Source organism: Zonotrichia leucophrys, chromosome Z, assembly GCF_028769735.1.
Source record: "Zonotrichia leucophrys gambelii isolate GWCS_2022_RI chromosome Z, RI_Zleu_2.0, whole genome shotgun sequence".
NCBI lineage: Eukaryota > Metazoa > Chordata > Aves > Passeriformes > Passerellidae > Zonotrichia > Zonotrichia leucophrys.
Genome location: NC_088200.1, coordinates 27,297,223 through 27,369,311, shown reverse-complemented (window position 1 = coordinate 27,369,311; position 72,089 = coordinate 27,297,223). Strand labels below are relative to the sequence as shown.

General features: G+C 36.1%; 2 long non-coding RNA genes across 2 annotated transcripts; one reads left to right on the top strand and one right to left on the bottom strand.

The window, feature by feature from the left end:
• Positions 1 to 26,876: 26,876 nt before the first annotated feature.
• LOC135459304 (uncharacterized) lies at positions 26,877 to 32,514 on the top strand. The gene is made up of 3 exons (XR_010443009.1): positions 26,877 to 27,038; positions 31,383 to 31,525; positions 32,410 to 32,514. It is a non-coding gene; the product is annotated as an uncharacterized LOC135459304 (long non-coding RNA).
• A 16,733-nt stretch (positions 32,515 to 49,247) lies between these two features.
• On the bottom strand, positions 49,248 to 71,685 carry LOC135460041 (uncharacterized). The gene is made up of 3 exons (XR_010443146.1): positions 71,667 to 71,685; positions 51,526 to 51,623; positions 49,248 to 49,350 (listed from the first exon to the last, which is right to left on the bottom strand). It is a non-coding gene; the product is annotated as an uncharacterized LOC135460041 (long non-coding RNA).
• Positions 71,686 to 72,089: the final 404 nt, after the last annotated feature.

Genomic DNA, 72,089 nt, shown 5'->3' with positions numbered 1-72,089 from the left:
GTCAGTCACATTCTACAGTGTAGCAAAATTGCAAATTATATTGAGAAGGGGCGGCAAAGCATGTTGCCCATCTATTCTGTAATCAAATATGTCCCTAGGTCTAATCAGTAAGAGGACAAGTCGGCTGACAATGCTTGTGCACATCTTTACATGATATTCTCAGTGTCAGCTGAACCAAGCAAAAGACTATGTGAAGATTCGCTCCTCTGAGGCCTGCTGCAGTATTGATTCTTTATTAAGGTAGTCAGTAGCAAAAAGAAATTCAGCGTGATTATTCAAACATGTTCCTGAAAACACTATGAAATATCGTTTGCTTGACAATACCTTCTCAGGCAAATTTTAACGCACACTTCAGAAAATAGTTCAGAAATTATTTTGAGGCAGACAATTGACTTAAGAGTCAAAAAAGTCATATCCTTGTTGAACAGCACTACAAATCATTGAAAATTTCTTATTCAGCTTCTCCTTGGATATTGATTATTTTCTGTCTAACAGGAAAGAAAGAAAATGCAATTACAGCAGCACTGTTCATGCTGCTACTACACGTACAGGTCTATCAGGTTTTCCAGTATTAACCCTTATTGTCACAGGCTTCTAAAATAAACAGTAGTCTGGCACCCATGGGCTCAACCCTACTTCAGTGTCTGAATCTTTACAAGGATTATATATTTAAAACACTTGGGGCCATATTCTGTTCACAACTATCCTCCTGTAAATCTGAACTCATGTCATAGTACCCAAGTACAATGTCTTCATTCCACTTTTTGCCATCTTGCAGAAACTATTATGTTAAAAAATATTTCAGGAAATTGTCATGTCTAGTCTCCTAATACACATTTAGTAATCTGAAGATTTCAGAGGGGAAGAAAGTGTTACAATGCCCCCCCCTTATTATAATAATAATGATTGATTATATTTATACCAAATAGGGTAAACATAATGCACTTCAAAAATTTCTTGCTAATTATCATGTCTGTACATCAGAGGAGTTTTTAGGATTCAAAAAAATTGATAGGCCCTTTCATACTGCATCATTGTATAGAAAAGAGCTGAGTTCTCTAGATCACCATTTTTTTATCTGCCAGATAATTTGCTCAAATGACCGAGAAGGGCTAGCTCTTGTGCAGAGGCACTGATGATATATGAAACGGATGGAACTTTAGCAACATATGGTATGGCTTCAGAGTAGGTGTATTTAGTTTCATTTTTCTAATTAGGAAATTATATTTCAAGGTCTAGAAACCTCCATTTTAGAAAATATTACAGTTCTAGGTAAACCAGCCTAGAGAAACCCTTTTCAATATTATGTGTGACAAACCTGAACGGACTGTTGAATTCCTTATTCAGTTATATGACATTTTTTCTGACTAGTGTGAAAAGAAAAATTTTAAATTAGCTTAGTGATGCTTATAAATTAGAGGATCAAGATACATCTTTTTGTTTCGCATCACTTTGAATCAGGATCTAAACCTGGAGGAAAACACTTCAGAAGTTATTTAGTATTGTTTTAGCTGTGATTTAAGTCCACAGAAAATTGACTTTCATAAAAGTTTAACAGGCTCTTCACTTAGTAGTTTTTAGGAGTTAGGAAAGAAAATCAGCGGGAAAAAAAAGCCTGTTCTGTTATACCATATTATCAGACAACATCAGGTTTTCCTATCCCGCCTCAGTTAAATATCAGAAATAATGAGAAAATAATCATAACAACAGGTTGACTATTTTGAGGCTTTAAAAATGGGCTTATTTATTATTTTTAGATTAGATTCCAGAAAATTATCTTGGAAATTTTCTGAGGATCAGCCATGATTACAGAATAAAATAGAGGCAGGACTGAAATGAAGAACAGATGTAAGAGTCATTAGCTTGGAAAGAACCTCAGTGCACACTTCAGAAATGGCACCTCTGCTGAAAACAGCCCTACAATACATCATTGCACCACAAACTGAAAATGAAAAGCAACTCACAGACAACTTCTGAGAGCTAATGCAGCCAAATGTTTCCATCTAATTTTGTTGAATTAAGGAAAGAAAAAGCAGACATTTTCACAGCCATTTATAAAATCTATTGCCATAGAAATGAGTCACAAGTGAGATTTGAAATATCACCTATTTGCAAATTACGTATGTATTATTCAAAGCATTTAAAGCATATTAGGTGACCTCAAAGGACCTATTCTTTTCCTTCCTGTCCTCTCAGGTACAGGTCTGAAATTATCATCAGAGGGCTCATTTTAAAGCAATACACATGATAATGCTCCTTTCACTGATATTAATGCCACTATGAAAAGGATTCAGTTAAGAGTGGGTTAACCACAGTTAGTGGGTTAAAGTGTACAGAGAATGGGCTAAAGTGTACTGAACCAAGTTTATTGAGAGAGACATGACAGTGCTGTGTCTTGTGGAGTACTGTGTTGTGGAGGGATGTTGCTGTCTCTCTAGGTGATAGAGGAGTCGGTGACAAAATGAGGTAGTGACCCACTCAGAGATGTCTAACATATGCTGGCACAGATGCTACCAGACGTCTCCCACAGGGAAGGAGACAGGGAGTGATTATTGAATATTAGGGAAATTTGTACCAGAGAGGATTAAAGCTTTTTTCTTTTTCTTTTCCTGTTTTGGGGGAGGGGATGAGAGTGGAGAGGGATCATTTCACTGCCCTGCTCTAGTGAAGAACAAAAGATAAGCAGCTGAAGTTCAACTTCATGAGCTGCCCCCCTCTTGATATATGTAAAGCCACATGTTCAAGCAACAGTAGATTAATGTGGAGATCTTTCATCTCGGGAGATAAGAGTTTAAATCTAGGTCAGATCCCATTCTGAGATGAAATATAAAAATGCCCATGCTATTTTTTTGCTTCTAGAAGAGAATATCATTGTTCTCTGGTATATTTTTAATTTTATTTTGAAATTAGTTGATTTCAGCAGTTTTAAAGTTCGTGTGGAGGTTAAATGAATATATTAGTAATGAATTTGTTGGACATTTGTTTTTCTCTGTTGTCCTATTAATGGGGTGTAAAAAGTTCAGCATACAGATACACACAGACCTTTGAAAGGACAAAGGAACAAAGGGCTAAATTTTGACTGAGTGAAATTGCCCATGGGGGAAACACTGATACTTCAGAGCAGAACCAAATATATGTATAAATAATTAATAAAACAATACATGCACTAATTTTGTGACACGTTGTGGAGTACATAGCCAGGATTCACAGAATACTTGAATGCACCTACTAAAGTGGGGCAGAATATAATCCAACTTTCTTCATCAAAGCTTCTCATTGGTTCAAATTACTGAAATGGATAAAAATGTCTGAATAATAAAAATTATGGTCTAGTGAGCTATGAATTTTACCAAAGTAGAAGCAAACTTGTCAATCTTTCTTTTTACTGATTTATCTTTCTGATTATGATATTTCCTAGTAATGTCTGTGCCCACAAATGAAGTTTCTCCAAATACAGTAATTGAGTATTTCATTGAGTCTTCCTTTTTCCCCTGTAGTTTGTGGTCTTTAAGAGATAGGGACATAGTAAGAGGAAAGAGGATGCAAGGCTAAAGCTCTCTATCTGCCTGGTGAATCCAGAAGATAGACACCTGCTCAGTGGGAAGGAAGACTGCAGCCAGCCATACATTCCTCATTCAGTTTTTGAAAACTTCTTTCCCAAGAGAGTAAGGAGTGGACAGATAACTACAGTGAGATTTCATTTTCAGAGCTGTAATTTCAAAACTGATGCTGAAGAAAGAGTTTGCCTACAGAAATTCTATCTAAAAGTTGTAGACCAGGGTTTGGATTTATAATCTGTATTCATGTGTCTAATTCCTATGTTATAACAAATCTTTCTGAGGTGACCAACAGTCTTATGACTGATAACTACTTGGCATGCAGACATTTTTTTCCAAGAAAATAATTTTTAAGAAAGAAATTTTTGTAAGAGGACTGGACTGAAGTATGCTAACCAGCTCTCTAGCTCACCTATTTCCATGCTTAATCTTTCAGACCATTATTTCTCTTATGCATTCCTCTCAAGTGTTAATTTCCATGAAGATATATTTTCCTGAAAAGAAACTTCAGCACTGGGACCAACAGAGCTGTTTATAACACCCAATCTAGACCATGTCATGCTCTGTCTGTGTACGTTCTATGGCATTATCTGTATGTCCTATTGTTATAGACCCTAAAAATGGATTTTTCAAGTGTTCCTTAAAGAGGAAAATGTGTAATTTTATTCCTTAAAACCTTTGTCTTGATGAGCAAGAAACTCTGGCATCAGAACAAAAGAACAATGTAATTTTGTCCAAATTATTTTTGTGTCTACACACAGGATTACTGTACTTATGCTCATGCATGTGTTACAAGAATGACACCAATGAAAAAAAATCTTTGGACACACTAACATATTTTCTGCCTTTTTTTTTCTACTTTAGAAGTGCCCCCTTCTATCTGTAGTGAACTTCAAGTGCCCCAGCTATAGTCTGCACCATGTGACTGCTCTTCCTCTGATTCTCTGGCCGAGCTCTTTGATGTTTTCAGACAGCAAATAGATCCCCACAAAAAGACATTTCCAAACAAAAATTTTTCTGAACACAATTCAGACAAACTGTTAGTATTTACATCCTTGCTGAAATATTTTGAGGGAAAATAATGTGATATTTTTTGAGGTTCTGTGAAAAAATTGAGTGGATTTTAGTAAAAATTGCAATGCCTTCTGTGAAGATTATTGCCAATAATGATTAATATGCTTCTGGAGGTATTTATGGCACTTCAAACATAATTTTGCTCCTAGAAGGTTAACAAATGAGGTTTAGATTTTGTGCATCTTAGTACAGAAATCTGGAGGAATAAATCATTTTTGCATTACTAAAGCAAGCAATATTGGCTGCTTAATTGTACATCAGAGTCAAAAATACCTGAAAAAAAGGATTGGGCATCTCTCTGAAGACAGTGGCCTAAGCTAAGAAGTACATATATTCATTTTCTTAAAATGAGCTTTTAAAAATGAGCTTCTTTATTGCCCTAGTTTTATTTATATCATTCCAGGTTTTAGAGCATTTTTTGTACTAGAAGGGAATGTAATAATACAAGACTAATTCAAAGAGATAAGTTGATGGGGTTGTGAGATGGTTTGGCACACAGCATAAAAATAGATGCAAGAAAATATCATGCAGCTAAATCAGCGCCAGAAAATTATGCCATCTAAGGAGTGAAAGCCCCATAGTCAGCTACACAAGAGTATGACTTTGATATAACCCTACAGGCAGCTCTACACCCGCGAGCAGTCAGCACTGAGCACAGCCACACTGCTGGCAGTGAATCCACACAAAGGACTAGCCACAGGCCATGATGCCATTGCAGGAAGAATATATATTTCAACATTTGACATCTTGCTCTAACAGCTGCCAAGTTTGGCTGTAGCTGTTGACCTGATTGCTCAAGGACAGAGAGGAAGAAGAAAAGAAGCAATATAGGCAAGTGATAGGCAGAGATTTAAAGATCAGAAGCATACGTGTAGATAAATGAGCAGACACACTGCCCAGAGGCATGAAAGATCATCTTCTGGGAAATAAAAGCTGTATGATTATACAAACAAATACAAAGACATTTAAAGATATTTAACATAGTGGAGATGAATAAAAGAAAATTAAGAATTTGGAAAGTACTTGGCCATTTGTTGTATTTTAAAAATTTTCCATGTTACATGCTTAAGAATATAATCAAAAGAGATTCTGTTTAAGAAAAAATTTTCAAAGAGGAAAATCATGTTTACATAAATGATGAGAAGTTTGCACCATTTCACAGCCAAAATTTTTCAGTTCATTTTAAAAGGTAAAGAATTAAAAGCTGCAGTTTTCCAGTGGGCTTTCCACATCCTTCAATCAGAATCTCTGATTTATCATAACCTTCACTGATACTGCTGTCCCTGTTCACAACTTTCTTTTTCCATTTCTTCTGCTGTTGTTCTCAGCAGTGAAATCTCCATGGCAAGGATAGTCATTTACTCCAGGGCAGATTTATCAGGGAAGCTAATGGGGTTGTCATGTCCCCTTAAATACCCATTAACACTTCCCCCTGTGATGCCTATTACGTGTCACAACAAAAGCGTAGCTGAACAGGTCCACTTTGCCATTGACAGTCCACTGAGGCAAAATGTTATTTGTTTGAGTTTTGGATCAAGTAATTAATGAAACTATTCATTTTTCGTAGAGAGTAAACACAAGTATTTTATTTGCTATTTATTTGTAAAAACAAGTATGGCAATGGGTTACCACCGCTATCCTAAAGTTGTGCTTAAGGGCACAGAGGAGAAGAAAAGATTGGTATGTTTGTTATTTCCTCTTGCAAACAAGGCTGTGTATCTCCCCTGTGATAGATGCTCTAGTGCTTTATGGTCTATGGCTGAACTGTAGAGCTAAGAAGGTGTTATAAAGGGAAACTGTGAATGCTTTAGATGAAAGATTAGGAATAAAGCTATTAAATCTCTGTCCAAATTATTGTCATATTTGTCTTCCCACAGAAACAAGCAGATATTTTTATAATACAGTTTAGTTTTAAACTGTATTATAAAAGAGAGAGAAAGGTTTAGGAAATTATTTTACTATTATACACTTCAAAATATTCTTAAAAGTGTAGAGTTTTTTTTCTTCAATATTTCCTTAAAAGCCCTTTTAAAAATACATATATATATATATATGTGTTGTGAAAAATGTATTTTTCCTTTTGCACATATGGGGTGAATTTATGCATTTGATTCTATGTTTTAAAGGGGTTTTTACTATTATTTGAACTGTGAAAAATGGTAGGTAGAAATCTGTGTTCATGTATCCCAATACCTTGGGCAATTCTTATGAGTTCTGTGTGCTCTGGCATATTACTTTATGAAAAGTAATTACTGACTTTCCAGATGAGTCACACTTTGACAGCTACTTTAAAAGTGCATTCTCTCCAATTTGGGTAAAGCAAACGGGCAAACAATGAATAACATGGGAATTGTACAAATAGCTATAGCAATTCAGCATCACAAGTCACTTGTGAAATCTGTAATATGTGAGGAGATTAGTAAGCGAATATAAGAACAATTCAGTACAAAAGGCAGCCTGAAGTTTCAAAGGTGACCTGCAAGAAACCTTGATTTGTTTATTTTTTTCCTGAAACCTGTCTCAAGGTTATTTATTTATTTATTTATTTATTTATTTTCTCATCTGTTTTTGAGGCATGGAAACAAATCTTTGATCTCTCTCTCTCTCTAATTACTCTTTAAGATATAATGAACATGAAGCCTGTTGCATATTTGCTTTCACTTTGTTGAAGGGAGAGTACGGTGCAGACAGTTTGATAGAAATTGAGAAGACTTTGTGAAGGGAGAATGGCATTTATTTAATTTCATCTTTTAAAAAAATATTTAATTTGACCAGACAGGTTTATACCTGAAATCTTCGTCCTTTCTTTACATTTATCTTCAGTTTTAGAGTTTTCTTTCCAACCTTTGTTCACAGATAGATTTTTATTGATGCTCCCTTCAAATGCTGTAACCTGTGGCCATTCAGTGGTGAGAGGAGTCTGATGGGATGTTTGGCACAGGGACAATATAAATCAGTGCAAATTCAACCAGCCAAATGATATGGGTTTTATTAAATGTAGGGGAAAAATTACATGCTGACTCCAGACGTTTCTTGGTGGAACTCAACTATTTCTCTAGAGTGGTAGAGATTTTCTCATCTTATTATAGGGTAGAGCATTAATGTCAGAAGCCTCTTGCAACCAATATCCAGAATGCTCTGATACAAGTAGGTAATGGCAAGGATGCAGCTGAAGAATAATTGATGAAAAAACATCCAAGAGTCCTTGAGTAAGCTAAAGAAATCCTCACTGTTTCCTTTCCTTTCCTTGCTATACATCGTGCTATTCCATCCTTTCATTTTCCCTAAATCTCACACACAGTGATTGGCAGAAGGGACTAAACACTATCTTTTTAAAGATTCTTTGACCGTACATCTTCCTGCTTTCATCTGTCCAGCCTAAGGCTTTCATCTGCATGCTCTAGTGAAGCACACTGGGTCTACTGTCAATTAGAAAATTGAATTTTGCCATCCTCATAGACAGACACATAATGCAGCAGAGTTTAGTGCTTCCGCCATGTGGATTCATGCCAGCTGAGGAGCTGATTCTAGAGGTACAGCAAGACACCAGTTCTTGAGTGTTTGTTTTTTAAATATTGGATTATGTTTACATGTTCCTATTAATAGAGGCTGACATTTAGTTGGCTACACACTGTGTCAGTTGCTTGAGATTCTTGGATTAGAATAAAACAAACATCATGATTCATTTACTGAAGCTGTAGGAAAAACTCTTGCAGGAAGGGAAAGATTTAAGCTGGAGAGATTTCTCTTCCTCCTTTGCAGGCATGGTGCTGAAGGTGAACTGCAATGTGCTTAGAAGAGGCAGATAGAAGCGCAATATAAACACGCAGATGGGCAATTGTAGTAATGTATAATATGTGAGGCAAACAGTAAGTACAAAGAACTGACACCAATTTGAAAATACATATGTGGGTGAGTGGCACGCCATATTGTCGTTATCCCGTATCTGAAATTAAAGATTTCACTTTTATCCATCTATCTGTCTGCATTGAATCCATCTACCTTTACTTTGATGAAGCACTCTGTGAGGTCAATGTATTCTGAGAGAAGAAAAACCCCAAAATAATGTCTGTGTTTGCCTGGCAGAAGTTAAAAATTGATGTCCACATGGTAGGTTTAGTCAATGCATAGTGGGCTGATTCTGATTTCAAGCGAACACAAATTAAAACTGACTGTCCTGAAATGAGTGGAGCTGCTGAGAAGTGAAATTCCTGTTAAATCACAGTAAAACCTACAGATGCATTTTTAACCAGCCAGATTTTCTGGTTTTTATTCTGAAGCATGGAAGAATAGACCCTGAGAGCCACCTGGGAAGTGTTATGTGAAGTGGAAAAGATGAGGGTCAGTTGAGTTTTAGGAGCAGAAGTTGATATCTATGCCATTAAACAGTGCCTAAGAGTACTCACAGGCACAGGAATCCAGCAGTACCTGTGTTAGTAATATGTTTCAAGGGTCCCTCTTATGGCTTATGACAAGAAGCCAAACAATTCCCTGATACAGAAACAGTGGCCACACAACTTTCCCAAAAACAGACTGGCTGCTACCTTTTTATTCCTGTGAACAGGAGGATGGAACCTTTGATTTCCTATTCCACATCAGCTGGTATTAGTTTCAGAAAAAGATTCTGGATGTTTTTAATCTAATACTGTTGCTGTACCCTTCTTTGTTGAACACATCTAGCTACTATATTTTATGCTTTTACGAAGAATTTCAGACACTTAAAAAAAGGAAGGAATGCATTGATCAATTTGCAAACAGAAACTCTTAACACAATCTTTAAAACAATGAGATTTAGTCTTTGTACAGACAATGCCTCTTCCTCCAGAACCTGATGTTGAGTCTTTGCATTATTGCATCATTTCTCTCCTAAAAGGTTGTTGGAAAATCCAAGACTGGTGCTCCTTTTGCACCCAGCTGACTTGATTTGCTAGGAAGACCTCACACCTCTGCATCTTGTCTTAGTCTTCTGGATGACTGGGTATTTAGTCCCACCTCACAGGCAGAAGACATCACACTGTCCTGTCTGAAGGAGGAAGAAGAGGTTGGAATGATATAATTCACCAAAGACAGACCTAAAGGGTATTTTTTACTGAGATAAATTCATAGCTTAAAAAAGTGTTCAGGGTTTAGTGTTCTGGAGCAGGGTGAGCTCAGGAGGATGCACAAACATAGGACAAATGTCAGGCAATGTCCTGGTAGCCATATAGTTATAGGATACTAGGAGTACAGGTTAACACCAGTTACAGTGAGAAAGAATGATATCTAATGGAATAATTTGGAACAAAACATCTAGATATCAGGATAGAACTAATTCCCCTGAGAGCATACCCCACTGAAGGCAGATTTTAAGGAAGATGGTTAACCAGAGAGCAAAGGAGAGGTGGTAGCCAGTCCCTTATCAGCTTTATGCAGTGAAAAGTGCACTAGAGTGTGTGACTAGAAAGAAGTGATGCCAGGGAAAACCCTCCTCCTTTTGCTAAGTTTGATTAAATATCAAACTGTCTATTCTTCCTTCTCTCCTTCCAGACCCTTGCAGCCTCCAGTACTGAACCTGTCATGTTGTAAGTCTCAGAGTGAGGTGCAGTCACATCTGCAAACCAAGATTACTAAAACCAATTATTAAGTTGTACCAATAGAGGTTTTATTTAAGACACATGCCAGCCATGCTGCATTTTATATACCAAACTGGAGGATTATTATATTTGTTTTAGTTTACTGTCAAATGGGGGAAGAAAAGAAACAATTATATAAAAGGGAATGCTATTGGCAAGATACGTCCATTCCTGCTTTGGATATGAAGCTTTGCTGCAGCCAGTTAGCCTAAACACTTTTAAAATAATTGCCATACACTGTAGGCTTTTTTTCCCAGAAGGAAGAATATTAATACATGTCAGAGAAGGGCTGTACATTGTAGCAGTGTTCTGTCTTAATTCCTTGGAGTAGTAATGCAACCTATTGCTCTGCAAACATGAGCTTCATAAAGATCATATGCATATGCATACCATGATAAGATTAAGGGAGTTTTTGCTTCATACAAACTTGTATTGTATTTATCTTGGGACAGTGTTCTCTGTCTTAGTGAAATGTGAGGTTCTTCCCAATGTCCTTTCAGTGTGAATCACAGCTGGTGTAAAAGGTAAAAGTTTTTTGTGGGCCACGGGTATCTCACCCAGTGTGTCACCCTGTGCTTTGTGGGCTTTGCAGAAGGGGGTTGAGTCTCGTAATCTTAGGCTAGATAAAACTGCTAGAGGAATTGGAACAGCTAGTGTAATTTTGCCTCTGTTATCAAGCTGAGTTGTCTGAAGTGGCCTGAATTTCTTACACAATATGCTTTATCCCTTGTGTTTATACTGTAGTTCTATTTGAGAGAACAAGGTTTATGTGTTGAGAAATGCTGGAGTGCGGCAGAGGTCAAATGTACATACTGTACAGCAAATACCACAAGTAATTTGTGCACCTGTATTTTTGGAAAATGCTTCTTTGTGAGTTACAGCAAAGTGCTTTCTGAAGCTGGGAATGTCTCATTTTTTATTGACTTAAGTTTGCTTTCAGCTTGAAAACTTAAAATTCGAAGATTAGGTTTGGAAAGTGAGTTTGAGTAGGTGTTTTCAAGTTTGTTACTATGAGAAAGAAAATATGGATTATCTGAGTACTTATGTTTCATTAAAGAGGAGACATAGTACGTTCAGAACAATAAAAAAGCATGCAAATTACAAGAATTAGGCTTTATTATGACATAGTTATATCTTTAAAACTATAAGGGAAAGTTATAGTGTTTACATGTAGCTGGATATAGTAACACATAAGTACCAATTATGAGATAAATAGTTGTCATCCTCATTCATGTATGCTTCCTAAAGACTGAAATGTAAATCTGTTACACAGATTTTGCCAGAATAAAAGAAATTATATTGGTAAAAGTGTAAACTGAAAAGGTGCAAATTTAAAATTACAGTGACTCTGAAAATGAATAATTCTGAAATGAATAATTCTTGCAGAAATAGACAAATACACGCAGAAATATTGTTTACAAATGCAATTCAATTAAGTCTGTAGTTTCTCTATGTATACATAATAATCTTGAACAAGCGAAATACCTGCAGATTAACTTCCAGGTATAGATTAAGCTGCTCCTAATAAATTTTTTATAACAATGTCACATACAAAAAATGTATTATTCTTTGTATTTTATGATAAATATCAGCATAAATTCACTTCAATTTCACAGCATAAGCCCTTAGAAATCAAGTAAATGTGACCACAGTCTTGTAAAATACTTGATTCTGCTGCAGGATTCTTCATACCAAGAAATAGGACTAAGACATACTTTTTTAAAATGCTGAACAGATTAATCTTTTTTTTAAAAGAAGGAATAAACAGATGTAACACAGCATTCATGGCTAGAACAGTGTTTAATTCTGTACTCTGACATTGGACTCATGTAGGGATTTCGGTAGTTTGAAGGACAAATTCAAGCAAGAAAATCTGTATTCCTCTGATCCAGCTGTATTGTAATTTTACATCGGTATTCTTGCATTTCTGCATGTTTAGATTTTTCTTCTCCTGTCCAAGGATGACTTTTCTAACATTATGTTTTTAAATCTGACAAGGTCATACAAGCTAAAAAAAAGAGAAGAAGAAGAAGGGTCATCAAAAGGGGAAAAATAACAGAACTACGGTGAAATGGCTCTCTGTTGGCCTTTGTATCGATTCAGAGTGTGTCAAAAGGGTCTTTTGTCGTGCCCCTACCACGGCATACTAATTTGCTAGATCAAGTCTGTCAGAATATCGACTGGAAGTAAAGAACTACAGTGGCAGCTTTTGTGTTTCATACAGCAGGGAGCCTGTGTGTGAAACAGGATTATCAGAGGGTCATGAAGAGAGTCAAGGGATGTCCATCACTTCCCTTCTGGTAATGTAATGGGGCGGGTGCCTGGATGTGATTAAGATGTAGGACACAGGAGGCATAGCGGTGAACAAATCAGACACACACACACACATGCAAATCAGGTTGGCTGCTGTTAACCACGTATTTTTAATGAAAAATCCAGAGACAGACCAAGAAAATATCTAAATAGCTGTATTCTGATTAAATATCAAACTGTCTATTCAATGTCTGGTGCCTGCTTCCCTGCACATATGTGTAGAAAATGTACCACCCATAGAAGTGTTCAATTTTTAAATTTTTTTTTTAATTTTTAATTTTGTTTTTAATGTGACATTCCAATCTACAAGTGGGGGGTTTTTACCTTTTTTTTTTAATGTTGTATGTAGCATTGCTGGATGATTACAGCAAACATGCAGGGGCCAAACAAAGATAAAATGGTGCTTTGTGCTATGGCTATGCTTGTACACCACATTCAGACAGGATGCTCATCACTCTGCTGTGGGTTTAGCCTTGACTTAGATGTCATTGTCATTCTAATATAGCATGAGCAAAATATATTTCTAGAAATCAAGGAAAAAATAGAAGTATTTGTAGTGCCTGAACAATACATAGGCTTGGTAAGTGCCTCTTTTTAAAATTGTGGCAGGGAATGTTTGCTTCCTGGAGATTCAGGCTGCATCTCTGTAGCTTATGTGAGAGCTGTAAGGAGCTTTCTGGCACACACTGACATGATTTGCAATCCCTGTCGTCTGTACAATCCATTTTTCCTGAGCTTTGTTCCTAATCTTTAATCCTTAATTTCTGAAAATTCGGCACTAAGTAGGAAAACAATGTAAGATGCCAAAAAAACAATGGCTTTTGCATATGTAGCCTTTGAAGGCCTGATCCAAACCCCATGGACCAGGGGAAAAATCTGGAGAAGGATTTTGCAGCAGTCTATATATTCCTTAGACCAGCAATAGCTGTCTCAGTCAGCTTATCAATGAAACACCAAAACTTGGAAAAGTATATATCTATTTCTTGTTACCCTATTTACTAGCAGGCAAGACTAAGGCAGTTTCAAGAGCCAAGGGTTCCATCTAGGAAACCACTTCTTTTCCCCTCTTTTTGTTTTCAGCTCCCTTTCCCTTTTCCTTTTTCAAGGAGCAGAAAAAGATTGTAACTTTTTATAAAGTGTTGCTCTGGGATGCATAGATAGCATTCTGTTTCCTTTGAAGGCAAAGCAAAGTTCTTGTGGACTGTAACGTAAATAAATAAGCACCCTGTTTTGCATGTAACTATTTTATCTCCTCTGAAAATGGGATAATTGTACTGATGGTATCCTGCTCAGAGCCAAAGAGGGTGCTCAAAGGTAGCCAAACAATGCTCTGCCTGAACCTGGCTAACAAATGATGACTAACAGTGGGTGTGGGCATACCTAGAAATAATGATTTTGATGTAGTGCTTCTTACTGCAGTTAAGAACCAGTGGGCAGATATTAAGTAGCAACTGCACACAGAGAAAAGGGAATTGCACAAGTGAGCTTTAATTTTGTTTTCAATGTCTTTGTTCACTAAGGTTGGTGCTGTGCAATATTCATTGCAATAGGAGCTCATGGCAGGATGAAGCAATATTTATTAGAAAATAGCTTTTCTGTGCATATCTCAGGTGGAAGCAACTCCTGTCATAGTTATCAGCTACGTGGAGCTTCAAGGACAGAAGCATGTCATAAAGCATGAATATATGAAAGGAAGAGGTGAGCCCTGGGAGCTTGTCTGACAGGAAAGTCTGACTCATTTCTTTCAAGACATGTCATGTGCCCGTGCTCTGCTGCTGGAAACTACCCTTACTCCTGCCAACCAATATTTTCCACTTACCTATTGACCAGGAGTTTTAAGGTTTAGTTCAGAGTCAGAGATCAGATCTGAAGAAGACAGAATGGTAAGGGGAATATTCTTCTGAAAAATACAACTTTGTATTTAGGTCTTTCTAAATCTCAGGGAGCAAAACTCATGATCTGGAAACGCTCAAATGAACAGAAATTAGCAGAGGCTGAGTATTGAAAAAGATACTCTCTAGGTGTATTAAGAAAGGAGACTTACAGAACATGTGTAGGACATATTTCTATCAAATAATTCTTGTGCCTCATGACAATTATAATATGAGGGATATAAGACAATTGTGCAGAGGAGACATTACACACTGTCTTGTTGATATAATCTCAAGTGTCCAGAGATGGAGGTATGAATCATAAGCAAGGGGACCACAGATTGAAAAACAGTAGGATTTCTTATCAGAATGACAACTCCCATGTAATTCTGCTGAAATGGCAGTAAGCATGGAAATGGAAAATACTAGTACATAAAACAGTGTTTGTCTGAGAAGGTAGAACAATTCTTAGAAGCCTAAGATGGCTTTCATCTTTTGAAGTTAGAGCAGATGTCAGGGTGGGAAAGGATCACGACACATTACTGACTGACAAGGATGCATAATGTGAAGGTCAAATGTGACTTGATGCAATTCCATGCTCAGTAGTGTTTCCTTCTGTGTCACCCACTGAAATCTGAAATGCAAGCCAAACATATTCAAAAAGCAAAAGAAAAATCTTTTTACGAGTTGAGGAAGTGCAGTAGAAACACATAACCAAGAAAAAGAAAATCTTCTTTACAATATCAAATTAATTCTTGTCATTTTGAAATACAATTTTTTCCCTCTATCTTTTCCCAATCTCTTAAGACTCAGAACCAAAACCTGGAAATAACATAATGCTGAGTGTGAAAATTCACAATAATTTTTTACCCTTAAGACTCTACACCCCACCAAAGCCCTGGATTACAGCCTATCACATGTCACCAAAGATAGTTACAAAATACCCACCAGGAAAAAATGCTCTGCACTAATAGTCAGGATTTTTCCCCTTTGTCTGTACCCAATGGTGCAAAACACTGGCAACAAGTTAAAAATAAACCTAGACAGAGCTCAGAGAGGTGGTACGATGAGACCCATCTGCCTGATCTGTGGTTACTGGAAGTGATATGCCTTAGCACTGAGCCTGCAGCAGAGCTTTCTCTTTTACCCACAGCCATCCCTACACACGTTCATTTAGGTTTAAAGCAAAGGGGTTAGCTCCTGTTTGCTGGCTGAACTCCAAAGCAAATAATTGTGTTCTGCCTACTTAAAAGTCCCTATTAACTTTACATGTACATGATATCTAACAATTTCCTGTTGCTACATAGCATATGTTTTCAGGCAATTTTTTTCACACTTATAGAGATTTCTTTACTTCTATATGTGTTCACAGAGATATATTTATATTCTAAAGAGCACACACGTTAAGCAATCCTCACTTATCCTTTACCTGTTTCACGAATATTGTAGGATTCTGACAAATGTCTTAAAATTGTATTTGTATACCTCTTCTATTTTATTTCAGTCATTATAATACAAGATGCAAACAGTTTTAATGATACTTGATAATTCTTCTTCTACCCCTTTCATAGTTTTGGACACCAAATTACTTTCTGCATGCTAGTAAAGCAGAAGTTAGTTGAATTTTTGGTTTACTTTTCCCCTACAAATTCTGACTGATGTATAAGTATTTGGTAAACTCATTGAAAGAAAATTAAAGTGCCCATTTTGGAGTAATTTCTGAATCAATACAATGTGCTCCCATGACAGGGAAGGGACTGCAGAAGTAGAATTTCATTCCTTAATCTGATTCGTAAAGTGTTAATAACATGTTTCAATTCTCCACTTCATCAAGAATCTTTAATGAGAGTGTGAAGTGCCCTACTCTTGGAAGGACTAAAATACTTTTAGACAGTTATCTCTGCCTGAGGAAGAGCAACTGAGAATTGTCAATGACAGAGGAGTACTCAGAACTCATAATAAAATGCTCTCTATGAAACATATTTTGAGGTCTCTGATGATTTTTATGTGAAACAGATCAGAACTATCTGTTTTTGTAAAATTCTGAAGCCCTTGACCTATGACAAAATGATGAACAAATTCTTTTAGTTTTCCTCTGGTAAAATCAACAGGTTTTTTATGTTGACATATAAAGTAAAGCATCTTAATGTCTTAATCTAAGTATATTTAAATAGTTTTTAAAACATCTAATTATTTAAATACATTTTCACAGAGCCTTTAGTTTCTTTGAACTGTGTTGGAAGTTATATTCACTTTATCCAGCTTCCAAAACACATGGAAGTACTGCACCAAGTTAGAGAGGAGGAGTTTTTCTGTAGCCGTGGCTAGACAACACACCTTCCAGAAGGGATCCTGGCACGGCTAATCCATGACACAGCACTGTAGCTTCTCTTCCAGATTAGTCAAGAGGACATGGTATCAGAGAACAGGAGATGGCCACAGTGCTGTGTTTTAAGTCCGTGTATTCACACTGTGCCTGCTTGCATGTACACAAGAGACATATTTTGGGGCCTCACCGAGCTGTGATGATCCAAAGACCCGCATATGGACCATGGAATTGTCACCACAAATTTCCATTTTATATCAGCACACAGTGGTCCAAATGTAACAGATGACCCTTCTTCAGAATTGGGACGGACTGGTACACTGTTGAGCAATCCAGTAAAGACAGAACACGACTATGTCGCACACAGCCTGGAGGAGGGCAACAGGGACCAGACCACAAGCCTTATGAGTTACAGATGATGGACCTGGAGATGTTTAGACACTGTAAAATGAGGCTGAGGAAGAACCTATTGCTCCTGGAATCTGACAAAAGGAGGCTGTAGCCAGGTGAGGGTCCACTCTCTTCTGCCATGTAACCAATAACAGGACAAAAGGAAACAGTCAAGTTGTACCAGGGGAGGTTTTGATTAGATATAGGAAAAATGTTTCATCTCACTGGTTTAGGACTGGTGAGGACAATTTAAAAACATGAGGGGCACGTATGTATTCCTTTATTTCTTTACTCCTTGTAGACATTGGACCCTTCCTACATCAACCTTGCAAACAAACAAAAATCCAACCAATCAAAACAAGGGTCATGCCTGTCTTGATAACTCTATAATTTAAGTAGCTTATAGCTTAGAAAGTCATTCCCTTCTGCCTGAACAAATTAAAATTCACATCATCCACTTCTTAGTTTGAGGGTGCTGTATGCATTAGTTAACCTTCTAAAATTCTTTGAAGCAAAATACTCAACAAGTGACATGCTGAAGTACTCTTGGTGACATGGAAGCCCAAAAAGCTAATTCTCTGTTACCCATCTCAAACAGCTATCAATAATCAAGAAATGTTCTTAATGGCTTTCACAGATAACAGTCCTTCAGCAATGCTGAGTTCTTCATCACTGTTTCAATAATTTTTAATAATCATGTCACTTTGCTCACAAGCATCCAGGTAACACCTACAAGTACACACAGTTGGCTACTGAACCCTTTTCAGTTTCTGTTGTACACTTACCCTTCCACACACCTGTTTATCTGTTCATCCATCCATCCATCCATCCATCCATCCATCCATCCATCCATCCATCCTTGCTTTGATATAGGTGATATCACTCTAGCATTGAAACACTTTACAAACCTTTCTTTGGATTTGCCTGCCAGTATTCAGAACAGGCAAGCAGTCTTATTCACATTTTACAGTATCACAGAAGCCACATAATTGACTGAAGAAGAAGAAAATTTAATGGAAATCTCTTCTAGAAAATAGTTTCTTTTACTATTTCAATGTATTTTTCCAAAACTGGGGATAAAAATATTCTTGAAATTGTTTTGTGGCCCTTATGGATTTTTATTTCTCAAGCTATTTGGTGTTAGGCCTACCATAAACATTACTGTCTCATACCACATTCACAGACATCCTGAATCAGCACATCTTCATTGTCCTAAATTAGAAAATTCGAAAGAATCCCCCTGGAGTCTTTTATTCCAAGACTATCTGGTTTCTTTTTTTAAAATGTGCTAGTATGGGCCACATTTGTATCTGTTCTGACTGCAAATGTCTGAATTCTTTAAACAGTGTTTGTAACAAATGTCAAATTTCACTTCAAGCAGTGATGTCACCTGATGTCAACTTTTATTTTTCTGCTCTTCTGTATAACTCTGTTTTGAAATATTCTCCTTAATTAACAATGTAATACCTTGTTCTGAGATTGTTTGTATCTTCTTGAAGCATCAAAATGACTTCTTCCTAAGATGATAGTATTTTTAGGTATTTTTCCATCCATATGATTTTTGTGTCAAGTCTGCTAGTTAATTGACACAGTTTTTAAATCTGTCACCTTGAATTTTACCTCTCCCAATACTTTTAGTGAAGATGGCGTGGCTCTACCATTACACCCCGGACCTTCTTCATCTCCCTTAAATTTATAAGATGAAAAGAGCTGTCAAATTACATTACTCCCATATTCAATCTCTCACTTCACCTGCCTGGATGACCATAATAACTACATCATAGAAGTAATCCTTGCACTTCTGGACTTTGACAACTGGGAAGGCTTATTCACTTTCTGCTCAGGTGCAATCTTTGTCATGTACAATAACAAGTTAGAGTTGAACTACAGCAGAATGAGAAAAATACTAACAACATCAGCTGAGACGGTTCTTGTGCAGAGACTAGCACTTCTACTAAAACATTGAAAAGATCAAGACATGGACAGAATCTTCATTTATGAGACCAAATTTGGTTTTTACTAGGCAGAAAAGCTCTCATTTTCTCTTTCTCTTAGGACAGTTTAGCTAATAACCAAACAAATGCTCTTTATATGGAAAGAAAATATATAAATTATATATATTTGGATTGGATATAAATATAAATCCAAGCCAGAAATGGTTATTAATATCCAGAAAGAGATTTTTTTCTTCTATTTAAAAATAGATTACACTCCATTAAAAATTATGGACTGTTTTTATTATTGATTTGGCCTGAAACTTCAAATCTAATTAGTTCAAGATTTTGGCATGAGTAATTTATTTTTTGAATATGTCTTGGTATGATAACAGTTGGATTTATTAAGAGTTTTATGAAAACAGGTAGAGAAAAGCAAGAAAAATAGTAAAGATTTTTTATTCTTTAAAAAATTAGAAAATGAGAAAAATTTCAGGAAAAACTTATTAATTTTGGGAAGGCAGGATGCCAATACTATGGTTTCAAAGTCATGACTAAGCAGTATTAAATATTCTTTTGAGTGTGTGTGCACTATCCACCTCATAATATCTGAATCATCCATTACATGAATTTTGGGACCAGAATTAAGCAAGCAGGATTCCTGTGCCATTTTAAGATTTAAGTTCTCAGATTTTCAGTTTTAAAAGGTTGACTGAATTTTAAATTTTCTGTCAAGAAAAGTTTGTGTGAGTTATGCAACAAAATATGCATTAATGAAAGAGGTGTTATTTGCCGAAGATACTAAAATATAACCATGCATGTAAAAATAACCATGCACTTAATAAAAGATAAAGACTATTTTTTCCACATCTCCATAGTAAAAAAAAAATTTAAAATTTGTATGCATAGGAAAACAAAGAACAAGAGAACCTTTGTATATTTGCAATGCTGTAGCATCAAGAAATACAGTGAAAAATGTGCCCCTTGACAGAGGGCCTTTTAGGGAGAGAAAAAAGTCAGTCCAGTAAATTTAGCTTCGTATTTTATAAAATTTACATAGGAATATCCTGACACTAATATATCCCAAGTAGCTTAACAAAGAGCTGCTAGCACAACCTGAGATAGTTCAAGTTTGTGTGCTATCTTCAAGTTCATGAGATCATACAAGTTTTGCTGTCAAGTAAAAAATAAAATCTAAGCATTAAGTATCATGAATCATAAGAAATAAGCCTCTTTGAAAAGAAAAAGAGCATGGAAATTAATGAAGGAAAAAAGTAAGGTTTTGAAAGAGGATACAGAAGGCAGATCATCCTTAGCTATAAGGAACTCAGGGTTTTACATAATTTCTTCTTCCACTGAAGTAGCAGTAAATTGAAGGAATCACATGTTCATATTTTTCATATTATAAAAATAAGTTAGTGATCCAGTTCATCATTCTATGTTGTGGACATTTTATAAAAAACCCCCAAAAAACCAACAACGCCTCAATTATCGAAGTTTTTTGTCCAAATATTCTAAAGATTTTGTGAAAACTAAGCCACTGATAAGCTTTGTTATTTCTAGCCTATGATTTGTCAATGAGAGCAGAGCAGCCAAAGTGTACACATGCACACAGAGTCATACATACCCACAGTCTGGGGCTGGTTTTTCTCTTCAGAAAATCGTAAAAATACGCATTTTAATCCATCAAAATTCAGCCATCCTCAATTGTAAGTGAACATCTGCTCTCATCTAGGAAGCTTTTTAAACTTCTTGACAGTTAAAAGAACTGTAATCCCTAGAGACAAACAATTTCCTTTTCAGAGAAAATTCGTATCATGGATGGCATTATGGTGGGAAACTGCAGTACGCTGCATGCAGTTGTAAGTGAACACACAGCATAGTTATCTCCAGAATTTCAGCAGAAGTTCTCGTTCTTATTCACCAGAACTTCAGCATTTCACTCAATAGAAAAAAAAATACCTGCAAAATAATTTAAAAGGTTAGTTTGGTTTCTATGAAATCTCTAGTTAGATTATTAACAGTCTTTCTAAAACTATAAAAGGCTAAAGTCAACTTTTTTTTAAAGCGGATTTTTATTTATAATCCTTGTTTAATAGTACTTGAAGTCAGCTTTCCCAGCTACTAGAGGATAGATATGATCACTTATCAGTGTAACTTACAAAAGCAGAAAGATGTAAAATATTCTACCTAGGTTTTTAGCCATTCTAAAAACTGTGTGTTTAAATCTGTAAGTTGCAATCTACTGTCACTTAGTATATCACTTGGGTTACATTTTTTACTCTATTTTGAACAGAAACAGAATATAAGGTGTGGGTCCACTCTTGTTCAGGCACCAGGACCATGATCTTTTATTCTTCCCAAGAATATAGCAAACGTTCACCACAATTCTAGGAACCAGGAGCTCCCTCTGCCTCCCTGAACAAGTCCTAGCTCTTCTTTAATGTTGTCCTCAAATTATGTTTTCCTTTTAACATTGTCCTCAAACTATGTTTTCCTTTTGTCCTATAGTACTGGAGTTTCTCTTGCAGTGAAATTCTGTTGCCACAATACAAACCAAAAATATTTTAATAATTTTTCACATGCTGTGGGGCAGGATGTAAACACAACAGCACTGAGTTAAAAGAATGGCATTGGCCTAAATGATCACTAGCAAAAGAAAGATTCAAATAATACAATAAAGAGGTTTATTTTTATAAGTGCCTGTAGACAAGATCCTTAGTGACTGAGTTGCTACTCTCCTTTTCAAAGGTGTTCAGTACCTCCATTTTTTATGGAATTCAATGAGAAAAGAGCTTGTTCAAATGCTACAGTGTCTCACGTATCTTATAAATAGTGCTAGCATATATGAGATTTACTGAATGCAAGTAAGTTAATTTCTTTAAAATGTGCATTAAATCAGGGTAATTATGTCCATAAGGCAAAGAAATAAAAAGTTATCTGGAGCAAGTATATAAAAAATGTTATGTGTTTAATTTTTCCATCCCTTATTATCTTTATTAATAATTATTTACCCCTGAAGCAGATCTCTGTATGTGTAAGTAAAATGGTAAGTGTCCAAATCCAAATGAAATATCAGTCGTACAAATCACCTGAGCTGCTGTGATACTGTTGATGTAAAGACCCTAGTAAAAGATATTGGGACTTTGACATTAAACACTAACAAAACAGCTTTTGCAGTTTAGGATGCCACTTCCTCCAGTTTATCTGTCACATCCAGGAATTACTCCACACCTGAGCTGCCAAAATGGAACCTGAGCACTTTAGTGCAATGCCTACCAGGTGGGGCCTGACAGTCAAAACAGTTAGTTAAACCAAGAGGCACCTGAGAACTGTCAATACATTTTGTTTTATTAAATGGTTGTGTTGTTGAGAACATGTTAGTTAGTTACTGGTTCCTTCCCATATCTGAATTTTGAGGTAACGAATTTAATCTCACATCTTGGACAAATGAACATGTAGAGAGTTGTCAACTGAGTTCAGCTTAAAGATGTCTTTTGAGTTGCTTGGTTGTGTTAGATGCTCTTCTCACAGCCTCAGACAAATTTTTTATCTTACCTGAAATATAGAAACATATTTGGCAAGTTAGCAACTGCAGTTAATGATTTTGCATAGGTAGTATGATGCATTCTCCAGTTTTGTCAGAATTCTTTCATTTTCTTCCCGCTTTCTTAGGTGTTAAACATTATGCCATTTCAAACAATCCCTGTGGTGACATAGAGAATTTTTCTCATGGGTTTTCTGCTCTTCCACTGCCATATGTCCATAACAAATTGTTTTACATGGGCAATTACATCTTACAAAGCAAGAATGTACAAGAACAGTTCTAAAGCAGATAATTTCCTGAATTTTCTGAAATTTCTCCCCCTTCTTTCAACCCCTATTCTCTTTGCTTGCTCATGTGAATGAAAAATACAGAAATTATTCTTCATATCTCTATTTCTAAATTGAATTTGTCATTATAACATTATATTATCATTTATTTTTAAGATTAAATTTCTGCTAATCTCTGCAATTTTCTCCTTCAAGTATACACACAGATAATTCTCATTAAGGGAAAAATGCAAAAGTCAGAATGAGAGAAATATCTCTCTCCTCATATGTTTTTCTCTGACATGAACTGCAGGAAATACAGTGTACTGTGTTTTGCAAAACTTGAGGCCACATACTGGGCATAGCTATTAATGAAAGACAGTTACAATGCAGACAGAATGACTCAGACCAAGAGTAAGCATAGATAACAGAAAAATGCAAGAAGGTGGTATTTGCAACTTGTTAGTCTTGACTTGCTAACTTACTATCAAGAGTTACTACCTAACTCTTGATAGGAAGTTAGTAAGTCACCTAACTTACTATCAAGAGTTAGTTCTGTAAATAAAATTCGCCTGCTTCACTCTCTACATCATGCAGAAACAAGAGAGCCCAAGTTTCACGAGTGGCAGAGCAGTTGGTGTCTGTCTGATCTACAGCTCCCTTCTTTGCTGTCTTGCTGACTCACCCCAAGCAGCATCAGGAAGCTGGAAGATAAGGAAGGGTGCGCCAGCTGAGCTAGTTCTACATGCATACATACCTGCACCCCCAGCAGGAACACAAGAAAAATTGCATCAAGTTAAAAACAGTCTTAGAAAAAGGCATCAAATTTATCCAGAACTAGCCAAATAAGCAGTATGTTCCCCGGAGCTGTAGAATAACCTTGTGCACTTATTTATTATAATGAATAGTGTTCATCTACCACACGATTTGTAAGTGATCATAAAGCTCTATCAACCATAGACATGATTCTGCCAAGTACTCCCGTTTCATTCATTCTTGCCTTTAGCTCAGAATTTTATCTAAACAGTCCATCACAGGAGTAATATTCTTGAAAATAATATTTACCATATTATAATCTCTTTTTTTTTCTTCTTTTCTAAAAAGAGAAGATATGTCTTTACTGCCTACTAAAAATTATTTGAAATCTCTGGACATTATCCTCTGTTCATGTTTCTCTCAATCTGGCTACTGCTGTGAAAGAAAATAAATAGAGTTTTTATGAATATATCAAAAATCAAAGCAGAGCCAAGGAAAATCTTCCTCCTTTAGTGGGTGTGGTGGAGAACTTTATCACCAAGGATGGGGAACAGACTGAGGTACTTGATGCCTCCTTTGCCTCATTCTTTAACAGAAAGATTGGTGATCTCCAGGGCAAGCAGCCTCCCTAAACTCTTAGACATGGCATGGGGAGCAGAGCAGACCCCTGCAATCCAGGAGGAAGTAGTCTTGCTGCGCCATTCAGACACCCACAAGTCAATGGGATCAGATGGGATTCACCCAAGGATCCTGGCAGAAGAGTTTGCCAAGACACTCTTCATCCTTCATCCTCGGTCAGTCTAACTAGGCAAATGGGCAAGTGTGATACCCAGCCCGCAAGAACGGTCTGGGGGAGGATTTCAGGAACTACAAGTCTGTCAGCCTGACCTCAGTACCCAAGAAGGTTACAGAACAGATCATCTTGTGTGTGACTGCAGAGTACACACAGGACAGCCAAGTGATCAGGCCAAGCCACCATGGACTGCGGACAGGCAGGTTCTGTCTGACCAACCTGATCTCCTTGTATGACCAAATGACCCATCTGGTGGATGAATGAATGATTCTGGATGCTGTCTACCAGGACTTCAGTAAAGATTTTGACACTGTTTCCCACATCATTCTCCTGGAAAAGCTGGCAGTCCGTGGCTTGAACAGATGCAAGGGGTAAAAAGTTTTTTTTGCTGGGTAAATCTTCCTAGATGGCAGTGTCGAGAAAGTAATGATGAGCAGTGCCACATCCAGTTGCGGCCAGTTACCAGTGGTGTTCTGCAGGGCTCAGTGCTGGGAACAGTCATGTTTAATATCTTTATTGATGACCTGGATGAGGCAATCAAGGACACCCTCCGTCAGTTTGCAGATGCCACTAAATTGGGTGGGAGTGTTGATCTCCTGGATTTCACAGTCCCTGCAGAGGGATCTGGGCAGGCTGGATCATGGCTGAAGCCAATGGAGGGAGGTTCAACAAGGCCCAGTGCCAGGTCCTGCCCTTGGGTCACAACAACCCCAGGCAGTGCCACAGGCTGGGGCTGAGTGGCAGGAAAGGAGCTGGGGGTGCTAGTGGCAGCAGCTGAACATGAGCCAGGCTGTGCCCAGGGGGCCAAGAAGGCCAATGGCATCCTGGCCTGGATCAGCAATGCTGTGGCCAGCAGGGCCAGGGCAGGGATTGTCCCCCTGTGCTGGGCCCTGCTGAGGCCGCACCTCCAGTGCTGTGCCCAGGGCTGGGCCCTCACTGCAGGAAAGGCCCTGAGGGGCTGGAGAGAGTCCAGAGAAGAGCAATGGAGCTGGGGCAGGGTCTGGGGCACAAGTGCTGTGAGGAGCAGCTGAGGGAGCTGAGGGTGTTTGTCCTGGAGAAAAGGAGGCTCAGGGTGACCTTATCACTCTCCACCACTGCCTGCACAACAGGTTGTAGCCATGTAGGAGTTGGTCGTATCTCTCAGACAACCAGAGACAGGACAAAGGGAGTTAGCATCAAGCTGTGCCAGAAGAGATTCAGGCTTACATCAGGAAGAATTTCTTCACAGAAAAGGTTGTCAGACATTGGAACAGACTGCCCAGGAAGTGATGGAATCACCGTCTCTGGAGATGTTTAAGAAATTTGTGGCACTTGATCATGATCAGGTTGACAAGGTGGTGATTGGCCAAAGATTGGAGTCAATTATCTCAGAGGTGTTTTCCAAACTAAATGATTCTGTGATCCTCTGTTTCTGTGATTCTTCCCACTTCCTGAGATTACTCTAGTGTAACAATGGCTTTAAAAAAATAGAACCTGTCCTGCTCATCTAAGACTATTGAATCTTTTTCCCACACACTTAAGATCATTTCTGTACACTATATGTTTGTGATATGTACTGATTTGTGGGCGTATCTGGAACTGAGTTTTACGTGATTTTGTCTCTTGAGCTGAAATGGCATGTCTGATAAACCAGAGAGGATCTATGGACTGAAATCTGGATTTACCACCTGCAGCCCAGTTTCTGATTAGATAACAGAAATCACAGAGGAATACATTTACACCTTTACTTCTCTATTTCATTTCATAAGTTGTGATTTGGCACTATGCCATACCAGACCACATCAAGCCACAGTATTCTATACTATGCTATACTACACCAGACCACACTATAATGCACTACACCTCACTTTGCTTCATTAACACCATGCTGTGCTACACCATGCTGCAAAACACTGCACCAGACTATGCTACAAACCCTTGACTTTCACTCACTAATTTGTATTGCCAGAACTAGGTGCTCCAAGGCAGTGGTAACAATACCTGCATTTGCATGGCACATGAAGTGCTCCATCACACACTGTTTTTCCAGGAGAACTTCAGCACAGGCAGGCTCAAGCAGGCAACACAGCCAAGCTGCAGTACACAGTGTGGACTGGCTGATAGCCTTACAACCTCCAGATGCAAAGTAGCATACTCAATAGATAGTGATTCACCTAGTCCTTACCATTGAATGAGCTATAGTTGTTCTTGTTTAGTTTTTATATATATATTTTTTTCTTTTATCTAGTGCTGCCTTTACACTAGGAAAAGCCATAAGATGCAAAGGTCTCATAGCACTGCTTATTGCTTACTTACTTTAATGTTACCTACAGAGCATCTCAGACTCAACTTAACAGGAACCAGCTGTGTCAGAGCATAGTGATAACTTGGCCCTCAGTAGTTCCCCACGGAGCACTGAGCCATTGATGTACTCCCAATCAATTCCTACACAGTTACAGTTCAGTGAGCTATTTAAGGAAAAAGATCACTGTGTAAAGCAAGAGGGATATTCAAAGAGAACATATTGAGAAATAAAGAACTAAAAGCAAGGCAAAACCTTAAGTACTGGAGATGGGCCTGGCACAGAGAAGATGGGAAAGAAGAGAGAAGGAATAAAAAGGTATGAAAGATACAAATCTCTGTAGTAGAACTCCTTAGATAAATGAGAAAGAGATTCACATCAGCACTACTATTTGATATTTCTAATGCTTTTAATGTGGAAAAGCACTTAAATTCTTTAATTTCTCTTCCTATGTACACGTGCAAAACCTAAATCACTGGGGTAAGTCAAGTGCTCGGGAAAACCATTTGAAAAAAATACAGTAAGTTTCAGTGATTAAAATAATACAGCTAATCTTTTCAGTGAGAATTTCTGCTTTTAACTTAATGACTATATTATGTATGTAGGGTGGTGATGATTGAGTTTAAATAACTCAGTCAGTCAAATGGAGCACAACATGCCAAGGATATTCAGATAGACTATTAATAAAATCTTTGTTGTTTGTTCCAATTTCAATATAAGAGCTAACTTCTTGTCCTTGGACTATTTTTATAATATTTCTTAAGCATGTATTTTTTACAGAAACAAAATATACTTTTAAAAACATATATATCAGTAGAATTATTTACATTCTCTTAATACTATTTCCATGGATAACTAAAAAGGCAAACCAATGGATTTTTTGGTCAAAATGCAGTGCCTAAAAGTAAAAATATATTTTAAAGATAAAAATGGCAATCAATTTAATTTTTCCTCACATGAACTGAAATTTATTTTCATTTGGAACGTTTAATCACGGGATTAGCTTGTGCTCTTCTTTCCATCCCAATATTATTCATCCTGATATTATCACTTACAAATGTTTAACGTAATTAGCTGCAATGTTAGAAATCCAAGCAGTCTAGAAGCTTCCTCCAAGTAAGCCAGTGAAGAGTTGCTTTCAAGAACTGCTCTTACACATTGCAGTTAAATTCTAATTCCCTAGTTCCAAAATGTAATCACAGAAAACATATACTTTTATTGGACAAAAAAAAAAAGCCCAAAGATCTGAAGATGGAAAGAAATAAAATCAGAATTGTAGTTGAGTAGAACATATCCTAAATATCCAAAGGTTTTTGAACTGCTTCTGAAAATGTCCAAATGGTAACACCTGCAAGCCACAGCCTTTTAAAAACATTTGGGTTTCAGTTTGAAGAGGTTCTGACAGCAGTGTTTTAAAAAAAAAGGATGCAAGATAAAGGCTCCTAATACTGCTGTTTATGAGAAAAAAACCATTCTCTTCCAGAAAACTGTAGTTTAACAGAATCCATTCTATATACGTTAAAATAGAGCCAAAGTTCAATTTAAAGTGCTGTTGCACACTTTACCAAAGCTCTTGACTTCAAAATTTTTTCTCAACTGGGCTTACAAAATCCTGTATCTGTTGACCTTCAGAACAGGGTACAAGACCATTTATTCTCTCAGCTTTTTGCCTTTGTGTATGTCTGAACAAGGTGAAGAAAGAGGAAAGAAGAATAGTCTGTGGAAGTCGCTGGAATTTAAGCCAGATGATATGGACAAGAAAATTCATCTGAAATGGCTGGAGAAAGACAGATAGGCAGAATGCAATTAGTCAAATCCTCTTAGCAAGACTACCATAAGAGGAGCTTTTTTTTTCTGCTTCTCACCAGTTCAGAACAAGCACAAAAAAACAATAATACCTTTGTTTGAAATAAACAAATTTCCATTTCTGATGCAGTTGGGATTTACAGTTTTCAGTTTCTGTAACTGATTTGATTCGCTGCTCATGAAGTGAAATAATTGTAATACATTTGGTAAAACACTAACCATTGCAAATTGACTGACCCAGTATCTTGCTAATACAGACAAAGCACCACAACTGAAGCTGAATACTTCAGTAAAAGTATTAATTAGGATTCCCTTGCTTAAGTCAACTCCTGCAAAACCTTAAGAGAATATTCTTTATCTAATATTGTAGGGTTACATCATAATAATGGTCCTGAATTTTAGTTATCTTTAAACTAAGAAATTAATACCACAATATTACTTCAAGAATACTGGAGTCATACATAAAATAAAGGACAATTTTCTGACAGGCTTTTGCTTGACTGTGGCTACTGTTTGAAAACATCACAGATTGCTATATTGTGTTTGCTATATTGTATGCCAAGTAGTAGTTAAAAAAATAAAATCACTTTTGTATCTATGAAAATAGAATTTAAAATGGAATATTATGCATCATAATATCAATATCTTCATATCTGATATGAAGACTGATTGAGAAATATTTTATTGTCTTAAATTACAACATCATTTTCACATCTGTCATTTGACTCTGGTAGTTTCTTGAAATTCTTCTTGAAGGCTTTGATTCATGATTCAAATTAAAATCAAGCTTCTTATACAGAGCATAATTCAAAAAACCTGTTTCTTGTTACCCTATGGTTTCCAGAAGATAACATTAATTGTCATAGCTAGAATTTCATAGATTTAAACTCTGTTTTAAAAATATTCAGATGTGTTGTACACGTGCTTGACCTATAAGGGAGTAGTAATAGAAGTTCTTCCAGTGCAGTATCATCTATTGAGAAAGCTGTGTTCCTTTAAAGTGCACAAACAATTAAGTAAGGAAAAGAGAAATAATATGAATCAGTAGCATTTTAGTTCTTTCATTGACATCATAAATGGCTCCTCTGAGTGTTTTGATGTTGTTTTGACATAGAAATCTAATCAAAAACCCATTGTCACTTTTTTCTATTTGCAGTTGTTTTGTGTAGTATCCTTTGTGTGCCAAATCATGGTAAAAGGTTGGTTGACATTATAAAAGAAAAGATTTTTTTATCATCTCTTGTGTCTACCTGTCCATACCCATTAGGACCTGATCACAGAGATGCTTACAAATATGATGCTTACAAAATGATTCTGTCTTATTCTTTGAGAATGTCTCGCATATGTAAATTCAAGCAACTGAGGACTAATAGCTGAGTTTGTATTAATGAAAAAAAGAAAAAATATTTCAAATTTTTAAATCATCCTAGTGATCTAAGTAAATGATGGTTCTTTTGTGGTGTAAATTAGCTTTTAATCTGAAAACATTTCCACATGACCAATTCATTCTCTTACATATATACTGTATGTAACAACACCATTCATCTGAATGGTTAAGAAGAAGCAATTTATCAAAGTCTTTGTATTCATTTTCCTCAAAATACTAAAATTTTGGAGGCCTATAATTAAGTGGAATTAAGTGGACTGTTCCATGAACATTTATACATTTTCCTACAAAAACTGATACTTTCATGGATGCACATCCCACATTTAGAGCAGGGCTGCATTACTGCCTGAGACTTCATTGTTTATGGTGATGTAGAGTGGTTTAAATAGCCTAATGGATTTCCAAATATTAGCAAAGCAATTACCATGGAGACATACAAACTTTACTTGAAAAGAACTTCTGGAGGTCCAAACTCCTGTGTGGAGCTGAATTACGATAATTTTCTCCATATGAATCTCAAAAAAACTTGAGATTCTTCATTATTTTCTAAAATATTACTCTTTATTATTCTAAACAGACTTCATTATTTTCCTATGTACATTTCTTTAGTGAAAAGTCCACCATTGCCCATTCTTCTTACTATTTTCTTCTAGAAGAAGAGCTTGGTTCATCACTGGGAACATTTTGGGTAACAGTAATGTGCTATAAACTGTCTCCTCCATCTTCTCTTCATCAGACTAGTAATCCCAGTGGTTTAAATCCCTTCCTCTACAAGCTTTAGCCACACTGGCTGCTCTCTGCTGGATTTTTTTCCATTTTTCAAAACATTTTTTGAACGAGTAGTCCCAAAAGTGGACTCATTATTCCAGGAGTGGCCTCTCTGATGGTGAGCACAGACCAACACCTGCCTTTATTCTGCTAGCTGCTCCTCTCCTCTTTATCTATGCAATTTGTCATTGATTACCATGCAAATCCTTGTTCTGCTGTAGCTGCGGATAGGGAACCAAACAATTCAAAATTCTTTTCTTGAATCTGTTCTGTAGGCCTTCTCTAAATGAATCAACTGAATAACGCATCTCACCTTACCTTCCCTCACCATGAAAGGTACGAAAGATAATGATTGAGTTTTATTCATAATTTGTGTTAAAATAACAGTCCTATAACGCTGAAGTCCAAGGGGACTAATACATCATTTGGACTGACCTCCAGTATGTCAGAAGCTAATAATTTTCCCTCAGTGATATACTCTGGGCACTATCACAGGAGTCTCCTGTTTAACAGGGCTGCTCCCTTGCAACTGGTTCATGAAGGTTAAAACAAGCCATACTTCCCTCAAAGAGAGGAGAGAGAAAGAAAAAAAAAGAAGAAGAAAGATACATCACTTGCAAATGAGGCCTTGCAAGTAGACAGTGAAAACTCCTGATAAAATGAACTCAGAGACCTTTTCCCATTCTGACTCTTCCTTTCAGGAAAGAGGATACAATCTACCTCAGAGATAATTGGAAAGAGAATCATGTCAGAATGCTGAAAAAAAGGAAACAGTGAGAGGCAAGCTCAGCTGACGGCTGGGGAATGAAAAAGGAGCAATTATCCCTGTTTGCTGTGAAACTAGGTATGAGCCAAAAAATTTTATTCAGCTGAAGCATAATTTCTAATTATACTGAACAATTGCTTACATAAGTGGAAAAGAAATGAAGGAATAGTGTGTTATTTCACTAAAAATGACACAAGAAAACAGGGTCAAATATCAAGGTGAAGTTCTATAGATAAATAAACGAAAATATGGAGTATTTATAGAAACTATTTTTTCTTGTTGTTACTAGACTAGTATTAATTTATTTCCAGAAATAGGAATGCTTCATCATCACCAAAGAGAGAATGCCCTTGAGAAAAGGCTAGTTGTAGAACTATAAAATGTCACGGCTTCATAGGGAAGGAATTAACTGGACTCAGGTGAATTTCTATAAAATCCTGAATTTAACTTTCAAATACAACTCACATCCATCTAAACTGAGGCCACATTCCACTGAAAAGATGGGAAACCACCCAGGATGGACCATTAGAAACAAAAAAGTCAGTGTTAGATCTTTCTTTTTCCAGTGTTATTTTATGAAATTTTGTGAATTTTCACAATTGTCTTAGATGACTAAATTTAATATAAGCAGTCTTTCCCCATATTTCAGTTGTGTCATACCTAAAGACTCATAGCTGCTTTATATTATTAGTTGCTTTAAAACAAATTTCATTATAGTTGGGGCCCGAACTGAGTATCCAAGATGTTCTTACATTCAGCACATTTTACAAGCAATAAACCACACTAAAGTAATGTTCACAATCTTTTAATTTCAGTTTTGCTAAACAATTACGTTTGTTCATAGAATAACATATTTTTTCCGAATGTGCCAAAGCATGTGTCTGTTTATTTACAGATTCACACAGCTTTGTGAAATAATAAAATAACTAGAAGCACTTATTTTCTTTTTCATGCGGAGACAGATTAGTCTGGCTTTTCTAAGAAACTGGCAGTCCTCACCACCAGCCAGGACACTGCTTTGATTTTCACTTGTGCACAGCTGCCTTTAAAAGTGACCTTGATGGAATATGACAGGTATGAAAGCGTGAAGGAAAAGGCTCCAATGGTGATTTTCTGAAATTTTGAAGTTTAAAAGACAGAAGGAGAGAGAGGTCTGTGATTCAATCCTGACAGAGGCTGGATGTTATATCCCATGGCTGTACAGCTTCACATGAAAGTGGCTCATGATCAGTACTGGATTCCCTATTAATTAAATCATATACTAAAACTGTGTAAAACCACTTTGACTTATAAAACAATAGTTACAGACATTTAAAGATATGGTGAATCTCTCTGAATATTTTGAACTTAGAAAAACCAATTTAGTGGTCAAAAGAATGAGTATATGTCATAGGACACTCTAAAGACCAGACTGAAGGATTCTGCATCCTACAAAATGAGGTCATAAATATTTGAGTGCTGTTATCACTCAAAGAAGAATGAGTAAAAAAATGCAGGCATGTATTGTATATAAAATTATTGATAATCTGAATATCTAAACAAACTATAAGGTTCAGAGTCTGAGCTTTGCACATTTCATATATGGGTACATATATATTTATATTAGTGTCTAACAACCACTTCTTTTTACAGGTAAGTAGACAGAAGAGTAGGGAAACAGCTGAACCCTCTAGGTTTGAACAAGAAGAGGAACGTGCTTTTCTTTTCCTTCTGCCATCTATGTTTGCCTCATCTGGTCAGAACTTTTTTAGCAAGTATGAAGAGTGATTGTCATGGAATAGACTGGAAGGGTGATTTACTTATTTGTTACAATGATTGGTAAAAAGTGGAATTTCCAAACTTCTCTGGACTGCAGATTTACATAATAGGCAGTGTCTCTATTTAACTGTACATAATGACTTGATAGCTGATAATGACTGATAGCTGATAGTAGCATCAGAAAGTGTGTTCTGGTGGCCACAATCAGCCAGGAAATCTTTCTGCATGAACCACGCTAACAAGGATGAACTTGAGTAGTTACAGTTTCCACATTTAGTGCTGTCAGATTAAACAAGCAAACAATGCTGCAGCAACACCCTCGCACTGTATTTTTTTATTGTTTGTGTAAATTTATCACAGGTTTCAGAGCTTGGTTCCTAAAGCAGTGATTTTCAGGTTTTCAAAACTTTGAAAAATTCTACACAATAATGGCTAAAATGGTATGTTAAATCAAATGTTTAAAAATATATTAGCATAGATGCTTAATGCTGGTTGAAATCTATTTCAGACAAGAATGCATCAACTTGTAAGTCTTGTATGTCAGTCTTGAAGTGTTAAAAAAAAAGCTTTTATCCATCTCATTGTCAGTTTGCTATGTTACTTCCAGGAAAACTTATAAAAATCTTGGATCCTGACTACTTTCTGTAGATTCCTTATTTCTTTGAACAGGCGAAAAAATTAACATCTGTCCCTTTCTAAAGACATGAAATTTTGTTTTTCATTCCCTAATTAATAAAAAAGTGTCAAAAATATTGCTAACTTATCCCTTCCTTTAATTCATCTGATAGACAAGCACTTCAGAGGCGATTAAAAGATGGGTAATTAAGCAATTTCTCAGGCCTTATGTGTTATGATATGAAGTAAATAATCAAAATTAAACAAAATTTGAAATTTGAAAGTGTGGACAAAAAGCAATTACGATCCAAAAACCTTTTCTATCTTTGAAAGTAACTGTTCCCCAGCTTTGCCTTAGTCTCACTGGTAGCAATATTTTAACATCCCAAAACCCAGAAATGCTTGATTCTTAGTCTGAACTAGACTACCAAAAGCAATGCTTATGAACCATGATAGAGATTTGGGGGAAAAATCAGTGAACACATGAAGAGGGCAGACTGTTAGTGACTCTCCTTTTTTTATCATTGCACAGGAAGATTTCTAATAACTTTTCCATTTATATCTTTACAATGAACAATGATTCCTAGCCTTGAATGTACAAACCCATAAACCTGCAAAACCAAACCATAACACAGCAACATGTTTCATGTATAGCAAAGCTGCTTTTGGCCAAGCATCTAGTTTCGCACCTTTCCCTGTATTTTAATTTATTCCTTCTCTATCTATGCACAGTGGCATTCATGAGAACTAATTCACTTGACAATAGAGAAGGAGACAAACAAAAATAGTCATTTTAACATTCTAGCATTTCCCTGAAATATTTCTAAAAGAATCACAATAACTATGTCATTACATATACAAAATACGTGATTGTATGGGGTGCTAGAAAGGTTTTCCTGGCATGTGTATGTACTGACCTACATAATTCATGAATGGTGAAGAATAGGACCATTATATGAGGCAAAATGAAGACAGCATTGAAAATAATACCAAACTTCACAAGATGTCTGTAGCAAGCTTAGCTTTTCAGTGAATCAAATAGATTTTATTCAAAGCTTAGAAAGTACAAGGTCAGACAGTTTATTAAAATGGAGATATAATAAATAGATAGATTCATGCCCCATACTGAAATTCATGCGAACTTCATTGGGTTAAGTGGTAGGTCCAGCTGTGTGAAAAATATCAGCATTTGGCCCCTTGCCACAAGTCATTTTAGTAACATCTCTATTATTTTTCCAAAGGCTGCCAGGGCAGTTCACAATGCAAAGCCAAATGATCCACCTCTTCCACTTCATGTTGTGCACCAGATGTTGATACTTTTGTAGACACTAAGTGCCCTTTATTCCATAAGGATGTAGTTTTACAGCAATGTGGCCCTTAGTGATCTTTCCTGTTGTGCATCTATTTACTCCAGATAATGTCTAAAGAATCAAACTTCCTAATTTACTTCTCAGATAACAAATTGTTGTACTTTGGTGCCTGCAGCTGAAGAGTCTGCTGGTGTGAAGACATTAATAACAGGTTAGTAAAAACCCTAAGTCAATTACTGTGTTTGAAAAACCAGGGTCCAGATGTATTTCTCCTTAGTGTACCTTTACATTCTAGCAGAATAAAGTTGGATATTTAAAAAATAGTTTGGGTGAAAACCATGCCATTTTAGTTGTCGTCCAAAATATTTGTCTGTCAACAGGTAGGATCTCAGTCAGCAACAAATCACAAACTATATCAAATAAGCTTGTTTAGCAGTTTGAATTATGCTTTACTTTACTGTACAGATTTTTGTAGTGGGTTCACAACAGCCATATGCTAGACTGAAGAATGTCAAATTGACACTACAGATAGTGGGAAGCCTTACACTCTGTATAAACAAAAGTAATAACTGCTGAAGTACATGTAGGGGTGTGCTGGGAAGAAAACAATTTTCATTAATAAAGGAAGAAAAAAGCCTTATGCTAATTAAAAACCAGACTCCAAATAAAACAGTGAATTTCAATAGAAATTCAGAAAGAAAGATTCAATGGGTCTTAGGTCTCCTAAAAACCAAGCAAAAAGTTTGGTTTTAAGAATATCTTTGGTTAGGATGCTCTTCTTTGTTAAAACACGAAAAACGTTGTTGGCCGGCTGATGTTAAAACAGACCTTCTGATCTAATCTTTGTTTACTTTATATGCAATAACCCTTTACATTCACTCATTTATTTTCTAAAAAATATCTTCTTAATGCCTTGAGAGGCTACCTAGAACAGAGGCTAGGTAGTTTTAAAGGAATAAAGTAGGTATTTATTAAAAAGGCTACACTTTGGGCAGTACAAGAGCCTGGCCGATGAAACACCTAAGACGGATGAAATGCTATGAGTTTTCACACTTGTATAAGTTTAATCCATTTGCATATTGGGGTTAATTGTCCAATTACAGCTTCAGGTTATGAAATCCTGTCCTCTTAGATTGTCCTCCTCAGTTTGCTCTTTATACTTTTTGGCCCTGAAGCTGCAATGGTGTCCTTGGTTCTCAAGCTGGAAAAAGACTATTTTGTCTGACTAAAATGTGAAGAGAACTTGCCAGCACTTTATATGAAGTTCAGAGTTATGCACTAATGCAGTACAGAGTCTGGAAAACATGAAAGCTAAATGTTAAGGTATCATTCTGAATATGACAAACGGGTAGTTGTATGTGCTCAGGTTTTGCTTTGTCAACCACAATTCAAGGTAACAGAATAATGGTTACCAGCAAGCATTCCTTGACTTAAATACAGCAAATTCAGATGCTGGGAAAACTGAGACACCATAACAAGTGGCTTAGCTCCTCTGTCTTTCTTCCGACTTAAGACAGAGTTTCTTTGAGGTGGATGGGCCAAGTGCAGGCAAAGCATGTTTTGAAAAGGCAGCAAATGTTTTGAAAAGACAGTTTATGAAATTAATGGCTTTCTAGCATGCAGTAAGGTGCTGGGGTACATGACTGAACTACAACAGTCATAGAAAAAATATCACAGTAACAGTCCTTGTGAATCTTTCACCCCACTATTTCTAAGCAAAGTAGGTTCTATTTTTCAAATAATCTGATCAATGTTGATATAAAAACGTCAGAAAACAATGGAAGATTTTCCCATAATGAATGATTTTCACATAAAATCATTATCATCAAAAGTGGAAAAAATGTATCTAACCAAGTTAGAGAGATATGATCTTCACAGGTAAGATCTAAAGGATCTGTTATTTATTCTAATATTCTACTATTCAATGATACAGAATTAAATTCTCTTTTATGAAAGTGTACCTAGGAGAAAACCATATATTATGCATCTGAAAATATCAAATAAAGGTGTTGTGGCAATAAAGGCAAAAATTTGCACTTAGAATTTTTCAAAATTAACATTTACCTACCAGACAGTTCTCAGTGTGTTTTCAGATCAGCAATTCTTCATAGCAATGTCAAAAGCATCTCGAAGAAGTAAGCATTAATTTTAGAAATATAAAGCTTAGCTCATAGGTACATGAACAAGGTATGCTTCAGACTGCTGGAAACAAAGTATATCAGCTTGTAGATATACTACTCTTCCTAGCTTTAGCAAAGTGACAATTAAGTGCAGACTGTGGGTTCAAATAAAAAGTTCCCTAGAAATAAATAAATTACATGACCCTAAAAGTAAAATGGTACCTTGTATTCATTAACAAAATTCTCTATTATCACTCAGCTGCATAGAGAGTATTTTTTTATAGTGGTAGGGTCAGAAGATCCAGCAGTCCAAAGGTGATACATCTGTGAAAGCCTTTCAAGCGCTCAGATAAAGCATGCAACAAGCCTTCTAACATGACCACTTCTAACATGACCACAATTCTATTTTCTTTCTGTCCTTAACTTGTTTTGTTTATTATCAGAGCAGGTATGTTATAACAATTAGAGCTTCTGATGCAACCTGATCTCAGAGAAATAAGCAAAGAGAACAACTATGCTATTAATTCAAAGATAAATTTTTTCTCTCTGAGAACTGTCTGGTAACTCAAAGGAAAATGTGGCTGAATGCTGATAAATTTCTCTGAACAGAGTGACAGAATTAGCACCAACCCTCTGAAAGTATTACTGTTGTTGTAAGTGGATTTTCTGTACCTTTGTTTCTTTTGTGGGTCTGGAAGAGCACTTTGACATTTCACCATATGCACAGTGTATTATGTGTCAAGGAACTAGTGGATATAACAGTTTTAGCTCATTTTGTTTTTCATAAGGAAGAAACCTTTGCTGTGATGCTGGTTTCTTTCATACAGATTTACTACTACATTATTTTATTCTCCTTTTACCTAGGAACAAAACCTTAATTTCATATCTCAGTGAAAATTAATTCTTTGGCATCACTAGCCTAGGAAGCCCTCTGGGGCCAGCTATTTTCAGCGCTGCCATTTTACAAGCATTGCAATCACAGATATATGATTAGGTAAACTTACAAATTGTGGTAGATGTAAGAAGATTGAATGTTTTTTGTTCTTTACATGTCACATATATTTTGCACAAATATTGTCTCATCTTTGTTTCTACTCTTCATCACTGTGGAACTGATTAATTGATTGATTGATTGATTGATTGATTGTGTTAATTCACAGCAATTTTTTTATTTATAGCAATATTTTTTGTCCGCTGTCTTGCCAGGATCAGCAAAACAGCCCTATAAAAAGTAGAAATCCTGGCAGGAACTACACTCCTCTGATAATTACTGGACTACCCTTATGTGTCTGTCTTTCTTTTAGTGCAGATACTAGAGCTGTAAAATCACAAAACCTTTCAGTCTGGGATGGACCTTGGGAAGGCATCTTGCACAACCTGTAGCCCAAAACATGGTCAATACTGAGTTCAGGCCAGAATGTTTAGGACATTTTATAGTCCAGAGTTAAAATTTTCAAAGATGGAGATTCCCCAGCCACTCTGGATATCTTGTTCCAAGATGTAAGATGATAGGGCATTAACAGGATTCTGTGTATGGGATTTGACTGGAGAATATAAATTCATTCATCCAGGCCTGATTTCTTGGCTTCAGAAAATCTCCTTTCTGGCAGACTAAGGCCAGCAGTTTGTACTGATGTACTTCTGGTCACTGAATTCTGCAGGGATGATGAGCTCCATCATTAGAATACTGATTTTCTCCAACAAATGTCCATCAGGGCTAAAGGAGACAAGAAATACATTTCATTGCTTTCCATCCAGGAGTTTTATTCTTACTGAAAATACAAGATAATAGCTATATTATCTAAATAATTTCCTGTCTCTTCAAGACTACATCATCTTAGATTTTTTTGGAGTGGATCCATTCTTCTGTGTTCCTCTGAAATGTCTGTGCGGGAAAAAAAGGTTAGAACACCACAAACACAGTTTATGCCTAATATCCAGGTGATATTGCTAACCTGAGTTTTCATTTTACTACAGGTAGAATGCAATGTGTCTGGAGACTACCTTGCTTGGAAACAAAGCAGGGCTTGGTAAAAAATCAAGTACTTTAGGAGCTGTTTCTCTAACACTGATTTAATCTACATTACATTAGGAATTAACTGAATGGTTTGACTGATGAACCTACATATCCTGAGCTCCACCTATAGCAAGTGAAAACACCACTACAAAATTGTTCAGATTTATGTAGGCTTAGAAATTACCTTTGGAAGGTAAGTGTGATTATTGTTCAAAACTAGGAAACCCTGTTGAGGGCCATGAATGAACACTGCAATTGAATCAGTTTTTACCTTTTGCCATCAAGTCAAGAGCCATCTTCTATGTTGCAGCAGCAGCATTGGAGATGATAATGCATAATTTTTCAGGGGAAAGTAGTTTTTTGCAGTGGAAGATGTACACTTCAAAGAACTCAGCCTCTAAGTTCAGGTCGAAATTTCCTCAATACCAGGTCCTCAGACAAGTACAGCTGGCTGGTTTATTGGAACAAAATGTTTGACATCAGTGCAGTAAATAAACATGACAAGTTTGTTTCAGCTGATCCAAAACAAAATTTGTTTTTGAATTTGTTCACGGAGAAAATTGTCAAAACCAAGTCTAAACTGCAAGTCAAACAAAAATGATCGATTTATTTAGACATCTGATTCAGCAAGGCTTCAGCCCTAAATTTTTGAGCACAGCCCTGTTGTAATTACTAATAGTTGTTATAAGCCAGACCTGAGGCCCTACTTAGTAAATCTCAGGTTGTGTACACAGAAAAACAAGACTATGCCCAGCAGCCATGTGTGACCATGCATCTGCTTTATGTGCGGGTCATCAGAAATATGCATCAGAAATAGCAACTGGCTGTAGCCATGCGGGGGAGTGTTTCCATCAAAGGCTGTCCTCTCTCTGCTTTTTCTGAATCCTTTGAACATAGCTTCCAACCTGCACAGCAGAAGCTGCTCAAAGTCACCAGCTCTATTCCACTTAAAACCAATCTTTTTCCTCAGAGCAGTGACATGTAGAATATACGTCAAAAGTATTCTGCAATTAGCAGCCAGTATACAACAGTACAAAATTTGAAACTTAAGATCACCATGTATCTCAGGATCAGGACATCACCTCCCATACCAAGACAAAAAAGGCTTCTTCTCTGACATGTCATTGATGAAAATGAGCATAACCAGTATGCATGTGTTTTTAAAGAGCCACATACCCATCCCTTCCCCAGAAAATTACAATCCAACTAATCAAAACATTTTAGTGAGTAGCCAGTTTACACACTGAAGAAAAGTGATTATATTATTAAACCAGTAAATAGAATAGAATAGAATAGAATAGAATAGAATAGAATAGAATAGAATAGAATAGAATAGAATAGAATAGGATTGAATATTGGTCTCCCTGTTGATTTTTGTTTCATACCATGGGAAATCTCAGGAACATATCTGAATATTAATAAACCAAAAATCCTCAAGGATAAAAAATATCCATATATGTTCTAATATACCTGGTACCTCCTCCAGGAGATAAACCAATATACGATTTTTTTTTTCATTCACACATTTCATTTCATTTCATTTCATTTCATTTCATTTCATTTCATTTCATTTCATTTCATTTCATTCCTTTCTGGTTTTGTGTCCTTAATAGCCAAAGCAATGCAAATTAATTTCTTGTTCCCTTCTATATCTAGATAAATTAAGTAGTTTTTATTTTTCTCATAAGTATATAAATTTCCCATATTGAAATAGGTACTAAAGAGGGGAATACTCTAGATTTAACTGGAATAAAAAATAAATCTCCTTCTCTTTGCAGTATAACAAAACAAAACAAAACAAAAAGGAAAAAGAGAAAGAGAGTTCTACCTAGTAAAATCCCTTTCTATGATGTACTGATGCACTTCTGGTTTTCTGTATTGTGATCCTCCTGAAAATAGAAACTTTATGTTTAATTGATTTATTTGTAATGATTCTGGCTTAGGGAAGAGACTCTTTGAAGCTGATTGATTACTGCAACAAGCTTAAGATTTCATACCACAAGAAACCTTTTTGTACTAATAAACAGTGGGACAATAAAGCTCTGGGGCATGGTGTTTCCCTTCACATTAAAGTGAGGATTTGCAACATAAGTATGTGAGGGACATAGTTTATGTGCTCCCAAGAAGCAGACATAATGAACTATTTCTTTTAATGGCAGATTATCCCTGTTTCTATTTCCTGGAGTGAAGACCTCGCAAATTGATGTATCTGTCCTCTGAGGTTTTCAGAGAGGCATTATGGCATTTTAAAATATTAATATGAGAGTACATTTAGCTGAAAGTAGCTAGCCTGGTAGTCTCTTGTGGCTGCCATACAGGTCACCAGAGACCTCCTGTCTCTCAAGGCAAATGATTTACTCTAAGTGTATCATTAAGATATACTTTTTTTGAATTTATGATAGTGCTTTCTTACAAAGTTATACCTTTTCTATAAAAATTTAAGCATTTTTATGCTATTTTCTCCCTTCACTCACTGTTCCTTAAAAACCTGGTCAGTGTCACGGGCAAATTGAAACTGCCACCCCCTGCACTGCAGTAGTGGGTCTGTGTTGAACACTGATTAGCTAGGACTGGATGTCACATCTTGTTATAACTGTACATAGCTGAAAAATTTCCTAGGAGATTTGAAAAGAACTGCAATTATTCCTCCAATGTAAAAAAGAAAAAAAAAAAAAAAAAAAAAAAAGAGGGAAAGAGAGAGGAAGAGAGGGAAGAAAGAAAAAGAAAGAGAGGAAGAGAGAAAGAGACGAAGAGACAAAGAGAGAAAAGGAATGAGAGAATGAAAGAGTGAGAAAAGGAATGAGAGGGAGAAAGAAAGAGACAGAGAAAAAGTAGAGAGTGAAAGAGAGAAGGAAAGAAAGAGAAAGAGAAAGAGAGGAAAGAGGAAGAGGAAGAGGAAGAGGAAGAGAAAGAGAAAGAGAAAGAGAAAGAGAAAGAGAAAGAGAAAGAGAAAGAGAAAGAGAAAGAGAAAGAGAAAGAGAAAGAGAAAGAGAAAGAGAAAGAGAAAGAGAAAGAGAAAGAGAAAGAGAAAGAGAAAGAGAAAGAAAGAGAAAGAGAAAGAGAAAGAGAAAGAGAGAAGGAAAGAAAGAGAAAGAGAAAGAGAGGAAAGAGAAAGAGGAAGAGGAAGAGGAAGAGGAAGAGGAAGAGGAAGAGGAAGAGAAAGAGAAAGAGAAAGAGAAAGAGAAAGAGAAAGAGAAAGAGAAAGAGAAAGAGAAAGAGAAAGAGAAAGAGAAAGAGAAAGAGAAAGGGAGAAAGAAAGAGAGAAAGAAAGAGAAAAGAAAGAGAGAAAGAAAGGAAGGAAGGGAGGAAGGAAGGAAGGAAGAGAGAGAGAGAAAGAAAGAGAGAAAAAAAGAAAAAGAAAGAAAGAAAGAAAGAAAGAAAGAAAGAAAGAAAGAAAGAAAGAAAGAAAGAAAGAAAGAAAGAAAGAAAGAAAGAAAGAAAGAAAAGAAAGAAAGAAAGAAAAAGAAAGAAAGAAAGAAAGAAAGAAAGAAAGAAAGAAAGAAAGAAAGAAAGAAAGAAAGAAAGAAAGAAAGAGAAAGAAAGAAAGAAAAAGAAAATCTCAAATGCAATAAATTTCTAGATTAAAGAAATGGAAAAGTAGTAATTAAAGACATAGCAACATATCAGCTGAACATTTTCCTCTTATGGGAAATCTAATATATGGTTGCCTATTTCACGTTTTCTTCTCCATGAGATATGATATTAAGGGTAAGTCTGTGACCTTCAGAACTTCTAGAGGAGTATCATCCGCTCAGCTTAGTGTTATTAAAAAAAGGAAAGCAGACAGAAGCAATTTATATTTGCTGAAATGGTATTGGGTTTGGTACTTTCCCATTCATGTATCAATGCACACAGATTTTGTCTTTTTACAAGTGGCAGAGCTTGATTCTTCCCACATATCTGTTCTTAGAAGATCATAGACATGGTTAAGGAGAGGAAGGCTTCTCAAAGAGGTGGTTTTCTGAAAAGCAATCCAAGACTAGCTTGGATTTAGTTTAACATGAAAATCAGTGTTAAGCTCCAGAAGTGTAGGATCATGGCCCAGAATATTAGAGGTTAATTTAAATATTGGTCGTTGTTTTTTGTCTTGATTTATTTAATCCTAAACTGATCAAAGTAACATACTATTATAATGTAATAGCTGAAATGTAGTTTTTCTATATTTATAGTACTGCATTTGAAGCATACCTGCTAGATTTCTCCTCTGTGTTGTTAGTCTGTTTTGGTTCAGTCATCTACAGAAGGAGAAAAGTACAGAGATTACATCTGAATTTGGTCCAAAACTGAAGCCTCTGAGAGAACAGCATAGTGCTTGAATATACAATGCATTCCCAAGAAAATAATCAAAAGATAAATTAAATAGTAATTTTAAATCTTTAAATTCTAGCACAGTTTAAAACCATGTTCAGAACCTGGGACAGACACTGAAATTTTTGAGAAAGACCACAGCCCCCACAATTTTATGTCAGCTGATGCTTTGGTCCCCGGTATGTGTGCCACAGTGTTACTGCCCATTTCTGTAAGCACTAGTATCCTCTACAGCATGTGCAGCAGCAAAGAGCAGCAGATGGGCCTCTGCTAAAGGCAGAAGACCCTCGGGTGTCTGCATGCGGGAAAAACGTGTCCATGTGGCTTCCTAGCAAGACATTAGATTGCTGCCACCTGCTCCTCCACACCACTGCCAGGGCTGGCTCCGTGCTGCAGAGCAGGATGCAGAGGGAGGTGGGGAATAGGTACAGCCAGCCATCCCAGATGATGTGCTCCCCTTCCAAAGCTGTGGGATTTTAGATAGCTGCACAGTCACTGCCAAAAGGCAACATCAACTCAGAATGCCCTGTTCAGCCCTGGGGAGCTTGCCCCGGGTGCAGCTGTGGCCACATGCTCGGCCCTGCGGGGCACTCGTGGCAGAGGTGGCGCAGCACGAGCAGCCCAAGTCGCGCAGAGTGGCAGCTTGTGAGTCCATGTGCTGGTTTCCCAATGGTTTTTCCCAGCTGTAAAACCCACCTGTGCTTGGCTCTGTGTGCTTTTTCCTCTATACATAAGGCAGATTGCGTTGCACTTCACATCTGCAGAGGAAAACTGGGTGAAATTTTAGAACCGCCTGTTCTGAGCTCTAGGACATGGTCAATGTTCATTTCAAGTTAATCTACACAAAGGTGTTTCCACTTTTCTGTTGTCAGCTTTACATTCATGTATGTAAGCAGTATGACAAAATTTGCAAATAGAAAACAACAGTATGATACAATCTTCAAATAGAAAATAATTGACCAGGGAATTTAATTTTTTTTTAACACTTAGCTATTAATTTTGATATTTCGAATTTTTGACAAAATTCCTACTAAAAAGTGGAATAATGTCTAAAAATTGTGTCCACGTGAAGAGAAAAAATAGATATTTAAAAACCAGACTTTTGGCCCAATTATAAATTTTTGAGGCTTTTCTATTTTTTTTTGAAGAATTTAATATTCTTTTTTTTTTGCTTTTGTTTTCACATTATTTTGACCCTTCTAACTTGCAAAGAAACAAACATTTTCCATTTTCTACATGACAAAACGTATTTAAGAAAAAAAAAACACTTTTCAAAAATAGAGGGAGGAAGGTAGAAGAAAAATACAAGGAAAATAAGAAGCTCAACAGTCCTCAAAAAAGGTTGGAATACTGATTAATGGATAAACTCTTCATACATTTATCATTCTTATCTAAGTTATCAAATAAAGTGAAAATTATGAACTCTCTAGACTTACACAGAATGACTTGCCAGTTTTCTAATTTTTGAGCAATTCCATTGATAAAAAACTTATTTCAGATGGCTAAAGAGCCTTTTAGATAAGTGTTTTACAAGTGTCTTTAGAGAAACTGTAAGAGATAGAATATTTCACTTTTGAGGGTTTTTTTATACATAATTACATTTGCCTAGACACATCTGTATTTCTGTGTTAATTTAAATGGTTAGAAAATACCAGCAAGGATCATAAATGTAATAGAAAGTCCTGAATAACACAGACAGCCCTACTCTTTCATTCACACTTTTTCTGTTTTTTCTTGAAACTATTCTGAGAATGATATTATTAAATGTATCTTAACCAGCATAATTCCATTTCATATTACTAGAGAATTCACATCGCAGGAAGTGCAAAGACTGATGGGTACTCTTGTGATTCTTTTCCTCCATTTTTCATGTACATATTTTTGGTGGGTTTTCTTTTTTTTTTTCATGATGATCTGTTCCAAATGTGGCTAACTATATAAGTTTATATACAGTTATATAAACTTATAAATATAAATAAGGGTATATAAAGGGTTATATAAATAAAGGTATGCAACCTGATGATGCTACTGCTCAGCGAATCACAAAATTATTCTGTTGGCAAACAGTACAAATAATTTCTCTTTCTGTATTTCAGCTATGCCAATTGTGAGTACAAATATCCATGTTTAACATCCCATATGAACTGCAGGAAGAAGCAGACAGCTTAAGAAAGCTCCTTAAATATGATATGAGGAAAAGTAACAGTGATAGCTCCTGCAATGATAAGTATGAGTGCTCCACTTGCAGAACAGATAATACAGGGATCTTGTCAACTGTAGTCTGTGGGACAACAACTTCAGAGCACAGCCAGCCTCTTCTCATTATGGTGAGGGAGCACTTGTATCTTCTGCCCATCGAGTGTTTAGAGTGCATACTAAGTGATATTGAAAGGCTTTTTATCAGCAATCAGTTCAAAAAAAGTTAAGCACTTTACTTGCCTAATAATTAATCTTAAATGCATCTTTGAATTTAACTCTGGCCAGAAGATTGAATGTTATCTTGGAAAATAAAAAAGAAAAAGGTAAAGCTGAAAAAAAAGAAAAAGATAAAACCAGAGCAATGGGAACTAAAGGGATTATTAAAACTTGGGTTTTTTGTTTATTTGCCTCATACTTTTAAAATATTGGCCACTAAGCTTACATCTGAGGATAGTGGTTTTTCCTCATATTTAACATATGTAACATATTTAATATTCAAGAAGAAAAAGCAAATACTTTTTCCTTCATTTATAAGGGAAATTATGCCTATGTGCATATAAAAACTCTTTACTTTTCATCAAATCCTTATTAGTGACTTTTGTTTATCAAAGGAATAGTGATGTTCAGTATCTGTAAGCAAGACTTCTCCTTCAATATGACTCTTATCTTGAATCTGCCTTTGCTTGTTTAGCCCATAAAAGATGGTGCTATTGCAGAGCTGGGTCTGCTTCTTGACATTCCTCAGGTGAAGCAGCCAGCTTCCTCTGGACTTTCAGGGAGCTCTACATGTTCTCCTTAGAGCTAAACCTGCTCTATAGATGGCATCAGCCATGTCTGCACTTACAGACTTGGACTATTATAATGGAAATATTGTACATTTCATAAGCCATCTTTAGTTCATTCTTGCATTATTGGTTATTGTTCCATCAGTGACAGCAAGCATAATTCTTCTATTGGAATAGTAAGAGCCTAAAACTCCCAAGTAGTTTCAATATTCAGGTGGTTTAGGGCTGGATTCATCACCTAGTTTTAGTTATCTTAAGCTGATATAATCAGTATAAAATATCTGTTTGTGCTCTTTCATAGTGGGGGGATTCCAGCATCTGAAGAGCAATCTATCCATGTAACTTTGACACTGACATTATGAAATAGGAATATCTGTCCAGGCATATCCATTTTATTTCTCTGATGACTGTAGAAGAAAGCAAAACTACCTTAGAACTACTTGCAGGAACTGAAGTAGGATGAAGCTGAGTCTTGCTTATCACAAAGACATATTTTGAGCATAAACACTTACTTTTGGATTCTGATGACCGTGTTTCAATTGCCAGTTTTTCCTTCCTTTAAAAACATCCCTGGAAAATAGAAACCAACAATACATGTTGAAGTGAGATTGACATTGACTTAAACAAAAAGGAATACATTGGTATAGGTTCTACTGGTGCAAAATTAAACAATTAATTTTTGTAAAATTACAAATTTAAATATTGTTTAAGAATAAGGAGATATGAAATGCATGGCCTATGAGACAGTTATGCACCTATTTTTAAAATTGGAACTGGTCCTGTTAAATATTCTCAAATATTTGGTTTATTATTACAAATATATCAGTCAAAATCTGCTCTAGATTTAGTTGTGGTCAGTGCAATTTCTCCTATTTTGCACCAAAACATGACAGAAGAATCAGTAAATCTCAGTACTATGCACCTACATAGTCTCACATTGTGCAAAATGAAATTTCTTAATATAGCTACTTGGAGTTCTTATTTATAATATAAGGACTTTTCTCATTATATATGTAAAATTAATGTTTAATGTTATGAGATAGTGAAAATTTTGATACGGGTTTATTGAATTCAGGATCCGTCGCACTTAAGCACTTGACATATCTTTTCTATGCAAATTATCTGAGAAGAACATAAGTCATTTTTAATAAATGTGGGGAAAGGGTCTGAGGTGAAATGAGGTTGGTGGTTGGGGCTCAGATTCTAATAAGATAAATTAAGGCTACTCACTCAGCTAACACTCAGTGCAGTTGTCAGCACTCCTGGTTTTAAAAAGGAAAGAAGATCGAAGAAAAGATTTAAAGATGAATGAGCCATGTAGGCTAAAAGCCCCTCTCCTTTCAGTAGGTAGTGATTCTACAGGGTCAAAGTTGAGGAGTGATGGGAAGAGTATTAAGAAATCTAGCAATTTAGAATGGAGATATATTCTCAAAGACATCAATTATATCTTCAGAAGGTATAAATTTGGATTCAAAAGGGCTACTTTTTCTGGACATAGCAGAGAAAGTGGCCTGATCCTTGAACCTAAGTCTGGATTTTCAATTTTCCAATAAGTTTCCAAATTTTGATGGAGAGCAATTAACTTGTGTAGTCCTGCATCCCATTCTCATACAGTCCTCCACGTCACTTCAGAGAGCTACATACATGATAGCACCATACAACAGGATGTTGGATTTTCAGATTGCATATTTGATAAGTTACACCACTGAAACCAGAGTGTTAATTCTTTACAGTGATGTTTATAGAGTAGATGGTGTAACATATATAGAGCACTGTAAATAGGTCAGGTTTTATTGTTTATTTTAACAAATGGATAGGGTTGCATTAGCATTGCAGAAAATGTATAAATATTGATTTGAAAACCTGGTGAGCACAATAGAAGAGCAACCCTTGTAACCCTTTTAGAGAAATCCAGCCATAAATAAAGTTCATCTCCATTTTTCAACAAAACAATTAATACATAATTCATCCCAAAAGTATTATCATGCCTATTGGTACCAATGGCAACTGAAGTATTCTAACACAGCTAATACTACTCTGTGAAGACTATATTTATTTGTATACCTGAAGAAAGGACATAATAGTATGTACTGCAACAGCATTTTATTTGTGGTGGGATCTATAAGGGTAACTTTTAATAGCTCTGCATGGGCTGAGTGCTGAAGGATGCAGCTGACAAATGTTTCTATTATTCTGACCATGTGAAAACAAAATCAATAAATGCATTTTTGGAACTAAGGAAAGAGTTATGTATTGTCTTAGGTCATGTCTTGTTCATTTAATTTATATCTTCCTGTATGCAAAAAGCGCTCTACAAAAATGTTACTGGTATACAGCTGTATATAATTAGAGCTTTTTTCTATTAAGTAAACTTTACCTAAGTAGGATATTAACTGACAACGGCACATATGTACTCACAATAATCAAAACTAACCAAAACTTTAGGAGATTAATTTCATTTTAGATGGACACCAGATATTATCTAAGCATTCTGATCTGGGAGTTGGGTTTGAAATCTCACAAGCAGGGCTTCTAGTTATATTGCCAGTACCCTCCTGCTCTACCAGGACTGAAAGCAAGAAAGAAGTAGCAAACATCTCATTATATAGTGTGAATAAAGCAGGGAAAGTGCACAGGGAATTTTTTCAAAGCTTGCTGCCAGACATGAGACGGATCCAACCTCAGGTACCTGTCATATCACAGCCCAGGGGAGAACAATGAAGAGAACAGCATTCACATTAGTAAATCTTCAGGGCCAGCAACTGGCTTCCACATATGGATGGCAACATGTCTTGGTTGGAAGAAAAAAAACAACAGGGAGATATCAAAAGATAAACATTAGATTCAGCTAGGGCTAAAAGAAAAACATTATAATTATTGGATGTCCTAGCATCATTTGCAATAGCTTTGATACCATTTTAAAAATAGTAAAATATTTGTGAAAATAGGCATTTTGATACCATTTGAAAATAGAAAACTTTGATGCCAAAAGCCCTACTAAAGTTTTAAACAGACAAATTTCTTCACTGAAAGAATACTTTGTTTTACTGAAAAATATTAGCAAAACAATTCTTTTAAAAAGCCTTTTTGACTTTGTTGAACAAAGGTTTCAGTACCTGACTATATTTCATCTTCTGTTCATTTTATGACTAAAAGTTCACATGCAGAGCAAGTAAATCAGTATTTTCTTTTCAGCCACCACAAAACAGAAGAAAACAACATTTGCTGCTCAGTGAACCTCAAAGTGTCAAAATGGCTATAATAGTAGCGTTTTCTCTGCATTCACCAAACTCTAAAAAACTGTATGCTCCGTTTTAATGGATATCCTTCATACTTTCATACCATACACAGATTTGAGAAGACATGTATAAAGGACAGATGATTCCATTGTAAAATCTATAAATTTAATAGAAGAAGTCCCATTTTGACATATTTAGGGTGAAGAGATGTTAACACACTTTTACGCAAGCACATACAAAAAAATCTCGCATTCTGAATAATTAGCTAAAGAAGAAGTAAAAATCGCATATGCTAGCAAGAGAATTTGATATAGTTACAGGTTTAGATTAAGCTTCATAAAGTTTTAGCATGATTAAAGTGTTGAAAAGTTGACACAGAAATGTGAGTTAATGTTTGGAAATGAATCTTGGCTTGATCCTTCTCAGTTTAGATCTTGAGCAGATATTCTTAAAAATAGTACATACTAAAAAAGTAGTTGGATGTCAACTCTTTGTTTATTTAGGAACATAACCATTAGATTTGGCTTGATTTTATGGAGGTCTACAAGCCGAAAGATTGAAGAAGAATTGGGCAAGTATGCTGCTTCTACATGGCAAATTGTATGAATACTTGAAGGGTAGCTGTCCGGCATCTGAGATAATTCCAAGCCTAGGGTAAGAAAACTTCAGTGGCATGAGGAATTTTATTTTAAATTCGTTTATTTATTCTTAACTCTATCTCTAATACTTGAAATTGAGTGGTTTGTAGTGAAAAATAAATAGTGCAATTTCCTGCATACATGTGGTATACCCTAAGTAAAGATTTTTTTAAAGTCCTGATGGCTCCTCTATTATTAATTTAATAATTTAAATTTTTGAGCTATTTTAAAAAAGAACAATAAATGTAATAAATAAACCAAATATATGTGCACCTAACATGTAACGCAAGCTAGATGTATGTGTTTGGAAAATTTCCTGTGAGATGGGGTGAGATTATTTGCTTTTATCCTACAATGAAATGAAAAATAAATATCTTTGAAACATAGGATGCTTTAATTTTATATATAAATAAAGGCAGAAGAATTTTACCCAAGACTATAATTTCAGAGAGGAATTAAACTAACCAAGAGGGAAATGAAAATAAATATGATGAGAAAATTGTCATGATTCAGTAAGAATTTCAAAAGTTTAAAAATTTCAATTGAAGAATCTAAAAAACACTTTTCCTGGATGAGAGCTTTTCTTGAAGAGATATCTGAATTCTCACCACATATTCTACTTCTTGGTTTTGGAAGAGATCTTCTAGATATATTTCTGAAGGAAAATTATATAAATAAAATACAATAGTGTTTTTCTCACCACCGGGTGGTCTTTCCTATAAAAAGCACTCTGTTCACTACCAGCACTGTTCCCCTCCTTTTAAATTGATTTTTAAATGTTTCTACCTTCTGCTAAAGTGATATAATTCTCCCTGAGGTGCTGTACCTTCAGTTTTCTGATCTATACTGCCTAAATAGTGATATGAGAGACAAACAGTTTTAAAAACAGTATTCTTTCCTACCAGAACAGCAAGCACTGCTGAAATTGTTCTGCACCCTCATGTATAGACCAGTTCCCTGATTTGATGTTGTCAGTCCTTGTGGTGTTGGTGTAGGAGGAAATTCAGTGCTCTAAAAACCCAACTCAGGCAAGCTGATTTCCTAGATAAATTTTAATACGTGTGTTCTCCATACAAACATGTCTTTTACCTTTTGTGAAGCAGTGACTGGATAGTCCCCTTCTCCTTGAGAGAGGTACAGACATTTGATTCCTCTGTTCCCATTTCAGAAACCAGTGCTGAATTTCTCTATGGCAGAAATTACAAAGTACTGCATTTATTTTCCCATAAACACTTTATTTACCTAAAATTTCACTGGACTTCTAGTAAAGAAATTTTTTAGAAAGAAGCCAAATATTCAGAATTACTTTTTCTTTCTTGTAGGATTGTTATACTGAACACATCAAGATGTCCTGCAAGTTATGACAGCGTAATCTTATGTTTTTAAATAATATTCACAGTTTGCAACAGAAAAAAAATTATCCTCTTCCTATTTTGATAAGAAATATCAATTTGATGTTATTCTAAAATTCAACCTAGAAGTAAAAGAAAAAGAAAACTGAGAAAAAAGATATATTCTCATGTTTCAAGGTCTGTCAGGTATGAAAAAGACTCTTTAGAGATGTGATTTGTGGTCTAAATCTCATCTAGAGGGAACATGGGAATACTTTACTACAGAGAATGGTGCAAAGAGATAGCTAAATCACATTATAGGTCCTCTCATCTAAAATTTCTCTTTCTTTAAGTGAGCATTTCTATCCAGCCATCTCTGTGAGAGTTTTTCATGATTAAGATAAAAATTTATCCTCATATTTGATCGTGGCCATTCACAATGAAAACACGACACTGTTAGACAATACATAGGCAGTTTCTGTGAAGCCATTGTGGGGGACATGACACAAAAAAGTAACTTAACCAGTAAGGTTAAGCTAAAACTGAAACTAAAAGTTAGCTGGAAATTTTCAGATGAAAGTATTTCTTATACAATACATCCCAGAGTCAGAACTAAATGTAAATACTCCAATAAGTGTGTATCAAATTTCTGGACAGCAGCTCTTCAGGTACAACGAAGTCTCGTGGAGTGATTTGAATTGTTGACATTTTTATAGTCAAAGGAAATATTTGCATGTGTGTGTGTGTGCACAGTTCTCCTTTTACAGTCAATAACAACAGCTACTTTTTATGTGACTGCAATCATCTTTGTCAATGTGTGTAGTATCTTTGTCAGTAATCTATCTTCTCCCAAGCAGAAAACAAAAATAAGCTAACCAAAATATCCCAAAATTATAAGCACTAAAAATATCACATTAAACCATGAAACATTAAGGACTACTAATGTAGTTGATTTAGTGTTCCAGTTCAGTAGGTTTTTACTTTTTGTTTAGCAAATTGCAGAAGATATATTTAAATACTAAGTTTCCTCTTCAAAAAATAACTTAAATTGGCTATTAAGAAAAAGATGATTCCAATATAATTTGAAATCTGTGTTACCTAATACTCAGATTCACTATAGAAGGATAACTAATACAACTTTCTGTTATCATTTTAAAAATTCTCATATAGGTACTGTGTCTCCTGTATAGATGTCACATAAAAGGAATGTATGCACTCTTAGAGGTAGATTCCCTTTTTAATACTTTTAATCTCTGAACAGTTTCTGAATTTGCACTGACTGCATTCTTTTGTAATTGAAAGGTTCCTAAAGACTTATCCTGTCAGCTTCAATCTTCCTTTTGGAAGCATTACCATCATAACTTAAAATAACATTTCCTCAGTGATTTTCTCTAGCAAGAGCCTGTGTGCATGTCAAATCAAGTATGTCAAAGCAGGTTTCCATAGGACAAATTTCAGTCATTTTCAGCATCTCCAAAAAGGTGCTCATACAGACTTTGTTATTATTAATGCACTTCAATAACGAAAACAGAGATATGGCCATAAAGACTTCTTATATGTTGTAAAAAACATAAATTAGAGGATGGAGTATTATTTTCTTTATTTACTGGGAATAAATAGAAAATAGCAGTGGGTGTAATGACTACATACTGAATTAGAAAACAACATTAATAGCTTGCGTGCATAAAATTTTGCATAAATAAATGAGTAACAAAAGAGTGGATGACTGAATTTCAAACTACCCTGCAGCCCAAAAACATAAATGAAGAAAATGGAAATGGGTTAATGGGACAAATACATATGAAGAAATTTAAAATTCATTCCAAAATTTAGCACAAATAATTTTAATTTTATCTGGAACTCTAATGATGTTAGAATATACATTCAAGCAGGAGAATCATTTTACATTTCATAATAAGCCGTTACATTACATTGCAAAGAGAGCAATGTAGACACTGTTTCTTTGAAATTGCTGTGTGCTTTTCTTCAGTACACTGTAAGTATTTTACACTGGGTTTCCTAAATTATGACTATTCCATGCAGAAGTCAGTATGACACAGCATCTTATTTCATATTCTGAAACAAAATTTAAAATGATCCTAAACCAAAAATAGGTAGTATCTACTTCAAATTGTTGAGAAACAGTAGTTAAAAAGAATTATCTGAAGGGCTTTATATTTACGTAGTAAGTCAAATGTATGATGAGGGAAGAACCCTCCCAGCTGTTCCTGTTTCACAACGTGAATATTGAATAATCTGACATTTCTTTGTTTGGATCATGAAGTTTGAATAATTAAACAATAGGTCGTTTGAGCTCTGTTGTGTCATCAACTAATTACTACATTTATGCTTGTCAATAGCAAACCCACAGTAGTATTTTAAATTCCATTTATTGTGCTTTAGCTTAATGCTTACTGTTACTTTTCCTCCACATTTTTTCCCATCATGAAAATTAACCCACAATATATCTTTCTGGAAAGAAAATAAACAGCTCCCTTGCCAAGCCTTTCATTATACTGTTGCTTTCCATCATGAATTGTGGTCTAACAGTAGCCTAGTAAAAAGCCAGGGCCTTTGAAGTGTTGTGCTAATTTGATTAATAAGTAGTTACATCCTGTTATGATGCACTTTGCCTTATGCATTTTAAATGGAAAATGCAGAGTGGATTACATTTGTGTTAAAAACACAGCATACCAAATGAACAGCATTGAAAGTGGTCTATAATAACAAGAACTGCAACCACTTTAAACATGTAAAAGGTTATTGCTTGCAAGTTAATGATAATTGTACCAAAATACATGATTTTATAACAATTAAAAGGTCAATATAAATACTAGTGAGATTCACACAGCTGCAGTGGAAAATACTTGATTTAAATTCCATGAATAAAACAAAACAAAATATTCAGAAAAATCCTCTGAACTGTGTGTCCTTCCACTCATCCCCATAAATACTTGGGACTTGAAGTCATGGTTAATTCACCTTCTGTCCTAAAAGAAAAAATTTTATGTGCTTTCCCCTTGCGTTTACATGAAGACTTAAACTCAGCTTCCATGTTGGTTAATATAAATTTTCTGCCTCCTAAGAGAGGAGAAACACACTATTATACTATGCTATTGCTGGTATTTGGTTTGGTTTTTTTAACTTATCTTTTCAATGAATTAAATACATTGTTTTATATAATACTTTGGGATACCAATAATCACCTCAGAATAAGAATTAGATTAAACTTCAAGTCTACTGACAGCCAAAGATATGAGCAAATCTAACTTGGTGCTTTAGGTGTGCATCAATATGGTTTCATTATTCTTGCACCTACTAAATTTTCTAGCAACTTAGTACAGCAAAATTGTTTCCATAGCCAGCAGGAAGCACCTCATCAAGAACAATGTCCTTTTATTTACTCATGCTAAAACAGACAAAATGTCAACAACAAATGATCACCCCAAAAACCTAAGTACACTTTAAAAATTAAAGATATTGATTATGATTTGCACAGGAACTGCACACAGATTTGTTTCACTTTTTACAGCTCTGCTTGAAGGCAGAAAGTAGCCATTCTATTAACTCATTGTGTTTCGATATATTTCAGTTTTTGATGTCATTATGTTTCTTACATGCCTAATCTTTGAAGCTAATCTGATGCTTCTTTTTTAATATGTATTTTAGCTGGAAAAAAGAGGCACTGTGGAATACAGCATCCTTGTTATTGAAGAAGTCCAGCAAAAGACAAAGAATTGAATTATAAAACATTAAATCACTGAGCAGTAAAATAAAATGTGGAGCTTATTTCTGCCTATTGTATGGATTTGTTGGCAAATTCAAGGTGGCAGACACTTGTTATTCCATCTACCTCCCTCCAGGGAGAGACAGCATGTCTGCATGTGTTTCTAATTTATTTTTAAACAGTTTAATTAATGCTTCTTACCTATTCATTTGAAAAAAACATAGTCATAATGTTTAATTTGTATTCCTGAAATCCAGTAGACTTTCTTTCTCTACTCAGTACAGACTTCTCTGTTCAGCTTTTATTTAGTCAGTAAATTATGCTGTCCAAACTTTTTTCTTAGAAAGTTTTCATGTGGTTGCAGTTTTCTTAAAGCTTACTCTATCTTTCACTAGTTGATCATTATACTGTTAACTGTTACTTAAACTCAGAAGAAATATTCACCATCATGTTTTAAATATTTTCTAAATTTTCTAATTTTTTCAGTTTTCTTAGTAACATATTATGCAATGCTTATGGAAACATCTATGGAGCTGACCAAGAGAAAACTTTTGAAAATATTTGTAATTCCAACTATTTATATAATAAAACCCTAATCTGATCAGACGGCAACTTCTGCAATAAAAATGCAGTGAAGTCAGCTGCAAAACCTTTCCCTTTGTCCACATGAGTTATTAGATCAGAATCAGATAGTACAATTGTCTTCTTTCCAATATGCATTTCATTGACAGTGTACATGGAAAAAACTCTCACCTATCTTCTGAAAAATCTTGGATGCAGCTCTACACCAAGAAACTGAAATTTGTCCCTTTTTTCTGGTTCTTCTTGTCACTACTTCGCAAACTTATAAATTATGTAATGTCCTTGTATAGTGATACTTTTGAGCATTTCTTTTACACCTCATAGATTGTAAGAATATGATAAATCTGTCTTCCTAGTATACATCACAGATGTGCTGGCAACACAGGTAAGTTTTATATCATCATCAGTCAGTAACGTCTCCTATTTTTATATCATCATCAGTCAGTAACATCACCTAAAGCTAATAAGGCCTACTGAAAATAATGTAGCTATCTAAGATTCCAGTCTTTAATGAATAACTTCAAAGAGAAATACTAAGTGTAGGCTCTGGTTCACAACATGAATGAATTGAACATTTTTATAAGAGCTTAATATAGTATAAAGCATTGTAAACCAAGACAAGTGCATTTTAAAATTTAACTGAGATTTTAATTTTTCATAAGATTTTGGAAAGGTATTTTAAGAAAATCAATAAGCAAATAATTCTGGATAGTTGAATTGCATTTTTAATTATGATAATCAGCAGCAGAGAGATTTGAACAGCAAAAAATTTATTCTTTTATACAGTCAAATCTTTATAAAACCATCTATCTTACCAAAAGTCACACTGATTTCTGACCTTGAATGAAAGAAGACAATGATCTTAGTGTGACTCATAGCCTGGGAAAAGATTCTCCTTCTCATAGCCTCCTGTTCCTTCTTCAAAGAAGATTCAGAATATGCCTGAGGAAATAGAGTTGAACTTGGAAACCATCAAAAGTATTCAAAAATCATCACCAACCAATAACCTTGATAGTATGAATTAAAGGAGAACGAAATCTTGTTGGTCAATGAAATTACTTGGAGAGTGGTACCTTTTCACCTGAAAACTATGAATATTTACCTAGGAAATAGTAGGTATAATCTTTATTATTTGTATTATAAGTCTGGATGTCATAACATCATCGATGTTATTTTAAAGACATTTGGAAGTCCACACGGAATAGAACAATAATATTTCTTGGCCCTTAATCACATTCAATGCATAGCTCCCAACAAAATTTTCAATTTTGCTGAGGTTATGAAAGAATTAAAGACCAGGTGCATCACAATACTTTACATATCATCAGTGAATGCATTGCAGTTACTTATATCTCAAAATTTCTCAAACCAGAGCCTCTACAAGCTAGTCACTCTTGCCACTAATGCTTCTTCAACATTTTGCCAGAAAAGACTTTTCAGATAAAAATGTGAAATTCTTTCTGAGACCCAGAACAATTTACTGTAACCAGATAAGATTTTTAAGAAAAATTAATAATCCTTCATAATAAAAGACAGTGTGATTCTTTCATGATGGAATTTTTATTCTGAGATATAGAAATACAAATGCAAACAGTGCACAAATGCATTACACTCATTAAGGATTTCTAAGCTCAACCAGATCTGTCACCATACTACCCATACATCTGAAGAGAAACTAAATCAAACCTTCACAGATTAAAGTTTGCATACCTGATACATCCAATGCATAGGTTATTTTAGCTGTAATTGAGTTAGACCCTACTTTTTATATCCAGACAGAGAGATTGTTGAATTCACTTCGAGTTATGCTGCTTCTGTAGAGCTCTCCAGAAGTGTTGCAAAACTGCAAAACAGAAGTTTTATCTTTTCCTTCAACTACTTGGGTTGGCAGCTCCCTGTATGAAATGCTCATTACCAAGTAACATTACCAAGTAAAAAAGTTAATCTAGAATTTCCGACAGAAAACACTACAAAGGTAGGCATGAAGATGAAAGTATTTTCAAACCCACGCAGGGGAAGGGACTGACTTCATTCTTAAAACTATATATGAGCTATAAGTGAATGTGAAAATTGGTCCTGAACTTTTTCTGACTATTTAAATAGATAGTTTAATACTGAATGTTTTTTATTCCTGTCACCACAAATACAAGCTTAATAATACTTATCCCACATTGTTAAAAGGGAGAGTATAAAAGAACAAAGTACCAATCCTTCCCCTTTGTTGCTTTAAAAGGAATTTTGGAAAAATTCCTTTTAATTGAATCCCTGTTTATTGGACATGGGGGAAACAGTGAAAAAGGATGAAGAAAACACAGAGAAAATGTCTACTTTACCTCACTTTTCCATAGTAAAACCAACTGGGTTTTGAGTACTAGGCCCCCTAAGCTGGAAGTCAGGGACAGGGAGCAAATGAAGTTCCATAATCCAAGACTACACAGTCTGCGATCTCCTACACCACCTAGACACACAGAGATCTTTGGGGCCAGATGAGATCCTCTCATGGGTACTGAGGGAGCTGATGGAAGTTCTCACTGAGCCTCTTCCCATCATTTATCAGCAGTTCTGGTTCACTGGGGAGCTTCAGTTGACCAGAGGTTGGCAAATGTGACCCACCCACAAGAAGGACAGGAAGGAGAATCAAGAGAACTGCAGGCCTGTCATTCTGACCCTGGTACTGCAGCAAGGCTGGGGAGAGGTCATCTCAAGTGCCATCAAATGACACATGCAGCACACCCAGGGGATCAGGCCCAGCCAGATGAGTTTATGAAAGGCAAGTCCTGCTTGGCTAGCATGATCTCCCTCTATGACAGACTGATCAACTCAGTTTACGAGGAAGAGGCTATGAATAATGTCTGCCTGGACATTTGTTAAGCTTCCAAAAAATGTTTACACGGCATTTTCCTGGAGAAACAGCCTACTCATGTCTTGGACAGATGCCATTTTCATTTGGTTAAAAACTCAATGGATGGCCAGGCCCAGAGAGTGGTGAATGCAGATAAATCCAGTTGGTGGCCAGCCACCAGTGGGTCTCTGCTGGGCTCTGTACTGGGGACAGTCCTGTTTAATGTCTTTGCTGATGAACTGGATGAGGGCATCAAGTGCACCCTCAGTCAGTTTGCAGGTGACACCACTCACTGGGTGAGAGTGTTGATCTGCTGGAGGGCAGGAAGTCCCTGCAGAGGGATCTGGGCAGGCTGGGTCATGGCTGAGGCCAGTGGAGTGAGGTTCAACAAGGCCCAGTGCCAGGCCCTGCCCTTGGGTCACAACAACCCCAGGCAGCTCCACAGGCTGGGGCAGAGTGGCTGGAAAGGAGCTGAGGGTGCTGGTGACAGCAGCTGAACATGAGCCAGGCTGTGCCCAGGGGGCCAAGAAGGCCAATGGCATCCTGGCCTGGATCAGCAATGCTATGGCCAGCAGGGCCAGGGCAGGGATTGTCCCCCTGTGCTGGGCCCTGCTGAGGCCGCACCTCCAGTGCTGTGCCCAGGGCTGGGCCCTCACTGCAGGAAAGGCCCTGAGGGGCTGGAGAGAGTCCAGAGAAGGGCAATGGAGCTGGGGCAGGGTCTGGGGCACAAGTGCTGTGAGTAAGAAAGCTGTGAGTGTTAAGCCAGGAGAAAAGGTATATCGAGAGAGAACTTCTATTTCTCTAGAACTAGCTGAAAAGGGATTGCAATTGGGGGGGTGGGGGGGTGAAGGGGTGGGGGGAGTTCAGTCTCTTCTCTCAGAAAACAAGTTGAGCCAGAGGAGATTCAGGCAGGATGCTAGTGGAAATTTCTTCATGGAAATTTTAACAGGCTGCCCAAAGGAGTGGTTGAGTCACCATCCCTAAGGGTATTTAAAAGATATGTAGATGTGGCATGTCATGACATGGTTTAATGTTGACCTTGGCAGTTTAGGTCAACAATTGGGTTAGATGACTTCAGAGGTCTTTTTCAATCTAAATGATTCTGTGACTCTATGAATGTACCACTTGGCCTCCTGGTTCTTTATCAGCCTATAGTAATGTTTTTCTGCAGCAGTTTCTTGAACTGAGTCTAGTCTCAAGCTTGTTTTCTTCTTCTTCCATTATCAGCCTATAGTAATGTTTTTCTGCAGCAGTTTCCAGGACTGAGTTTAGTCTCAAGACTGTTTTCGTCTACTTCCATTACCTGGTACCAGTAACCTTACTTCTGAAGGACCTCAATATTTGGCTAAGATCTTCAGAAGTAGCATGATGACACAGCATTTGAAAACAAACAAAATAAATTTTGAGACTCAGACACATGCTTTTTGTGTCTGCATTTCTCAGCTTGGTTTAAATAGCAGGAAAATACAAATCCCGTATCCCATACATTTTTCAGATGAATATCTATAAAGCATTACACACACTATTTACTTACAGTTCATAATAAATAAGAAAAGCTTTATGCTGAAAGTAAATTCAAGCACAAGGACTTAAGTAATCAAGTGTTTTAAATCACTCTGATTAATCACTAGAATATTTTAAAGGATCTGGTTTCAGCATATTTTGCAGAGAAAATGTCTTTTACTCAAACTAACTTCTCTCCTCTCTGGTCTATGTGTAATTCATGAACCTTTAAACATTATGGGATTATAGAGAGCTAAGATGACATTTTTACTTTCACTTAGCAGTCTGAATAATTGGTACACTCCAAGCATTTTAAATACTAAAGCAATCATTGCTTTGAATTCATCTTGTGATGTCATAGCAGCTTACGATTGACATAATAAATTTCAAGAATATGAAAGCTTGAAAAGAATGTTAAACATATCTTATGCTAATACGTAACAATTAAATGATCTATAACTAGTAGTATATTCTGAAGTTAACTTTAATGAAATGCTTTTTAAATGTATAATGTATTGTTATTGGCTTTCCACTTCAGGGCAAGTGGAGAATTCATTAAATTTTTTAGTGTGTTTTTCTCAGAATCAGAAAGAAATATACAGGAAAATTTTCAAATTTACTTAATATCTTGAATAAATTAGAAGTTCAGGGATGAAAATTAAAAATTTTACTTTAAGTGTTGGAAACTGCTCTGGAAGCCAATCACAATCAAGTAACAAACAACTGCAGCACATGTCAGCTGCAATTTAACATGAAAACTCAGCTGGCAATTCTTTCCTAAGAGAGATTGGAGTGGAGGACATATAGGCCCCCAACAATCAGCACATGATGAAGGTCTTGATCCCATGGTTCAGAAAAGTACACAAGGCCATGCCTTGAAGGAGTAGATCAGATCTGTCACAAGCTACATTATTTCTGGAATAACACCCCACAATTCAGAGTACTACATCCACTTCTCTCCTAAGGGAGACTTACTCTGGTTAATGGAATTAGAGTGGATTTAGTATGTTCAATAGATATTGAATAGAAGACATCCATCAAAACAGAAGACCAAAAGTTGAGTTTTGGTTTTGGATGTTCCTAAATTAGCTCTGAAATATTGCTGCCAGTTGAAGAGACATCAACAAAATAGGAATTAAGGACAAAAGCAATTTTTTCCTTAGAATTAATTTTTTCTGTATTAGCTTGTACCGAGCCATGTTTTTGGTGTTGGAATGTGCTGAACATATTGGGATGATTTTGTTATTGCTAAGCAGGTCTTAGACAGAGTCAAGGCCACCTGTTCCTTATCTCCTCCCACCATTGAGTAGGATGGGGAAATGAGGACACAGTGAGGATAGCTGACCCAGCTGGCCACAGGGACACGGTGTTCCATGAGATGTCCTGCTTAGTACAGAAAGCTGAAGGAAGGAGGAGAAAGGATGGGACAATCACCGGGACCACTGTTACACATGATGAGGCCCTGCTGCCCTGAGGATGGCTGACACCTCCCTGCCCATGGGAAGCAGTGAATGAATCCCTTGCTTTGCTCTGCATGTGTTCACAGCTTTTGCTTCCCTATTAAAATGTCCATATCTCCACCTATGAGTTCTCTCAGGTTTGCTCTTCTTGATTCTCCTCCCCATTTGTTGTGAGAGCATGGATGTGTGGCTGTGTGTTGTCAGCTTGGATTAAACCATGACAGCAGAAATCATGCTGCCCTTCATAGATACCAGGACAGTTATTGAACACCAACACATTGAGACAGGAGGAAAGTCCCATTGTCCTTCTGAAAAAAACCTTAATTCTTTTAGGAAAAAAAAAAAAAAGTAGCTTAAAAAGAAAGAGAGGTTGCTTTTCCCAGGCACAAACCACACAGAGATAGTATTTGTATGCAAAAATAGTAAGATATTTCTTTTGGACTGATTCCCATCTGCTGCTGTCAGTCAGTGCTCTCTCCTTGTCCTTTATACTATGTTCTCGCTTGGTCAGGAACAGTAACAGGGAGAGATTTCATTAAGTGTGGACTTTTTTTGAAAAGAAGGCAGAAATGAGAACAAACTGCTTTGTCTCAGTAGTCTTTTGCTAGAAGAGGGTCTGTAGCTCATAAAGCCTCAGAAGTTTCTCTTTCACCTCCAAATTCAGATATATTCTTGATCTTCCTACTGACAATTCATTTCTCCTCTCTGGCTTTTGTGGGTCTATATAGTAGGGTTGGAGTTCTTTCTATATGGTTACAAAGAATGTTAAAATTTAGTGGTAAAGTATTTAGGCTTGCAATGTCAATATCCTTGTCAAAAATGAAATGCAACTAAGAGATCACTGACAACACATAAACAATATCAATAGAACATGATCAGATCTGATAACTGTTTCAAGATAAATCTCACAGAAAATAGAACAAGAATAGTATGAAATTTTGGTTTATATTACAGTAATACAGAAATTCTCTTTTATATTACAGTAGCACCAAACATTCATGAGGAAGACTGACACATTCTTGCTTTGAATGCACTACAATCACTCACCACAGAAAGGATTTTCTTGGAAAATAGCTTGCTCTAACTCAGAGGAAATATCCTTTACTTAATCATTTATAATATATGTAAGGATAGAAAAAAAATCAATCAGTTAAGCTTTTGAAGCTGCACTACAGTAAGCAATTGTTGATTGTCTTCAGCTTGGTAATGAATTACATAGGAAACAGATCTGGAATATACATACAACCACACAACTGCCAAGCAATGATCATGATACAAGCATGATTAAGCTGCAGTTCCAAGTAAATCATGGCAGTGACAAAAATTCCCATGATAGCAGTCTATAAACAAGACAAGTTCTCCACTGCAGAAGAAGCGGTTTTACATTTTCTAAAACGGGTGAACAAAGATTTTCATATGGATAATTACTGCAAGGCTGACTGGCATTTATGCAAAATAAATCACTCAAAAATGCCTGTCACCTGGCATGATGAAAGGAAATATGAAAATTGAATTAGTCATAAATGTAATTTTATCACAGCATCGAAGAGCAAAAGTACTGAATTATTTTTAGTTTGCAATTGTTTTGTTGATTGTTTTAATTGCTAAGGAACTCAGAGATCTGCAAGATGGCTTCTGCAGAAGGAATAGTGGGGTATTTCATTAACTACAACATCAAATTAAAGTGTTGTTCCACAAGATTCACTTATAGCTAGAGTGCCTATATTAATTTTTTCTGTATTGCCATCAGTGTATTGTTTCTTCCTATAAGTGGAGAAACAATTAAAGAATTGATTGAGAGGGACATATTTATCTCCTGTCATCGTTGATGCTTAAAACTCTAGAAAAACAAAAATATTTATGGGAATCCTTTGCTATGGGAGAGAGAAAAGGGAACAAATTGTTATATTTTCTTTTCTTTTCATCATTTTAAAAACATGAAATGAAATTTAAAATATTTTCACATGCAAAATGTATATTAAAATTTAAAAGTTCAAAAGTTTTCATTCACAAATTATAGTGACAGCTCTACCAGGTAGACTTTTTTAAAAAATTAACAGATAATGAAAATTATTTCCTGCTAATTGTTCAGTTATCTCATTCTTTCTATTTAAAATGTTTTGTTTATTTTAATTTCAAGTCCTTTTTTCCCATCTGTCAAGACAGTTTCAAAGTCTTAGAGGGTATATCTTTATGTACACCGTAAATAAATGAAAATTCTGAGATATAGAACAAAAAATTTATTTTTATATATATATACCTTTCAATTAAAACAGAATCACAGGAACAAACTCTAAAATGTTTTCCAGCACACCAAAAATTACTTTGGTATTTTATCTGGATAGTGGCCTGTTGAAATAGCTTAATACTTTAAGGGTGAGTGCTAAGGCACTTCTCACAGATGAATATGGCATCTCTCTCAGTAAAAAGTTTTTTTTTTTTTAATGACAGAGTCTTAAAATTAGTATAGTCTGATCTGGTGTGTGATTAAATTTATAATATAATGCATTTTGCTGAAGGATAAATTATTGATGACACTATCCTTAGTCATAAATGTAAATCTATTCCAAAAAATACATCACAGCAAAGCTGAAATAGGGAATGAAAGTTAAGTTTTATTTATTACCTCTCATATACTTTCGAATTATTTTCCATCAAACAAATTACTGAAGGCCAATACTGCTGCTTCATCTAAAAGAATTCAAACTTTCCAGAAAACAGTAACATTAATGAAGGCTTGAAACATGACAAAAACTTGGATGAAGACTGAGGAATTTTAAGATGAATGTAACATATTGTTAAATTCCATAGGCTGTGTGACCTTTCTTCCACCAATGAGTATGATGTGAATATGTGTAATGATGCCTTGTCATGCTGTAGTTCTAGAGAGGTTTTAAAACTTATGGAGTATGTTATGCACACTTTAGATTCATCAATATAAATAAAGTATTTATTTTCCTTTAGCAAACATATTAAGATAGGTCAGAGAAAGCTACCAAGTACCAAACTGATTGTCAATTCCCAAACAAATTTAGTTCTAATTTAAGATGCAAATAATTTCATTAATTCCTTTCTGGGAAAAAAAAAACCCAAAACAAACCAAACTTAATTGTATTGAATCTACTCAGTGCTGTGGTATGTCACAGCTAGATTGTACATTCAAAGACAGCAGAAATTTACTTTTAGGGTAGAAATACATGAAGTTTTGTTAGCAGGCCCATTAAAGTACTTCGCCTGTGTCATCCTTCTGATGAAAGAACAATAGATGCTTGATGTTTTTGTACTTTCCATTCACAATGTGCTTGAAAAATAACACAAAAACCAATTAATGATTAGATTTTATAAACAAGGCAATGAATTGCTTTGTCTTTTGGAGTCAGCATGAGCAGCAATCTTGCCCACTGCCCTATGAGCAGTATATCTATTTTTTGCTGCCTTTTGTGAAAAATTAGATGGCCAAATAGCAACCTTACTCCAGTATGAGTTATTTTCAGTGTTGCTGCAAAATAATAAGAGCTTGCAACAAAGCAATACAAACACAGCATGAGATTTTATGAGTACTGAATCTTGATAGAGGAAGATAAACAAGTCATGAAAAATGTCCCGAAGGACTGAATGTTTTTCAGTGGTTTTTTTTTCCCAAATGTGGAATGAAATCCTAAAGCATTTGTTTCTAAAATCTCTGCTATAAACTCTCCCTTCCCTATAATCTCGTCGGCTCTGGGGCAACAGAATCTCTAAGGTCAACCTTTCTGCTAACTACAACGCTTATATTTCTCCTCTATTTCTTGGCAGTAGAAAGGAATGGATGATTTATTTTTAGTGAGTTGCTCAACCCAGCACAAGGAACTGGGTAAGTGACTTTTTTTTTTAAACTGTCAGGATTGCCAGCAATAGCACTGCTTACAGTAGTATTAACAGCATCTATAAACCCCAGCACCACTTCTCTTGGCTCAGCCACAGTCGTATGTTCTTCAAATTTCTTTCTGATATTTCAGGCTCTCTTTTCCACAACATGATGAGTAATGTGTGAGATAAACTGGCATGTGTTATGAGACTAGCACAGCATGCATGGGTGAATTAGTTGCATTATCACTATAAATGACAAAAAAGTTTTCTGACCCATAACATATGTTTGGGTGAGAGGAGAAAGATGCAAGAGAAAGCAGTAATGACATGATACTACTACTCCATCTTAAAACAGATGTTTCTTTTAATCAAACAAGAATAGTAACCACAAAAACAAAAAGTTGTTTAGACATCACTATTCTTTCCTTTAAAAAAAGAGTTCCTTTGGGAAATGAAAACATTTTAAAGAAGTCTCTCCTCTGTTCCCAGGCTGATCAATTTAAATTTTCACTCTACCTTGAGTGGAATTTATTTACTTAAATCTGTCCAGCATTGACTGAAGAATTAATACTGCAGTAGTCCTATCAGAAGTCTCTCCACAAATAAATCATCAAACACAAAATAAAAATCTGTAAAATCAAAAACAATATCAAAGCAGAACATAGAGAATTATGAGCTGTTTGCTTTAAGCCATGTTATGAAGGGATCCCATTAAAAAGTTTTGTGAGCATACCGATGATTTTTAACACTCAGTTGTCTAAAATAGTAGTCCATAAAAAGGAAATAGAAAGTAAGCTTTGTTGTCTATGGAAATTACTCTTTAAAAGGTTCTTTCAATTACAATATATTGAAGCATGTCTGCAAATGCTGACTGCAGTACTAAGTTGATTTTACAGCCAAGACATGAAAGCTGGAAGTGTAGATCCCAGGCAGATGAGAAAGGCAACAGCATTTTTTAAATCATCAAGAAGGCACCTTTGTGCTCTCTTTCTTTCTGTCTTGCACATTTCAGGAAGTTATACACAAACAGTTTGAAAATTCTTTCATTATCATTACTCCAACCTCCTCAAAATAGTCTTTCACTACATTCCCTTAATGGGGCATGATGGAAATCAAGCTCCTGTTCCCCTGGGCTGCTCTGGCTGTGGGGCAGCTGGCTGTGGGAGATGTCACAGTGCAGGGCCACAGCAACCTCCCTCTGCACGTGGAGTGGGTCACAGCCCACAGGAGCCTCTCAATCTACAAAGGGCAGTTGGGCTTGGGTGGAAATGCAGCTGCTCAGAGAGATATGGAACACCCAGTTCCCCCGCCCTCCCTCTGCTCCTCTGCTCTGCCCTTGTGCCACCTTTGGTTTCCTATTTTAGCTAAGAGTCACTCAGGATGGGCTCTTCTCTTCGGGGTCCTGCATGCTCACACCTCAGCAGCTGCTCTTCTGCACTCTGGTAATGCTGAGTACACAAGCAGAGGTGTCCTCTTGGCTTTGCTACTGTGACAGGACACGACGCCTCTGAAAGCAGCAGCCTGTTCTCAGTGGGCCCCCAGTGACCCCTCCAGCTCTGAGGGTCCCACTTGTCACACAGGAGGAGCCACAGCTATGCACCAAGGCATGCAGGGGCTGTGCACAGAGTAAGGCACTGTGAAAGGTGAGGAAGGTGATGCTTCACTGGGGGCAGAGTTTCCAGCGAGCAGTTTGTGGAGTTGCTTCTTATTGGCAGAGGTTTGCTGAGTCCACGTGGGATTCCTGACATTTCCTCATTTCCTCCCACCAGGTCTGAGGTTCAAGTAAATAAATAAACTGTAAATGACAAGGAGAAAGGCCAGGAGAGGGTTCCGGCTGTCATCATGGAAATCCAGAATGCTTTTGACTGCAGCTATATTCCATTTATATCAACAAATTAAAACACAAAGTCACATTTGTGCAAAAAATACTAAAGAGCTATTCTGTCAGAAAATTATTCACAAAACTATCATTGTTTATGTTATATTCTTTATATATTTACAGTGTGATCTCAGCAAAGTGATTCCTGTGTAAGTTAAAAAGAGAATTTTTCAATTCTTTTTATGGCACCAATGAAAGGTAAAAAGGAAGGTACATACCTGTCATGCAGGTATAACTCCATTACCTCCCTGTCTCGTTGTACAGCAAGGCAATCTATCCACACATTAATTATTTACATTGAAAGACTCCATCATGTACAAACAAATGCTTTGTAATAAAGTTGGATGAAAAATGTTATTTATATTTTGGCATCACAATACCTTGCCTATCTCCACTATTACTGACACAAGGAGTGCAAACAAACTTCAGCTGGTAAATCTAAATGCCAGACAAGGTCTGGTTCTGACACAGCAAACTAATCAGCTTCAACCCTCTGTTCAGTAAAATAACTTTCTGGCTACCTGAACAGTTAAACTTGCTAATACATATGAAGGAAATTTAGGTTATTCATTTTGATATTCAGTTCATTTCAATATCCCCATATAGTCATATTGCTTAAATGTGTGCTGTGCTACTACATCAAAGAATTTTAAAATTTTTGTAGACTTTTGCATCCAAAAATATACTTTTTTTTGTGAAATAATTCATTTTCTGGATATTCCTGCTGGAAACATAAGCCACAAAACAGCAGCTTCGATACATTCCTGTATTTTAATTGCTCTTGTCAGACTTCAGAGTCAATACCCACAAATAAATAGTGGAGACTTAATTCATCCAGTCCACATGAACTTCGGCTTTCAGCTTTGAGGTCTCAAATGCAGGTTTTTCATGACTGAACCATTCCTGTGGGCTCCCATGTTGACAAGAGTTCACCCTCTGTTTTTGTTTCAGGCATGGTGATAAGCAACAGACAGTTTAGGTAACCTGCCATTTGCAGTCTTGATCTAAGTGGACCCCAATTCTTCCTCTGGAGCTTTAATGCTTATTTACATTAAGGTACTTTTTGTGAAAAAGAATATCTTGTGTAGGGCAAATATGTTTAATGTTTACTGCATTTATTACGTAGTAACTATTCTCCTTAAAAAAATATTTACCTCAATCTGAAAGCCCTCCTCATTTTAAAATAACACTAAGCTAGTTTACATAGAAACTTTACAATCACATTATTTTTCAATAACTTATTTTCATTGATCGGTCTAACAGTTTGACATGTTATTTATGGGCTACTGTGATGAATCACATCCGTTTCCAAGGTAAAGTAAGCAAATTCTCTGTTTATAGGATTAAAGTTGAAGGTCAAACTTTGATTATATTTTCTGTTCTACTATAGCAATATAAAGTAAGGCCTTTAGACTTCAGAATTGGCAACCAGTCATATGAGATGCTTTTATACTTAAAAATTGACCACAAATTTTGATTAAATCATGATTAACATCTCAGAGGCAGGAAACTTAGCAGATAACTGCAATAGACTCAGAGAGGAATTTATTTTGTGCTTTGAATATGCATTTAATTTTTTTTTATCTTGCAAAGATGATTTATTTATTTTTAATCTTTTTTAAGAAAAGAGTTTTTATTTACTGGAGTGTGAGAGCTGATTAAACACTAGCCTTCAATGCTTATGGTGCCTTGTGGTATTTATCTAATTCACTGGCCCACTGCTGTTGAGCTTCTACCAGTGTATATTTATCAGTTGGCCATTGGCAGGTGCAAGTGAAATTTGCTTTGTCCAGAAATGTAATGTGTAAACAACATTTAACCCCCCTTTTTAGCAACACATTGTTAAATTCTCAGCTGGAATCTCAGAGCTGCTGAAGCATTGGCAACCTTAAATTGTAAAGGAAGTTGTTGTGCAATGCAATAATTAATTACCCAGATGCTCTCCACTCCAGTCAAAAACAATGCCCAGCTCACTCACACAGCCAAAGGGAGAGGGCACAGATGATGGAAACATTTGTGTTAAAAGGTAAACATATGCAGATCAGAATCCCATCCAAAATATCCCTACCAAATGATTTCAAAAAGGAACATTAAAGGGAAGATGGTGAAGTACATGCTTTCACTGAGCTGTGTGGATAGGTTGCAACTGTGGATAGGTTGCTTCGGAGGTTTCTTGTGATACAACATGAGTATTGTTGCATTTAGATTAGAGGTACTGACCTTTCTTCATCACCCAGCTTTATAAACCTGTCTCTATCCTGCATGTCTTTTTTGTCTTGTAAGGATTTATGTCAAATCATTTGTTATCACCTACATTGTTGTACCAAGACTTTGCAAATCCTGGCTTGTGACTGCAGCTGTTCTTTTAGGTCAGGATTATGGAATATTTTCAGTACATTCAGTGGAAACAAACATGACTCTCCCTTCAAACTAAACTCTTCTTCAGAGAAATCTGAATTATTCTTAAAGGTTACTACTCAGGGAGGCTTTGCTCTGTCCTTTTTAAGCAAGGGAAGAAGAATCCACTCACACATGGACATCCCCATACATGGGACTTTCTAATGCTAGGTCTGTCCAGGGACCTGTCCCAGTACTAAAAGTGAACTGGTAGAGCTTAGGAAGAACAGGTTTGTACAGAAGGACAGAAAGATAAACCATGCTGTGGCACCATGAGGAAGGAGGCTGTGTGAAAATCTCTGTACGTTACTGTTACAGGCATAAATCTAGAAATCTCTCTACTTCTTCTTCAGGAACACACATTGGTCCTTTTTAGCTCTCCTGGCACATTTCAATGGATGAAAAGGATTGAATTGACAAAGTAGACTGAGGGCTACCTCCTGGGTGTTGTAGCTTTAACTGTATGAATTGAGGTGTGGATGAGGATGAGCTGAAAGCATATTAGGGAAGTCTGTCAGAGCTGACTGCCTTCAGGATGTCAAGACTGGATGCAGAGCTCTCACAGAGTCCCAGAGAGCTGATCAGTGACACAGTTTTTCATAGTTTTGTGATTGAAAGTGTGCCTTTGAGGGCAGGCTTAGGCCTGAGCAATAGGAGATACCTAAGCACCCCAGACCAGCAAAAGTCTCAGGAAGCACAAGCTCTGGAACAGTTTCGTTCAGAGACACAATTTCTACTATAGCCCATGCCCACAAATTGCTACATACACTCATGCCATTTCACTTGGCAAAATGGCAATTTCACCGAAAGACAGAATGAAGGTTATACCTGTTTCCTTCCCTGATTACTTGCAGGCTTAGAAAGGGGAAAATTTACACCCAAACATGAGGGTTTTGATAAGAGAGCAATTGAACCCCACACAGCTCCTAAAAAGCACTCTGTGGATGTCTCCTACCATCAGCTATGCACTAGTTTAGCATGGCTTGACCCAAAGTTTATGCAGCTTGAACAAGATGAAAAGTGGAGCCCCTGCTCCTTTTTGTTCTCAGGGAGAGATATGGATGTCACATACAGCCTTGTCCTTACTGAAGAAAATTTTGCATTCTCTTCAGCAGTTCAGTAATTATCTCTGAGTTTCTGCACCCACACCAATTAAATGATTCCATCTTTAGCACTAAAGTATTTGTCTTGTAAAATAGGTCTTCAGCTCTGAAGTTTAGTACAATTAAAATAAAATACTGCTAATTAGGAATGCAGTGAATCAGTTATTACACAAATGCATTCTGTTCATGATTTAGGACTGCTCTCATGAGCAAGAATTCTCAGGACTGGATTCCATACTCATTAAGGGAGAGCCTGGTTTTACTGCTAACTTGCAAACACCAGATGGATCACAACAGGATCCTTACACAGCATAAAGGTGAGCAAATATATAATTTCTTACAGGATCAGAGTCCTCCCAAAACAATGCTTGTACTTCACTGATTTCTACCAACAAGGATTAAGCTGTGCAATTTTCTTGTGTGCTGTGACTTTTGACAACAATATAATGTTCCCTGTTGCCATATGACACAGCCAGGTCCAGATGTGCTATTTTGGTTTGAGATGGTTAAACTTTTTTTTGTTACTATGGAGATTATCTACTGAATGGTTTACTTACCGCCTCAAGGCTGTCATCGCGTACTGTTTAATTTATAGAGCTGGTCCAAATCTCTGTGGAAAAAAAAGTCACCAATATTTCTCACAACTTTCTTTGATTTATTTTTCAGTGTCAACCAAGACATAACATTTATTATGATTCACCTTAGCATGATGACATTTCATTATTCTTACTGAAGAAGATGTTCCTGAAAAAAAAGAGATCAAAATCTCCTTAGCCTCCTGGATATCCCATAATAAATGAGGGGATCTGTTTTACTTCAGTGCCTCAATAAGAAGAAGTGTTTATGTTTCAGGACCAAGCCCCCACAGAATATTTACAAAATTTGTTGCGAGGTGTTGAGACATAAATCTGAAGTTCAAAACCTACATCAAATACAAATGAAGACCTATAAAATATAGAGTAAAACAAAAAGTCAGAAGA